The 72,089-nt window shown below is 42.0% G+C and overlaps 2 protein-coding genes across 2 annotated transcripts in view; both read right to left on the bottom strand.

Moving 5' to 3' along the window:
• The window catches only part of rims2a (regulating synaptic membrane exocytosis 2a), a 454,274-nt gene extending 435,105 nt beyond the window's left edge, over window positions 1–19,169 (bottom strand). Inside the window, exon 1 of the mRNA XM_060900221.1 lies at window positions 19,033–19,169. Within this exon, the coding sequence (XP_060756204.1) occupies window positions 19,033–19,169 (137 nt within the window). The remainder of the gene's footprint in view (window positions 1–19,032) is intronic.
• An 8,725-nt stretch (window positions 19,170–27,894) lies between these two features.
• dcaf13 (ddb1 and cul4 associated factor 13) lies at window positions 27,895–71,871 on the bottom strand. The gene is made up of 11 exons (XM_060900220.1): window positions 71,671–71,871; window positions 59,547–59,746; window positions 59,295–59,402; window positions 59,066–59,155; window positions 54,468–54,623; window positions 44,412–44,489; window positions 42,657–42,739; window positions 42,383–42,547; window positions 41,051–41,186; window positions 31,813–31,976; window positions 27,895–28,269 (listed from the first exon to the last, which is right to left on the bottom strand). Exons 1-11 carry the CDS (start codon window positions 71,738–71,740, stop codon window positions 28,182–28,184), a joined length of 1,338 nt encoding a protein of 445 aa, XP_060756203.1. The 5' UTR covers window positions 71,741–71,871; the 3' UTR covers window positions 27,895–28,181.
• Window positions 71,872–72,089: the final 218 nt, after the last annotated feature.

Raw genomic sequence — 72,089 nt, 5'->3', positions numbered from 1 at the left:
TGACTGCGACAAAGTGCTGACACTGGAGACTCCTTCAAAAAAAAAGCACTATCTTTCTCTTCCCCCACCCCCCCATCCTGAGATCGAGATGCTGACCTCTTCTGCTCCTCGGATCTGCCTGATCCATCCTGATGCCCTACTTCTGGCTGGAGTCCCATCACATTGCTCCTGTGAAGGACGGCCCCATACGGACAGTTGATAGTCACACTTGGAGATGCTCTGGACACTTACAGTAATGCTTTTATGGCATACATTTTTAATCCCTTTATGTGGAAACATCCACTCTACAAGTCACTGTATATGTTGTTACTATACAAAAAAATCACGTATTAGAATGAGAGCATTGCAGCATCTTCTGACCAATCAGAATCAAGCATTCAAACAGCACTATGGTTTAACAGTCAAGGACAATTGAACTAGAGCAAAAGCTAGCTTGTCGTCTACAACTAGTCGCTAGAGCTACTCACGGTCAGGTTATACCAAAGACTTCATAAAACTGGTACCTACTGCCATCTGGTGAGGCATGCCGCAATACAGATGTGACTGAGTAGGGAGTCAAACTCTTGCGGTTACCAGAGGACCAACCCTGTACTGTAACCCTAGCTATATAATAGGTGAGAGGCCGAGGGCTACTGAAAGGCTACCAATTGTGCTACCAATTGGTACTGGCCAATGTGCCCAAGACAAGGGCCTGGTTACTACTTGGATGGGAGACTTCCTGGGAAGATCAGGTGCTGGCACAGGAAGGACATCTCCAGCTCCACGAAATATTACTGATACACAACAAAAAACATACAGATGGGCAAGATATGTAAGGAAGAGGAACTGTACTGCAGTGATGAACACCATCCTTCCAGTGGGGAAGCCATGGCCTAATGGTTAGAGAAGCAGCTTTGTGACCAAAAGGTCACTGGTTTGATTCCCTGGACCAGCAGGAATAGCTGAAGTGCCCTTGAGCAAGGCATCTAACCCCCAACTGCTCCCCGGGCTGGACTGGGTATGTTGTACGTCGCTCTGGATAAGAGCGTCTGCTAAATGCCTGGAATGTCATGTTATGATGACGGTGGTGAAGAGTGATGTTTATGATATAACTCTGATCAGTGCTCAATTGGCTTGAGCGTGTGATTTATACACAGTACTGCCACTTCTAGATTTTAACTCCTGGTGTACCGGGACTTCTCACAAGCTCACAGTACCCTTTCCTGTCCTCTCCATATCAGAGTGTCTCTTGGCGATTCATTATGACATTTACCCAGGGTGCACTACGTGATGCTTGCAGGACTACGTGACGCTCACTCGCTTGTTCACAGAGAAATCGGAAACAACAAACTGGAAAAACAAAGAAACAAAAACAGGACAGTAACGTTGGGATGGCTACAAAAGGGCACAAAGAGAATGAGAGTCGAAATGGAGTCGGATGATGACACAGCTCTTCGACAGTCAAATTCTACCGTGGCAGAAAATGCAGGTGGGGAGCGACAAGCTAACTCTAGCACGTCTGCTAACAGCGAAGAGCCTGTTGCTATAGCAATGCCTGTTGCTACCAATACTCCAGCCAGCTGCGATGTTAACAATAACCTCCTTCAACATGAATGGCCAGACTGTTGGTCAAAGGATCAAATACAGTATTTTTGCTCACAGAACGACTGGCTTATTTGTAAAGACAAAAAGCTTGGGTGTAAGATATGTAGCCGCCCAACTCATATGCCAACGGGTGAATATGGGGAATACTGGTACTTATTTTTTTCCATTTAAAGCACTGGATTTATATCATTTTCATAGCCAAAAAAGATTCAGGAAGTCCAAATCCACTATGAATGAGGTGGAGTCTCAAAGAGGCCAAACCATGGCAGAAAAATAAATGCCTTTCTGTTCATTTGTCACCCATATATGGTTATAAGCAGTTTCTAGTACAAAGACTTTGACCAAGAATAACGATTAAACTATAATGCTCATTATTAAGTTACAACTGACAAATAGAAGCATGAATTTCATCCGAATATCCCACTGTTCCGTGTTTCAAGACAAAACATGAACAGTCAAACACAACACATTCTACATCACTATTTACTCAACCATTACATCTGATTTAACACCAGTGTTTTGAGGCAAGCGGAAGGCTTACTAATAAAGCCAACATTTTAAGCACTATACTTTACATTCACTGATACCCACATTAGCTATGTTTGGTTAAACGATCTCTGTAACACAATACCTCCACCTCTTCTGCCTCAGAACACAAGCAGCTGCCCAACAGGCTTACAAAATACACTGGAAGTGGAGAAACCACAGCAGATAAGCGAATTCAGTCGACAAATAAACACCCGATGTCTCCTGATCTTTCACTCGCGTACATTTAGATCCGAGCCTAGATTAAACTTCACCAGCACATTGTTACATGCTGTTCATGACGCAGCGTGTGTTCGGCTGATGGCCTTTGGAACCTGTTGATCAGTGGTTTAGTGGCAAATCTCTGTGTATATGGAGGCTTCAAGACAAACACAGCATTAACAAGGCATGAACCCAAACAACAACTACCTCCAGGGTGCTTTCTCATGTTCAGTCCTCCAGATGTTTCATCCTCACTCTTACTATCATCATCATCATCATATTGTTATTATTATTATTATTACCTCACCCGGGACGGAGTCCACCAGGGGGCGAGGTATTATTTTCAGTCGTGTTTCTTTGTTTTTGTGTTAATGATATTATGGGAAAATGGCTGGATCAATCTTCATGAAACTTTCAGGATAGATGGGCATTGGTCTCAAATAGAACATCCAACATTTTGAGGGTCATCTGGTCAAGGTCACCAAAAAGGTCAAAATTGGTTTTGTTGTGGTTACTGCCTCATATAGAGGCGCTAGCCAGTACGTCATCGTGCTGTAAGAATGTAAGAGTGTAACAGTCGTGCACTGCGCATGCGCATACACGTGTTCCGATTAAAATTATCCTGGATGGTAAATGCTTGAGTAATTACCGCCCTATCTCTAAGCTCCCTTTCATTTCCAAGGTGCTGGAGAAAGTCGTGCTGTCCCAGCTGCTTCCCTTCCTGTCTGAGCACAACATTTTAGAGCCCTTCCAGTCAGGTTTTAGAGCACTGCACAGTACTGAAACAGCTCTGCTCAAAGTGACTAACGATCTACTGCTCACTCTAGACTCAGGCGAGAATGCAATCTTGGTCCTATTGGACCTTAGTGCGGCCTTTGATTCTGTGGACCATGACATCCTCCTCTCGTCGTGAGGAGTGGGTAGGCATTAATGGGACAGCACTGCTTTGGTTCAGATCCGATCTAAAACACAGAACCTTTTCCGTATCTCTCGGTCATTTTTCCTCTTCCTCAGCCTCAGTCTCCTATGGGGTCCCGCAGGGCTCTATTTTGGGTCCAGTACTTTTCTGTTTGTATATGCTCCCCCTAGGTAACATTATTAGAAAGTATGATATCTCCTTTCACTTCTATGCAGATGATACACAACTGTACCTCCCCTTTAAATCTAGGAATTCCATACAGCCACTATTGGGTTGTCTTGAGGACATTAAGTGCTGGATGACCAACAACTTCCTCCAGCTAAATAACGGCAAAACTGAGGTTATCATTTTTGGTCCTCCCAAATCTAGATCCTCAGTGGCTAACAAGCTTGCTCATCTCTTTCCATATGTTAAGTCATATGCTAAAAACCTAGGTGTCACTCTTGATTCAGAACTCTGCTTTAAAAAGCAGATTAGTACGGTTATTAAGAATAGCTTCTTCCAGCTGAGAATGATCTCCCATCTCAAACTTTCTTTATCCTTTGAAGATCTAGAAAAAGTCATCCATGCCTTTATTACATCCTGGCTAGATTACTGCAATTCCCTCTATCTTGGTCTTCCCCAGCCTCAATTAATGTGTTTACAGTTGGTGCAAAATGCAGCTGCTAGACTGCTGACAGGTACCAAGAAGAGAGAGCACATTACCCCTGTCCTGGTTTCTTTACACTGGCTCCCCATTAGTTTTAGGATCTAATTTAAAGTCCTACTAATAGTCTACAAGGCGCTGCATGGTCAAGCCCCTATTTACATTTCAGATCTTCTGAAACCACCCCCTGCACCTAGGTCCCTCAGATCTGCTGATAAAAGGTCTCCTCCATGTGCCCCGGACTCACCTCAAACAAAAAGGTGATAGGGCATTTGCAGTAGCAGCTCCAAGTCTGTGGAACTGTTTGCCCCCAGACATTAGATTCGCCCCCTCTATCTCCTCTTTTAAATCCAGGCTCAAAACTCACCTCTACTCACTGGCTTTTGCATCCTCTTAGCTGCCCATTCCCTAGTTCTTTTTGTAGTGGGTGTTATTCAATGTTGTTGTTTATTTGTTGTTTGTGTAATTCTGGCATCTTTGTCTATCTGTCAATCTCTGTGTTTGTAATGTGTATTTTTGTTGCAGCTATTAATGCATCTTTTCTTTTTGTGTTTGTTTGTCCATTTTACTTCTGATTTCTTAGCTACCCTATGTACAGCACTTTGGTCAGTGAAAACTATTTTAAATGTCTCATCTCATCTCATTATCTCTAGCCGCTTTATCCTGTTCTACAGGGTCGCAGACAAGCTGGAGCCTATCCCAGCTGACTACGGGTGAAAGGCGGGGTACACCCTGGACAAGTCACCAGGTCATCACAGGGCTGACACATAGACACAGACAACCATTCACACTCACATTCACACCTACGGTCAATTTAGAGTCACCAGTTAACCTAACCTGCATGTCTTTGGACTGTGGGGGAAACCGGAGCACCCGGAGGAAACCCACGCGGACACGGGGAGAACATGCAAACTCCGCACAGAAAGGCCCTCGCCGGCCACGGGGCTCGAACCCGGACCTTCTTGCTGTGAGGCGACAGCGCTAACCACTACACCACTGTGCCGCCCTATTTTAAATGTGCTTTATAAATTAAATTTACTTACTTACTTACTAAAATGGCCGGTGAGTGTATACAATTCTGTTCACCATTCGAAATAAACAGACTAGACTAAAGAAATCGCTTTCAGACATGTTTATGCTTATTACAGAGGGAAAGCGCGTTCCACTGAACTCTAGCGCTGGGCCATTTCTGGGAAATAAGAGTTTGGGTCATGGCGACAGCGTGTGTATGTCAGCCTCGGTTCAAAGGTTTCAGTTTGGAAAACTGTAAGAGGTAAGAGTAGAATAATATAAAGTACAGACACTTGGTATATTTTACTTCTGTGATTTTTAAATTGTTCATTTTTGGATTACGATTCATTTTTGTGGCTACTGCCTCATAGAGTAAATATATATGCTATATTTACTGTATGGACATGGTATCAGAAACCGATTTTATTTATAAGCAGTAGCCACATGTACCCATAGGGTACCTATTTTTTTTCACGATATCTTCTTTCATATTCATCATACTGTAAGTGCGACCAGGCGAGGTTTGTTTTGCCTGGCAACACTTGTTCTTCTTATTGCTGTTGTTGTTGTTGTTATCAACTGTAAAACAGCACCAACTTGTAAAACAAGCACTGTATTTTGATTTATCATACTTCTACTTCTTCCTCTTATTCTTGCTTTTTGTTGATGTTATTTTTTTATCATCAGTATTATTTTGATTGTGCTTGTTTGTTGTTACTGTTGTCCACTGTAAAAGGCAACAACAGTCAAACAAGCACTGTATTTCATTTATCTTACCTCTTATTATTATTATTATTAATTCTTCTTTTTCTTCTTCTTCTTCCTCTTATTATTATTATCCATCCATTAACCGTAACCGCTTATCCTGTGCAGGGTCGCAGGCAAGCTGGAGCCTATCCCAGCTGACTACGGGCGAAAGGCGGGGTACACCCTGGACAAGTCACCAGGTCATCACAGGTCTGACACATAGAGACAAACAACCATTCACACTCACATTCACACCTACGCTCAATTTAGAGTCACCAGTTAACCTAACCTGCATGTCTTTGGACTGTGGGGGAAACCGGAGCACCCGGAGGAAACCCACACGGACACGGGGAGAACATGCAAACTCCACACAGAAAGGCCCTCGCCGGCCACGGGGCTCGAACCCGGACCTTCTTGCTGTGAGGCAACAGTGCTAACCACTACACCACCATGCTGCCCCACCTATTATTATTATTATTATTATTATTATAGCATTTCAGCAAATTTATTTATTTTTCATCAAAACCAAATATATGTATACCTTCCCCTGAAATACACTGACAGAATGCGTGTTAGTTTAAATTCCAGCTGCCACCTCTATGATGTCACAATGGCTTTTTACAACCATCCAATCAGCAGCTCTGCTTAAAACACACACACACACACACACACACACACACACACACACCCCTCTCAGGTGCACACTGTAGTATTTCCTTCAAGAAATGCACAGCTATAGTTATTCTCTCTGTGACGTCTGACCCCACAACACTGTGTACAACAGATTTCTGCTATAATCATCAACACACCCATCATCCTCTCACACGGCCCCAGTGTTTTCCTCCCTGTCTGGCTTCCCCTGAGTTATTATCTTTCTCTTTGTGGCTTTACCAGCGAGATGACAGTAAGTTGGCAAACACTGAGGGATCTTCCTGCCTCCGCTCTCCCAGGATTCCTCAGATTGGACTCCAGCCTGCTTGTGTGTGTGTGTGTGTGTGTGTGTGTGTGTTCTCTATATGGAGTATCTTTTTTCTGGTTATCGATTTATGGAAACTAGCACAACCATATACTGTATAATTATAGTTGTATTATGGTTATATATACAGTATGTTGCACACAAGAGCTGCGAATAGAAATTCATTATCCAAAAATGACCACAGTATGCACCCATGTGTGTGTGTGTGACTGTATAATTTATAAACAAAGAATTTTTTACATTATCAAACCTTCGTTTTCATGATTGTCGATGAGATAATTTGCGAAATGTTCATGTGCCATATCAAACACCTATCAAAGCGTCTCCTCATACGTAGTCACGAAAAAGAAGTTGGAATTCAAATTCCGTGTTGCCGTCGGTGCTTGTAATGCGAACAAAATGAAGCGACGTTTTCTTTCTGTGACAGAAAATTCACTAAGTATAGAACATACAACCAAGTTCAGACCAAGTTCATGACAGTGATGCATCTAGATCAAGAATCATTAAAGGCTCATTAATCAAATAAAAGTTTATGCGAATACCAGTGCTAATGTTCGCATCAAGTCTTACAGGCATAACGTAAGGCAAAAGTTCATGTTTTACTCATGATGTTTTGCATTTCACAAAATTAACATCAAAAAGAATGATTAACATGGACTTTTATCTCAAAAGCTACAATATTTTAATTTGTGCTCCAGTACAACCTCTTTAAAAAAAAGTTACTATGCAGTCTTGAGCTAAAATCAGTATAAGTAAGGAATAGGACATTTTTATTAGTTAAAGGACGACACATTGTATGAATTCATCATCATCATCATCATCATCGAACACTGTCTCCATGCACTAATATGAAAAATCTCCTTCCATAGTTTTCTGTTATGTGTAGCTTTGTTAAGGTCATTGATATTGAGACCGGACCATTGGTATATATTGTCTCGCCAACGTTTTCTTGATCTTCCACTGTTCCGTTTGCCTTCCATCGTACCTTCGGAACAGATCTTAGCAAGTCCTCTTTCTGCCTCTTTTACATGACCAAAGAGTTTGAAGGTTTTGCTCTTGATTACATTTAATGTTGTGAGACAAGTTAGTGTCTGTTATCACTTAGGTTATAGCAGCTATTTAAAAAAAAAAAAAAGCCTTCCCTGGTCAACCTCCATTTCTCTCTCTCTCTCCCCCCAACACATTCTCTGTCCTGACATTTCAAGAATGGAAAGTTTACTCACTGTTACAAAGCGCTGACATTTGAGACTCATTCCATAAAAATGTATTTAATTTGTTTATTATGGAGTGTCTCCTATACAAGTCTCTATGAATTACAACCCCGATTCCAAAAAAGTTGGGACAAAGTACAAATTGTAAATAAAAACGGAATGCAATAATTTACAAATCTCAAAAACTGATATTGTATTCATAATAGAACATAGACAACATATCAAATGTCGAAAGTGAGACAAAAAAGACCTAAGACAGTTGAGCAACTAGAATCCTACATTAGACAAGAATGGGTTAACATTCCTATCCCTAAACTTGAGCAACTTGTCTCCTCAGTCCCCAGACGTTTACAGACTGTTGTAAAGAGAAAAGGGGATGTCTCACAGTGGTAAACATGGCCTTGTCCCAACTTTTTTGAGATGTGTTGTTGTGATGAAATTTAAAATCACCTAATTTTTCTCTTTAAATGATACATTTTCTCAGTTTAAACATTTGATATGTCATCTATGTTCTATTCTGAATAAAATATGGAATTTTGAAACTTCCACATCATTGCATTCCATTTTGATTTACAATTTGTACTTTGTCCCAACTTTTTTGGAATCGGGGTTGTACCTGCTACTATAGAAACAACAGCGTACTCGAACAAGAGCATTAATATCGGCTAAACCTGTACCTTGGATTACCGCTATTATCAAAGGAAATTAATCAACCAATCAGATTCAAGAATTCAACAGCACTGTCGTACAGGTTTGGCTGGTCGAATGATTTGGTGGGTCCAGATTATTCATGAAGTACTTTACATCACGGTTAAAGATGATTGATAAATGCTTTTTAATAGTTAAAGGCTCTGACTGCAAATTTTAAATTCTGGGCAAAATGTTCTATTTCTATTGCTGTTGGAGTTTTGCTGCCCAAGATGTTGCGCAGCTACACACACCATGTATCCTATGTGTAAATGTTTTGCCGAGATTAAAAGCGTCCCACATTTTACGATTCCAAAGATTGCCGAAGCAAGTGAGCAACAATCACATGACCACCATGGGGCATTTGACCTACACTGTAAAGGCCAATTTATGCTGACAACCCAGTCCTCGCAGACGGCGTCGCAGATAGCGTCTGCGTAGCCCCCCCCACCTTCGCAGACGCTCTGCGCGCACCTCCCAAAAATTGTGACCACCTCAGAAGCCTCGCAGACAGCGTCACAGACAAGAGGGCTCTGATTGGTCCACTCTACATCCGCTGTACACGCACTTCCGCTTCCCTACTTTCCCGGTTTGGTTTGTTTTCACGACCGCCATTTTTAAAAACACGAGCGAAGATGGAGCAGCATGAAGAGCGGTTGATTGAGTTAGTACGTACATCTATACGACTCCAGTTCTAGTCATTATAAAAAAAAAAGTTCTAGTCATTATAAGTAACCAGAGGATAAACACTCCACTAACCACACCCACCAACTACTCCTAGCGACTTCGCGCCCCCTTGCGTTGTGGTGGTGAATAACATCGCGCACGCCTATTACTCCCCACTCAACAATAAATTACAACTGTCTGCGAAAAGCTATCTGCGAAAGCCTTGTCGCAAGAGCATGCAGAGGCCTTTAGAAGTCTTTCGGTGGTATTGTCCATTTTACTTTATTTTTAAAAGTATATTTATTCCAATAAATCAATTTAATTTTCTTTTTTAGTTTTTTGAGTTATCTATAAGTAAAAAGTGTGAATATTTTCGTAACTTACTTTTTTATGTGATAAAATTAATTTTATTGGACTTCAACATAAATTGATTTAACAAAACTCAGTTTAAACGTTTATATCACACGTAAAACATCACGACCCGCCCACCTGCAGCAACAGAAGAACAAGCCCGGGTAGGCAGGCTTCACTGTCGAATGTTCCTGAATGTGGATCTGTGAGTTGTTTAAGTTAAGATGCTTTAATATGATGTACACAGTAAAAAAAAACTGTACTCTGAATGTTCTACTAAGCAGCACATAATAATCTGAGGTCATGCATTCTTGTATGCACTAAATACTGATGTTCTTGACTGTTAATACTGTCCAGCTTATTGACACAGTTTGGATATGGCTTGTGAAAATGTTTTAATAATATGTATACGGTTAAAGAAAGAAAACTGTACTGTGAAGGTGTTCTACGCAGCACTTTAAAAAGTTGAGGTCATGCATTCTATGCACTAAATATGAATGTTGACTGTTCATACTGTCCAGCTCATTGCCACTGTTTTGATTTGGTAATGATTTAATAAAGGTTGGAATTTGATATGTCTTGATTTTTTTATTATTATGCTAACTAATTATTTTAAGCAGTTTCCATTTTCACGGGCGGCACGGTGGTGTAGTGGTTAGCGCTGTCGCCTCACAGCAAGAAGGTTCTGGGTTCGACCCCAGCGGCCGGCGAGGGCCTTTCTGTGCGGAGTTTGCATGTTCTCCCCGTGTCCGCGTGGGTTTCCTCCGGGTGCTCCGGTTTCCCCCACAATCCAAAGACATGCAGTTAGGTTGACGTAGGGTGGCCTTGAGCAAGGTACCGACCCCCTGACTGCTCCCCGGGCGCTCTGGTGTGGCTGCCCACTGCTCTGAGTGTGTGCATGTGTTCACTGCTTCAGATGGGTTAAATGCAGAAGATGAATTTCACTGTGCTTGAAGTGTGCATGTGACGAATAATAATAAAACAAAGAAAGGGTGAATTGGTCAAAATTAATAAAATAGAGTACAAAAATTTTTTTTCATTTAAATGTTCATCTCATCTCATCTCATTATCTCTAGCCGCTTTATCCTTCTACAGGGTCGCAGGCAAGCTGGAGCCTATCCCAGCTGACTACGGGCGAAAGGCGGGGTACACCCTGGACAAGTCGCCAGGTCATCACAGGGCTGACACATAGACACAGACAACCATTCACACTCACATTCACACCTACGGTCAATTTAGAGTCACCAGTTAACCTAACCTGCATGTCTTTGGACTGTGAGGGAAACCGGAGCACCCGGAGGAAACCCACGCGGACACGGGGAGAACATGCAAACTCCACACAGAAAGGCCCTCGCCGGCCACGGGGCTCGAACCCAGGACCTTCTTGCTGTGAGGCGACAGCGCTAACCACTACACCACCGTGCCGCCCCATTTAAATGTTACTTATTTTAATTAAGTCTTGTGTGTTTAATATGCTGATGTTTTTTACATTGATTTTACTCAATTTCTTGGCTTTTTCTGTAAACGCAACTTAATCTTTTTGCATACATCGAAATGCATATTGTTAAGTTCTCCTTACTCAAAAATACCATTAGTTGACTAAACTTACAAAAAGTGGTTGGAAAATGTTGCCTTATTTTTATTGAGTTAGATCTAGGCAACAGTTTTTGCAGTGTACTTTTAACCAAAACAAGTCGATATGGGTAAACATGGTGGACTCCGCTCTCCCTCCACCTAAAAGCCAGCAGAAAAGAAAAGGAACGCTTGTCTAGTAAGTACAACTGCAAGATAGAGCAAGGTTAGATGATGTAATTTTTCTGGACAGATAACTAAATCAGGGCGGCACGGTGGTGTAGTGGTTAGCGCTGTCGCCTCACAGCAAGAAGGTCCTGGGTTCGAGCCCCGGGGCCGGCGAGGGCCTTTCTGTGTGGAGTTTGCATGTTCTCCCCGTGTCCGCGTGGGTTTCCTCCGGGTGCTCCGGTTTCCCCCACAGTCCAAAGACATGCAGGTTAGGTTAACTGGTGACTCTAAATTGACCGTAGGTGTGAATGTGAGTGTGAATGGTTGTCTGTGTCTATGTGTCAGCCCTGTGATGACCTGGCGACTTGTCCAGGGTGTACCCCGCCTTTCGCCCGTAGTCAGCTGGGATAGGCTCCAGCTTGCCTGCGACCCTGTAGAAGGATAAAGCGGCTAGAGATAATGAGATGAGATGAGATAACTAAATCATTCTAGCTAGCACTTAGCTATCTTAGCCTAAGAATTTATGCTGACAACACAGTCCTCGCAGATGGCGTCGCAGATGGCGTCTGCGTAGCCCCCCCCTTCGCAGACGCTCTGCGCGCACCTCCCAAAAATTGTGACCACCACAGAAGCCTCGCAGACAGCGTCGCAGACAAGAGGGCTCTGATTGGTCCACTCTACATCCGCTGTACACGCACTTCCGCTTCCCTACTTTCCCGGTTTGGTTTGTTTTCACGACCGCCATTTTTAAAAACACGAGCGAAGATGGAGCAGCACGAAGAGCGGTTGATCGAGGAAGTGAGGAAGTACGGACATCTATACGACTCCAGTTCTAGTCATTATAAGTAACCGGAGGATAAACACTCCACTAACCACACCCACCAACTACTCCTAGCGATTTCGCGACTTCGCGCCCCCTTGCGTTGTGGCGGTGAATAACATCGCGCACGCCTATTACTCCCCGCTCAACAATAAATTACAACTGTCTGCGAAAAGCTATCTGCGAAAGCCTTGTCGCAAGAGCATGCAGAGGCCCTAATGCATGGACTCGACTCCACAGTAGCGAGTATGGAGTTATACACCTAATGTTTTGATCTTACAGAGAAAGAACCGATAACACAAAAGCAGTAACAGAGAAAAGATATGGTCATCTTTTGTTTCACGAATCTATTCGCAAACATCAACCACAGATTACATCCCTGCGACTCAAAACTCTCCAAGGTCGATACAGAGTCACGATGTTTTCCGCGCATCGCCATCTTGGTGTGACACAGTTCCATAGTTATGCTAATTAGTTAAAGTTCCTCGCATTTAGCTATTTCGTGACCCTCAGAACATCAAAATGATCACATCTCATCCACATGATATTGTTCTTGCGAGACAGAGAAAAATGTCATGCACAATAAAAAACATTTGAAAATTTCAGATGACTTTGCAGTCAGCACCTTTCAGGCTTGTAGTACTTGAGTCCGACTCGTGCTCTAATTTCAAGGACTCGTGACTTGACTTGGACTTGAGCACTGATGACTCAGACTTGGACTCGGACTCGTGCATTAACTGCATTCGGACTCGTAAAATGGAGACGAGGACTCAAATTTTTTTCTTTATTTTTTTGTAACATGCCATAATAATTTGGCATAAGATATTTATAACTACATGAATTTTTATACTAATTTCGTGCAAGAGAATGCACATTCACCTGTTCATATGTCATGTTCAGGAACAAACTAACATTAATGGCGCTAAAATGCCTGGAGAGAAGCCTCTAGGATTGTCCGCTTTGCTTATACAGACTTCTCGTGCAGTGGGAAAAAATGCACTGCTATGTGTTCCATATGTAGAAGAACTATCGAGGAGACGACGGGGACAACCTCGAGCTTCAATCGTCATTTGGCAAGACTCCACCCAGAGAAGGAAGTGACACGCTATGTTCATTGCTCTGTTGATAGCAGGGCTTGCTTGCTGAGCGATGAACTAGCTAGTGTTAACCCTCTCTCATGTTATTTGCCTTGTTGATAGTGGGCGGGGCTTGCTGAGCGATGAACAAGCTTTTTATCTGTAGCCTATTAACTAAAATGGGGCAGTCAAGCAGCAATGTTAGTCCAACACAGTCGCAGAGACGGATTCACATAGAAGCAGCAACAGCCAACATCAAATGGTGCAGTTGGAGTCTTGTTCTCGGACTTGACTCAAAATTTTATTTCATGACTTGGACTTGAACACTAAGGACTTGAGACTGGACTCGAGGTTTAGGGACTCGACTACAACACTGGCACCTTTCACTGGTTTAAAGAAAGACATGAAATAACACTACTCGGTTCCAATTATTCAGGAACAAAGCAGCATTGGGTGACGCAATCTTATTTATTATTATTAAATACTAGTATAGGGCGGCACGGTGGTGTAGTGGTTAACGCTGTCGCCTCACAGCAAGAAGGTCCTGGGTTCGAGCCCCGTGGCCGGCGAGGGCCTTTCTGTGTGGAGTTTGCATGTTCTCCCCATGTCCGCGTGGGTTTCCTCCGGGTGCTCCGGTTTCCCCCACAGTCCAAAGACATGCAGGTTAGGTTAACTGGTGACTCTAGATTGACCGTAGGTGTGAATGTGAGTGTGAATGGTTGTCTGTGTCTATGTGTCAGCCCTGTGATGACCTGGCGACTTGTCCAGGGTGTACCCCGCCTTTCGCCCGTAGTCAGCTGGGATAGGCTCCAGCTTGCCTGCGACCCTGTAGAAGGATAAAGCGGCTAGAGATAATGAGATGAGATGAGATGAGAAATACTAGCATAGTTGAAAGTAGCCTCCTGTTTCTCTCATATTTTATAATGCTATGCAGATGGCTTCCTCTGACGTAAAGCTCATGACTTGCCCAAACCAACAGCAGGCCAATGACAAAGAGAACATATGAGTCGGCATAGTATGTGGGTGTTACCAAGTTGCCGCTGAGTTGTTCTGTAACTCTACACCAATGCATACACACAATATGCTTGAGCTGGTGCTTGTAGTGGTGCTAAGCAGCGATGATTGACTTCTGTGTCATCCAAATGCTAAATGCTCTCTCTCTCACTCATTCTCAATGAAAAGCTTAATGGCGTAGAAGTGTGTACATACGCGTATGGATGATTCACACAGCGACACTGCGGTGGCTGAGGCTTTAAGTCGATGAGTCATTTCAACCATAGGTCTGCTCTGTTGCCACACACACACACATACAACATTAATATTTAACTCAGTACTGAAAACCGTGATTACGCAGGCTCCTTGATGGCTCTGCTGTCAAGTTATCACCATCTTTCCAAATGCTAAACCAAACAAATCCTGGCACGAATGAGCTCACAGTGTTATACATCAAATTCTAGAAACACTAGAACTATTCTGAGCAAGATCTATAACCTATCAGGCTTCTGAATCTGACCTTGTATGCCTTTTGAAATCAATACTCCTGAGCTTTGAGCGTACTCCTAAAACACACAAACATACAAACCCCATAATCAGAAGCATCATCAACAGCTCATCAACAGCTTTGGAGATGGTTCATAAATCCAGCGTGGAAGATGTTTAAACCAGAGCAAAGCCAAGTACAGTTGCATTGTATTTCATATTATAGTGTACACTGCTATTTGTGTCATGTTATACTCAAATCCTTTATACTGTAGTATAGTGTTGGATATTTATAGTTATAAAATGTTCGGCAAAATCAACAAGCACTCATGGTGACAAATGGCTCATCCATACATAGCTTCTTTTTATACAAACGTATTTCATAAAAGATTCCTCAAAAGAAAAAAGGGTTTGATTGAAATACAGCTAAAGCCGCTGCTCCGGTGTTACTCAATGCTTGCCATGCAGTAACCAGTGTTGTAGTCAAGTCACTAAACCTCGAGTCCGAGTCCAGTCTCAAGTCCCCGGTGTTCAAGTTCGAGTCAAGTCCAAGTCATTAAAAAAATGTTTGAGTCGAGTCTGATAACAAGACTCCAACCGCACCATTTGACGGTGCGCCATTTCAGCACCATTAACATTAGCTTGTTCCTGAACATGCCGTATGAACAGGTGAATGTGCTTCTCTTTATCAGGGAGTGTGAAATATTCTGTCAGAGATGGTTGGATGTAAGTGCAGAAGGTGTGTTTATTAATACAAGTGAAGACGGTAAACACTCCGGAACGGCAGGCAAAATCGTAAAACCATGAAACTGGCAATAGGTTGAGCAAAGCACAACTGGGCTATCGTAAACTTGGCAGAATCAAAGATGAGAAATAGGAAATCAGGGATCAGGAAACCAAACAAGGAAATGAGGCTCGGTAATGTGTCAGCAACGCAACTCAATACTTCGCAAAGTAAGTGTGTTTTCACAGCTTTTATATCGGCACACTGTTTGCGCCTTAATCCTGTGCAGGTGCGAGTCGTTTACAGCGTGCGAGAGTGTCCACTTGGCGCACGCGCTGTCCAGAGCGCACCCGAGAGTCTATCTGATGCACGTGCGAAGGTGTGCAGGTGTGACACTCTTGCATGAAATTAGTACAAAAATTAATGTAGATATAAATATCTTTTGCCAAATTATTATGGCATGTTACAAAAATTTTCTTTTTAAAAATCAGAGTCCTCATCTCCAATTTCCAAGTCCTAATGCAATTAATGCACGAGTCCAAGTCCAAGTCTGAGTCATCAGTGCTCAAGTCCAAGTCGAGTCACAAGTCCTTAAAATTAGGGCACAAGTCCAACTCAAGTACGACAAGCCTGGCAGTAACCTTAGACGGCATAAATTAGTAACTTGCCTGTTCCAATACACCAATTATCACATCCCGATGAACATGTTAATGAGTTGGTGAGTTGAATGCCATGTGTTATAGCACGAGAATGTAGATCTACAATAATGTATCCTCTCAAGTAGAGCAATGACGTTAAATCTTGTACTTTTCCACATGTATTTCTTTATTTTTTCAAAACATACTCCAGATCCTTCTCAATTCATGTGTCTTGAGTATTTGGATTATGAGTGCATTATGAAGTTATAGCTGCTCTGACACAAGGGTTCAGGCAGGTCCAGGAAATCAGGATGTCTGGGATGCTGTATATTTTAGCCAGATGTTCTACAAGGGTAATACAGTAATATATTAAGTTCCAAGCCAATGTTTGAGAATAAAAAAAATCCCCCAATACAATACAACAGAAGACACATGGACTTTGACCTCCAAAAGGAAATTAAAAATGGCATCCGCTGGCATGATAACGCAATGTGTCACACTGCCACCTTCAGCTCCAGGTTCTCTGATTCAATCCTGAGCTTGGGTTACTGTCTGCTTTATCTTCTCAGGATTGAAACCAGGATCCTGGAGCTGTGAGGCAGTAAGGCTATACGCTGGTTCACCGTGCTTCCTTGACCCTCATCTGCTCTGTTTAATTGCAAGTCACGTTGGATGACCAAATGAGTAAATGTTCACATACAAGTCATACAATCTACATTAAAGATGCACGAATCAACCAAAATATACGACTTACCATGAGATCAGGATCAGACTACACGATATTTTTCTCTTTCATGATCAGTGACTGTAAAAGCATGGACAATGTAGCATCTCGAAAAAGTGAAGCAAAACAGATCTAGTGCCCCAAGTGGTTTCTCATCTAAACTGTCTTTCCATTTACAGCGTCTAATTCAAACAGTTAGTTTTCTCGATGCTGACATCTTCACACTTTTTATTTTCCACCAAAAACTAGCTTATAAAATGTAACTCTACTATATCCCAAGAAGGCCTGGATACACTTGGGAATGAACTGATTGGCAGCCTTGGTGACACACTGGACCTTGGTATTGGGACAAGGGGGCGACCCGACCAAATGAGTAGGTGTACCTGACTTCAACTCTCATCTCTATTGCGCAAACTCTGGCTCCAAATTTGACAATATAGCAGAGAAATTGTAGCTTCATTTTTATAGAATAGAAGGGCATAGAGCCACGCTGCATGCCATCCATGTTTTTACAGTCATTGTTCATGATGGACACCATGTCTGATTAGGCAATCATAGTGCCATAAATTCTTGTGGTATCTTGGTTGGGAAGCTGACAACACTACAAGTGTGTCCCCAATCAATCAGCATTCATGGCCTTGCATGTCATTTGGGAGGAGGGTCAAGAAATTGACAATAACGGCAATGAAGGAAGACATCGTAGGAGTTGTCAAACTAGGTGAGAAGATACAAAAAAATAGGTACCCTATGGGTACATGTGGCTACTGCTGATAAATAAAATTGTTTTCTAATCCCATGTCCGTACAGTAAATATAGCATATATACACACACACACGTTATCAATGATACTCGCCTCATCTCTTGCAAGCATCACCAAGCTGTGAGCAGCATCAGGGTTTGGAGTATTTTGGTTACCAATTTTGTTTACTGTGTTTTGTTCAAAATACAGTGCTGTGAACTAGATCTGTTTTCAAAATAGTAAGAAAGCACTTGTTCATGAATTGTCTTCGAAGCATTATTTAGTACTAATGAGCACATTTTGGTTCACAAGTGTAGTGTAAAGACTCAAAAAATTAAATAAAAAAGTTAAAGCGAATAGCAGAAGTTTGATATCGGCTTTTCAATATATCTGCCAAAAAGCTAAAAAAAAAACAAAAAAAAAACCATACAAAACTTTTCATTTGACCTTTCAGAAGGACCAAACAAAAGCTGTGATAATCCCTCAAAAGGTGAATTTTCTTAAAATAAACACCACTTGCTTGATATCGAATCAGTAGCCTTGGCGAACCACGAGGTGAATTTCGTTTAGCTTTTTATTTGTCGATTATCTTCCGATACTACGAAGTTATAACAAGGTTTCTCTTATTTCGCTTCTGGTTCTGATTGGTTCCGAAGTTTATCAAGAAGTAGAATGGGTAATCGAACTCGATCAGGATAAGTGCTGATTGGTTACAAAGTTTCGCTATTGTTACACTCATTCTTTCAACACAATGACATAGTGGCTTCACCACTTGTTCTTGTGTACCTTTGATAACGCAATATCAACTGTTCATATCGCGAGATCACAATTTGCCGTTCTGGTCATTGTAATGCTTATGTGTATGTGCAGTGTGCTATTGTTACACTCATTCTTGCAACACGATGACATAGTGGCTACAGCCTCGCTTCGCTTCTATGAGGCAGTAGCCACAAAAATCTGACATGCTAGACTTTTCATTGTGGTGTCACGGAACATCCGACACCACTGTTCTGTGATTATGTTTCATTACAAGGACCGTTTGTCATTCCTGAGTTGTCATTCATGTGTTGGTCAAAACTGGACTCAATTTGTGTAGTCTGATCATGACATAACACACCCTGTAGGACTTGTTAATGACCTGAATATATGACTCGGGTGTGTTAGGAGAGACAGATGTGCAGTTCTGTTCCAGCAGGAGGATTGAAAAACCAAGCTAATAGACTTAGTGAATGGACAGCTCCGTGGTGCTGAAAGCACACACACATCGCTGCTGCTCAGTTCCAACAGCTGGATGGGATTCTGCAGCACCAAATATGACAAGACAAACTGATTTCAACGTACAAAAGGATCAGAAAAATGGCGTCTCATTCAATATTCAACCCGGCAGTGAGAAAAATGCAGGTTGTGATCAATCCAGGAAGTGCATTAGGGGGAGAGAGAGGGAAAAAAAGGCGAGCTTCTCAGGTCTGATACAACTTATTCAGCACACTCAGGAGAAAAACAGTGCTTCGGCAGAGATCGAGAATCCTTTTGTACGCTTGTCTTACTTCAGCATGGACTGTTCCTTCTCCTCTTCTCTCTTCTGGCGGTCCATGACGTCGAGGATGATCCTCCTCTCTTCATCGGTGAGGTGGCTCAGGTCCGGCATGTCGGCCAGGCCCCGGTGCGCGAGCGGAGCGGCCATGTTCACACACACACACACACACACACACACACGCTACAACACATACACACACACACAAAGTCAGGCTTAATCTGTGCACAGATTATTATTTCGGATAATTTCATGTGCACGCGCATAATCTGCTCGAATGCAGGCCTATTATTAAAGAACATCTTTTTTTTCTTTTGAAAAGCATGCACAATATTCAAGGTGATTCCTTTCAAATTCTCAAACACAAAGAACAAGAACCTGATGCGAGAATTAACTCAAAGCCCTCGTCACTAAACAGACAGATGAACAAAATGACTAGGTTTAATAGTTCAGGAAAAATCCGAAGGGTCATGCTCATCTACATGCTTAATTTCTACACATGGCAAATCAGCAAATCTGACAGACTTCTCGATCTGGATAACAGAAACCTTAGATGATAGATAGGAGTGTGTATTCAGGAGGTAGGATGTAGCTTATCTCACCCTGTCCGGACGTACAGATGTGCAGAAGGAACCCGTTTATGTTGCCATCATGTTCAAATCCGTCCTAACCCATCACACCAAAAACCATCATCCAGTGCGCTTTGAACCGAATCCCTGCGGTCTCCTCTCTTCTCCTGTCCTCCAGACTTGTGTGGATGTTTCTACAAGGTTTCTTAACAAATTGCACAGAAGGAAGAAGGGAAAAAATGGACGCAGATGAAGCTCAGCACCGACAGCACCGCGGCGCTCGGTCATTGACTGGTGGGGAGAGCAGCTGGAAAACCCGGACTGGAGGAGGATCACGGCGGGATCGGAAAAACCCCCGAGCTAAAAATAACAAGCACTCTGATCCAAAGCCACGCCCTCACCGATCTGCCCTGCTCTGATTGGTCAGTGACGCCAGCCAAAGCAGAACACAGACCTGCATTCAAGCCCAGGATTCTGAATGGATGATTCCAGTTACATACTATAACTCTAAGGTCTAAGACTATTACATCTGTGTGTTGGCCTGAGATATTTTCTACAAGCAGTTCAAAAAACTACACTGTCAGAAATAGGGGTAGCCTACAGTAGGAGTCCATTTCTTTCCCCCCAAGGTACAGTCTACACTAACGTACCCCCAAGGGCTCATTACTGGACCTCAAGGTAACTTTGTGTACTTTTTTAGGGACGAAAAATGTGCATATACACTACCTTTCAAAAGTTTGGAGTCACTTTGAAATTTCCTTATTTTTGAAAGAAAAGCACTGTTCTTTTCAATGAAGATCACTTTAAACTAATCAGAAATCCACTCTATACATTGCTAATGTGGTAAATGACTATTCTAGCTGCAAATGTCTGGTTTTTGGTGCAATATCTCCATAGGTGTATAGAGGCCCATTTCCACTCCAGTGTTCTAATGGTACAATGTGTTTGCTCATTGCCTCAGAAGGCTAATGGATGATTAGAAAACCCTTGTACAATCATGTTAGCACAGCTGAAAACAGTTGAGCTCTTTAGAGAAGCTATAAAACTGACCTTCCTTTGAGCAGATTGAGTTTCTGGAGCATCACATTTGTGGGGTCGATTAAATGCTCAAAATGGCCAGAAAAATGTCTTGACTATATTTTCTATTCATTTTACAACTTATGGTGGTAAATAAAAGTGTGACTTTTCATGGAAAACACAAAATTGTCTGGGTGACCCCAAACTTTTGAATGGTAGTGTATGTTCCCAAGCTGTATATAACGAGTACAAATCAGTACCTTAGCGGGCACTGCCTCAACGACAAGCCGTTGTACCCCTAAAGGTACAATAACGTACTTTATTTTTTTAGATTGTACAGACCTTACTAAAATGAAATATGATCACAATTGCCCCCATTTCTTTGTCCGCCAGGAGAGAGAGAAGATGGGGTTAATTCAGTGCTTGGATTAAGTACTAAATAAATAAACTGAAACTAAAGATGCGCTGAACACCCAAAAGGCTACCAAAACTTCATTATATTTACAAGACAAAAACATACCAAGAGACATCGAAAAACTGGAAAAGAAACGTTGGAAATTTAAAACTTCTGTGCTAGCGAGTGACTGACAGTTTGTACACAAACATGGCCATGAGGTTTGCTTCATTAAAAACGGAAGATTTAGAAAGAATTTTGAAAGAGAAAGACGTGCTGAACACCTAAAAGGCTACCAAAACTTCACTGGATATTCTTCATGCAGATTTACAAGAGAAAAACATACCAACGGACATTGAAAAACTGGAAAAGAGAGCAATAGTGGAAATATTGTCAAAGTTCTACTTGGAGGTGAGGAAAAGTGATAGAGACTTTTACAAGAGGACTTCACTCATGGACTTCACTCAGCAAAGCCCTTTTGTTTTGAACAACTGCAATGGAACAATTAACTATGACCAAAAGTAACTTTGAACTTGAACTGTCAACCTGTATATAGCTTGTATATATATACCTGTATTTTTGGACTCATACTATTTTTATTGTTAGAACTTTGCCTTTGTACAGTACATTGGATTGACAGAACATTGAATTACATTTGATCAGAATCAACATCGTGTTGGTAAATTCCCCCGTTCTTAACTTTTTGTAAAATCTATAATTGTTCCATTGAATGTATATGCATAATAATAATAATAATAATAATAATAATAATGGCTTTGAGTGGTATATCAGATATATTCCATTCAGCTGGCATGATACTGAACTCATCTTCGACTCATTCAGTATCATGCTAGCTGAATGGAATATATCTGATACAAGGACGCGTTATCCTAATGGGCTTCATGGGCAGCTGCCCAGGGCCTTGGCCATTAGGGGGCCTCGGAGGTAGCGAGATCGGAAAATATGAAACGATATTTTCAGAAGTTTTGATCATATTGATAACATTTCTGATGCATTTCGCCACCCGTAAGGAAGTCCACCTTGTCCCGTCGCATAAATCACCCGTCATTGTCAATATGATCACTGTCCACCATGTCTTCACACGCTACGCCAGCTTGAGTTCAATGATTTAATTAATGACTTCACTTTCCAGTAAAGTAGGAAAGTGCCCTTGTAACTTGACCCATGGCTGTCAAACTGAATGCGCAAAGCTGTGTGCCACTGCTGTTTGGGACATTACGTGTGTGAAAGGATGAAATGTTTCACATAGCCTAACATTTTGAGATTTATTTCTGAGAAGCAAGATATTTTTCTTTCTTTGTTATCGCTCTTTGTTTTCACAAGTTAAAAGTGGCCTGGATTCCAAAATGAAAACGAACGGTTATATACCAAATGAATGTTCTTGTTCTGAATACTAAAGAGACTGTTGTAGGCCTCGGTTATGTTCTTGACATGTTGTTCATTGACTCACTCATTCAAAGGCTTCTTGAGGCTAAACTTTAGTTAACCAGACTTGTTAACCGTGATGTCTGATGGATTTTTTCACCATGCAATTGCCTATTTCACCATTGCTTTTTCTCGATTAAATAGGTGTTGATGGATATAAAGTTTTATCGTTCAATAGTATTTCTAATTGTGCCACTGTCATTATTTAAGTTTCTGTGTCTAGTTAGACAGGCACGTCTGAGGGGGTGAATTTGCTGAGTGCAGTTGACAACAGGTGGGGGTGGGGCCTCGGGGGGGGGGGGGGGGGGGGGGGGTCTGCCCAGGGCCTCGGCAAGGGTTAACGCGGCCCTGATCTGATATACCACTCAATGCCAGCCAACATTATTTAAATATATATTTTTGCAGGGCAGCACGGTGGTGTAGTGGTACTGTCATCTCACAGCAAGAAGGTCTGGGTTCGAGCCCCGTGGCCGGTGAGGGCCTTTCTGTGTGGAGTTTGCATGTTCTTCCCGTGTCCGCGTGGGTTTCCTCCAGGTGCTCCGGTTTCCCCCACAGTCCAAAGACATGCAGGTTAGGTTAACTGGTGACTCTAAATTGACCGTAGGTGTGAATGGTTGTCTGTGTCTATGTGTCAGCCCTGTGATGACCTGGCGACTTGTCCAGGGTGTACCCCGCCTTTCGCCCGTAGTCAGCTGGGATAGGCTCCAGCTTGCCTGCGACCCTGTAGAACAGGATAAAGCAGCTAGAGATAATGAGATAAGATATATTTTTGCAGTGAAATATCCCATGCTCAAGTGGCACAGCAGGGAGCATTGCTGCCTCACAGCTACATTGCCCCTGTTTGATCCTGAGCATGGGTTCCTGGTTTGTATGTTCTCCTTGTCTCTACACAGGTTTCTTTTGGGTTCTCCGGTTCCCTTGCACCTCCCAAAACATGCAAGTGGTTTGATTTATAACTCTAAATTACTCTAGTTGTGAATATGTATCTATATGGTGCTCTGCAATGGACTGGGACCATCTTCAGATTGTACTCCCACTTCACATCCAGTATTCCCGGGATAGACTCCGACTCCATGTCCACCCTGACCAGGATAAAACAGTTTCTGAACATGGATGAATACATGATTCTACTCAAATTGGTCGAGTCATTTCAAAATCAGTGCTTTATTATACATCACATGATAATGCAATACGTAACTCATGAATTAACTTAAACACTTTTTTTTTTTTTAAAGAATCAACTTCTAACTAGTGGTATAATACTTCATATGGAATAAACAGGGAGAACATGCAAACCAAAGACACCTCCTTTATGAGCATCCCTTGCCACGCCAGCATTTCAAATCATGCAGAAGCTTTCTATCTCGTGTCCAATGCCTGGACTGCAATGCATCATCCAAAAGGGTTAAACTCTGGGAAGAGAGACTCGAGAAATCTCCAGAGGACAGTCATATATCTATCGATCCCTCAGAGAAATTCACTCCTGGTTCCGACCAACCATGGATAACATGGCGCAGTCTCAAGAGACCATTTAGGTGAGCATTACAACACAACTGTAATAACACAATCAACATTAGACCACACATTCATTAATCAAGAAGGTGAGCTCTTTCCAAATAAGAGATAATGACTGACTCAAAGATTTTGATGATGTCTTTTTTTTTTTTCTTTTTAAACTCAATCATTTGGGAATGAGTACAAATTTCAGTAATGCCACAGCAAACACTTGAGAGCGACCAAAAAGCCTTCAAAAAATGAAAGAATCAGAAACAAGAAAAAAAAAATCCAGTGAAATGTTAATTTTAATTGCACGCCAAACAACAGGAGAGGGGGAAAAATAAAGAAAAAAAATCCACCCCAAAGCAGACACCCAGCGTTTCTGCTATTTTATAATTAGCAGCTCTTTTTTTTTTTTTCAGATCAAACTGACCTCAGCCCTGTCCACTTAATTTCTACTGGCTCACAACACTGAGGCTTGTGAATTTATGGCAAAGTTAACCTACAGTAAGCTAAAGTAAGGAAATGTGCCTCTTTCACAACGCACGTCCTTTCTCCTTCAATGAATCGGTTTTCTGAGTGAATTTTGATCTGATCACCATTTTCGAAAAGCGTAGTTTTCTGGTTTTTCCTCCATCATTGTAGCAAAGCACAGCTCGACATTAACTTTTTAATCCACTTGTTCAGTCAGACAAGCAGCAAGATTTTTCACTTGTCCTGACCATAACCTTTTTATTGCTATGTATTTACTCGTTCAATGAAAGGAAAGTGGTTCATAAAGTTTATGAACAAGAGTGCTCTGAGCGAACAATATCTCCCACTGCCAACTCTGGTAAAATGCGACGGAATTGAACAAAATTGCAATATGCATGTTACCGATGTATAAACAAAGAATCTTGCCAAGTTTCGTGAAATTCCTCCAAAAATTGTGAGAGGAGTTGATTTCAGAAGGTGAGCACCCTTCCCCAGGACGCACATCGCCACATCATCATCCCCCTTCGGGCCTTTCGGCCAGCGGGGGATAAAAATTGTGAGGGAAGTTGATTTCAGAAAGCAAGCACACCTTAATCAAATTGCCAAAGTACGAGTTTGTTAATAATCAAGGGCATAACTCTGGTAAAATTTGCCCAAATTAAATTAAATTTCAATATGCGTATAACGGTCATATAACAAAGCCTTTTGCCAAGTTTGGTGAAATTCCTCCACAAATTGTGAGGAGTTGGTTTCAGAAGAACGTACACCCTCATGAAATTGTCAAAGCACAAGTTATTTAATCAAGGGTCAAAACTCTGGTAGAATTTTCACAAATGAAATTAAATCGCAATCTGCGTATTACCGTCATATAACAAGGCCTTTTGCCAAGCTTCGAGAAATTCGTCCAAAAATTGTGAGAGGAGTTGATATCAGAAAGCAAGCACACATTCATGAAATTACAAAAGTACAAGGTTGTTAATCAGGGGCCACAACTCTGGTAAAATGCAACAGAATTGAACAAAATTACAATATGCGTACTACCGACATATAACAAAAGCCTTTTGCCAAGTTTGGTGAAATTCCTCCAAAAATTGAGAGAGGAGTTGATTTCAGAAAGAAAACACTCATGAAATTGTCAAAGTATAAATTTTATTAATCAAGGGCTGTAACTCTGGTAAATTGTGACTGAATTTAACAAAATTACAATACATGTATTACCAACATATAACAAAGAATCCTGCCAAGTTTCGTGAAATTCTTCCAAAATTTGAAAGAGGAGTTGATTTCAGAAAGTGAGCACCCTTCCCGGGACGGACATCGCCACGACATAATCCCCTCTTTGGGCCTTTCAGCCAGCAGGGGATAAAAAGCAGGTGTAGTTACGATCACCACTATGTTTTAATGATTTATAATTTGTAACAATAATAAAAATACTACCCAGTCCCCATTATGGAGCACGTTGTTGTTAGAACCCATTACCTGATCTGCAATTTTAAGAGCTGGGATTGTCGTCTTTTTCACTTTCTTCTGACGAAATGAAACCAAAAGAAAACGAGTTGGACATAAGGGTGACAAATCATGTTGTGAATGAAAAACCGTGAGTGAGTTCGGCACTGTCGTAAAATCCTGCGAAATATTTTACGATATTTATGATGGTTAATGTGCCCCATACAAAAGAAAAATACAATGAATCTCAGAATGAAAAGAAGAGTCACCACAGATATTTATTTTACTGAGGTATTTGATTGCCATTTCTCCAGTTTCAATAAATTCAGAGTCTAATAATCTCTAATTAGATATTACAATGTGGGGTGGTGGTTGTTGTTTTTTACTACACACGCACCTGCTGTCCCCGGCTTCCCTGGAATTTCATAAACAGTAACACAACTGGATCGCTGAGGGGACTGAATTATGCCATGTACACACGTAGCCGGGTATTTTTAAAACCGAACATTTCCCCCCCCCCCTCCGTTTATAAAAATGTTTTATCCACACCACCTCGTCTTCGAAAAAAATCCCTTCCACACATAACCGAACATCTGCGTTTTCAATCACATTCATAAGCATTCCAAACCTGTAGATGGTTATTTCCCCAAATCCTACCCCCTAATCACATCGCCTGTGCTCTTGGAGCAGTAGTTGGGCGTCTAAAATTAAACATGTAAATAGCACCTGCACAATAATTAACGCTTTCAAGGCACTACTCCGATCCATTACTCTTTAGCTAGCCGCACACTACGCCGATTTTCAGCGTACCGAGCCAACTGAAGTCGCGAGTCAGGCGTAAAGACTAGTTTTCGATGGTACCGACTCATCTCTCAGCCGATTCGAAAAACTAATTGGGAGCCAGACTGATCGGCGTGAGTCGCTAGCAATAGCCAATCATATCTTTCGCATATAACACGTGACATCATTAAACACAATTTCTAGCGCGAGAAATACGTGTTGGTAGCACCTAATGCAGGTATATACTGTAATTCCATAGACTGAAGCTTTATCCATAGACACAGTGGGCTGGAAAGCCACTCTGCTCAAGTTGTGTGGCTGAATTCCAAATCGCTTTAACTCCCCTATATAAGTGCACTATTTAAGGTTGGGAATAATAGCTCATGCAGCCTAGATAGTGCGCTACATATTCCGTGTGGTGTCATTTGTAATTCAGCCTGTAGCATCTTCAAGTGTTGGATTTAACAGTAACTATATCCAATAGCCAATCACAAAGCTATTAAGTTGTCACATGTCGCTTCAATCGCGACTGCACTCGTCAACAGTCGGGGGATATGTGCGTGCCCTGTCGGGAGTCGGCTCTGAAATGGGTCGGTTCGGTACCACGTGGATCGCCGTGGTGTGCGGCTAGCTTAAGTCCATGCTTAATCTGGCTTCTGCAGTAAACAAAGGTCGCACGTTTGACGTCAGGGCAGAGTTGTTGTAATTTTTTTGGCGCAGATTGTGACGTTCTAAAACGCAAAACTCCGGTTATCTCTGTCTACACGAAAAGGCATACACGGAGTTTTCAAAAATTTTCACTTTGCCCGGAGTTTTTTTAAATATTCGTTTTTGATGTGTTTTCATGTGGATGACAGGCCAAAACGTAGAAAAATATCTTCGATTTAGCAGATACCCGGCTACGTGTGGACGGGGTCTTAGTTTTGTCGGAACTTTATTGATGTAAATATTGACAAACATTTGGTTGTCCCGGACAGTCGGACTACTGTTAATGTCGAGCCCTATAACGTACAATTGTCATAATGTAGAACAAAACATAGGTCATTATCATGGTTGCAATAAAGGCAGACTGAGCTGGGATTAGAGATGAAGCTGAGGAGACTGAAATGATTGGATTAATGGAGTAAGGACTGAGCCTGACTCTTATTAAAGGGATAATCTCATTTCAGTGCTAAGGTAATTACTGTATTAGATATTAACAGAGAAACCAAAAGTGGTTTCTGAGATGTAGAAAAAGAACTCTCGAGTCAAATTATAATATAAAGTCAACATTTTATTGTTTATGAACATGACATCCTGCTGAGGGGAAAGCTTAAAATATGTTCAAATAATAATGACAACAAGAATCGTTCATCGTATTCTGATTTCTGAAGAATACGACACCCCTAATGAAGCTGATCGTGAGACAGTCTACGACAATGTAGACCAACTAATTGGTGAAAATGTCTCGGAATGGCAACACCACATAGCTGCTTGGGGGGGAAAAAAAGTCTTTGTACATCAATGTGTGTGTGTGAGGCTCATCTAGGCAGTGACGTGTTATTCCACTACAGCCACCACATGTTTCTCCTTCTCGGTCACCAAGGGAACGGAGTCCGGCTTGCTGTGTTTGCGTACGTTTTGTTCCCTGAAAAAAAAAAAGACAAAGAGAGAGACGGATAATGAGAATGATGCATGACTCAAACAGATGCTCAATTTCTCCTTAACACAGGTGAGTCAAACAGCACAAACACTCGGACAGCACTAACTTATTTTAGCATGCACCGAGTAAGCTTCAGCAAACATTTCCAGCAAGAACACAGAAATCCTTAACTCTATGAAGGCCTGGTGAAGCACCATCAGTACAGCAATGTACACAAAACAAAAGCCTGGGAGATGATATTTTACTCTCGCTGATCTGGATATAGGTTACGTGAAAAATGAATAGAATGAAATTAAGCTGTCAGCAGTGACCATTATCAGGAGGATCGTTTGTATTACGAATTAATTACACCGTTCTTTAATTGTCATGTGCATTTTCAAACTCAGCCCTAGTGATGCTTGCACTTGGAATTCAGAAAAATGAGAGTTGGCAAAGGTCTTCTCTGTTCCTCTGCAAGCTCAGAGGGAGCGGTGAAGTCTGGCACACAGCGAGGAGATCCGTGAGGACCTTTCTGCTGGAGCTCCTGTGCCAGAGAGGTGTGTGCCAAAATGGATAAAAACACTACCGCTTGAATACTAGCCTTCCACAGTAATAACCATTAGGGCTGTAAAATATGGACAAAAACTGTCATATTAAATCATGGACAGAGGTTAGAAATTAATACGACATGGAAATATTATATTAATTAATTTAATTTCAAACATATGAGCCTATGTTTCAACATCAATATATTTCCACACAGTAATATATACACTGCTTGGCCAGGAAAAAAAAAAAAAAAAATCCCAGTTTGGATTTAAATAAGCAAATACTTAAGAGCCTTTGGTTGGATAATTACTGCGGTAATTAAGATGTTTCAGTTGGCAAGAATTCTTTTAACCCGAACTGATGCAGTGAGTAGCTTCTCAATACTTGAACAACCATGTCAGAATATGCATCCCGTGGTAGTGGAAAAGAGGTCACGGTGTTTCCGAAGGGTTAAATTACTGGCCTGCGTCAAGCAAATAAAACTAAGGAGAATGATGAAATTACTGGAACGGAGTTAAGAACTATCCAACACATTATTAAAAACTGGAAGGCCAGTGATGAACAGTTAGCTTCGCAGAAGAAATGTGATGATTTAAAACACTTAATAAGATAATTTAAGAAGATAATTTGGCATAAAGACATTTATATGTCCATTAATTTTTATAATTTCATAAGTTTTAAGAGAACGCACATTCACCTGTTCATGTATCATGTTCAGGAACAAACTAACATTAATGGCGCCAAAATGCATGGAGAGAATGCCCCAGGATTGTCCGCTTTGCTTCTACAGACTTCTCGAGCCATGGGAAAAAATAAAAATGCACTGCTATGTGTTCCATATGTAGAAGAATTATCGAGGAGACGACAGGGACAACCTCGAACTTCAATAGTCATTTGGCAAGACTCCACCCAGAGAAGGAAGTGACACGCTACGTTCATTGCTCTGTTGATAGCGGGGCTTGCTGACCGATTAACTAGATAGTGTTAACCAAGCTTGTAGTACATGTCTGTGAAGATTCTCAATCATCCAGGTCATAGTAAACTGTGGGTGGTAGAAATGGGCAACTGGACTTGCTTGAAAATTCTTGAAAACGTTTCACCTCTCATCCAAAAGGCTTCCTCAGTTCTGTCTGACTAATAGGGAGTATCAGATATTTATCCTCTCCTGGATCAGAATCAGAATTCTGATGACCAGCTCATCTAAGGTGTCATTGAGGCATCATGTTGGTGTGGGTCACTGGAGGCTGGGTGTGACTAACCCAAGCAAGTCCAGTTGCCCATTTCTACCACCCAAAGCTTGTAGTACTCGAGTCCGACTCGTACCCTAATTTTAAGGACTCATGACTCGACTCGGACTTAAGCACGGATGACTCGGACTTGGACTTGTGCATTAACTGCATTCGGACTCGTAAACTGGAGATGAGGACGCAGATTTTTTTTTCTCTTTATTTTTTGTAACATGCCATAATAATTTGGCATAAAAGATATTTATATCTACATTAATTTTTTATACCAATTTCGTGTAAGTGTCACACCTGCGCACCTTGGCGTGTGCATCAGATAGACCGTGGGTAGTACAACTCGCACGCGATTGGTTTGTATGTTCCAATCCTTGCTCAGTACAGTGCTGTTTCAAAGCATAGCTGTGTCAGACAGGAAAGGAGTAACGTAGCGACTTAAAATTGATTCGCCCATCAAAATTAAAAATAATTTCAGAATTTGTTAAACAGGGCGGCACGGTGGTGTAGTGGTTAGCGCTGTCGCCTCACAGCAAGAAGGTCCTGGGTTCGAGCCCCGTGGCCGGCGAGGGCCTTTCTGTGCGGAGTTTGCATGTTCTCCCCGTGTCCGCGTGGGTTTCATCCGGGTGCTCCGGTTTCCCCCACAGTCCAAAGACATGCAGGTTAGGTTAACTGGTGACTCTAAATTGAGCGTAGGTGTGAATGTAAGTGTGAATGGTTGTCTGTGTCTATGTGTCAGCCCTGTGATGACCTGGCGACTTGTCCAGGGTGTACCCCGCCTTTCGCCCGTAGTCAGCTGGGATAGGCTCCAGCTTGCCTGCGACCCTGTAGAACAGGATAAAGCGGCGAGAGATAATGAGATGAGATGTTTGTGGAATTTGTTAAACACAAGTCCGGGTCCGTAAGGGATGACGTTTAGGTCTGGACGCGGACTGCGGTCCGCCAGTTAAAGACCTCGGAGATAGACTCTCGGGCGCTCTCTGGACAGCACACGTGCCAAGTGGACACACTCGTGCGCCGTAAACGACTCGCACCTGCACAGGATTAAGGCGCAATCAGTGTGCCGATATAAAAACTGTGAAAAAAAACACTTATTTTGCGAAGTATTGAGTTGCGTTGCTGACACATTACCGAGCCTCATTTCCTTGTTTGGTTTCCTGATCCCTGATTTCCTGTTTCTCGTCTTTGATTCTGCCGAGTCTACGATAGCCTGTTTGTGCCTCGCTCGACCTATTGCCTTTCACTGTTTTACGATTTTGCCTGCCGTTCTGGATTGTTTACCGTCTTCACTTGTATTAATAAACACACCTCCTGCACTTACATCCGTCTCCCAACCATCTCTGACAGAATACTTCACACTCCCTGATAAAGAGAAGCACGTTCACCTGTTCATACGACATGTTCAGGAACAAACTAATGTTAATGGCACTAAAACAGCCACCGTCAAATAGTGCGGTTGGAGTGTTGGACTCAACTCAAATTTTTTTTTTTTTTTTTAAATCACTTGGACTTGAACACTGGGGACTCGAGACTGGACTTGGACTCGAGGTTTAGTGACTCAACTACAACACTGGTACTGAGTATTAGTATAACGATCCCAGTACAATGGCTGGTTGGTGTGTATTCAAGAGCCATAATCCAAATTACATAATGTAGCTCGTGTAATAAAACAATGTTCAGCCAAACTCAGATGTTAAAATTAGTGCACATCTAGCATCAGAAAGGAAGCTCAAAATGTTACTGAGTTTTGGAGGGGACTTACTTCCTGCGGCTTGCCTCCTTCATCTCCCGCAGCTCTCGTTTCTGCTTGAAGATGTCTCTGGGCAGGTGGCGATGGCGGGTGATGCGCCTCACCTGCGGGTGGTGCTGGAACTTCTCCTTCAGCTTCTGGTTGTAGTGTATGGCAGCCTGTTCTCGAGATGTGAGCTACAGAAGGAGAAACCGTAGTGATCCACGATTTAGGCCCATTACACAGAAATTATGGTGTCGATATTTTTGCATTTGAAACTTAAATGATGCTTATGACAAACATCTAACAAACAACTGGCATGATGAAGTCAAATACTTGCCAGGAACTACTAATAACTAATTTTAGTTTATTATTAAGCATATTTATTATTGTCCTTTTCATTTGAAGCATGTCTAGTTAAACCACATGCACTGCATCTGACATGCTTTATCATTTTTAAGAAAGATAAAATAAGTCGCTCTTTCTAAAGACACCAGGATCACCACGTCAGTCTCCTTTCCTTAAAGGATATGGGACATGAAACATAAAAGCACGCTATATCAGTTTCTTTCCATTAAAAATATGAATTAATTGCATCAACAAATACAAAACCATCTATTAAATTCAGGAAAATCGTTATATTCGTGATGATTATATGGCATTTCTGCTCGACTTCCGATATGCATTTTTTGGAACCGGAAGAGCCGCTGTCACGTGATCATACGTCACAAAAACTTTCGGGCACAGCACAAGCAGGTAGATGAATGGAGAAGTGAATGACAAGAAAATTGTTTTTATAGTCTTTAAAGTACATTGGACATCATACATTGGACATCATGGTGTATTGTGCTGCTTATGGTTGCAATAATTCCAATGGGAAATGCCCTGGAGTAAGTTTTTTTGCATTCCCCAAGGACCCGAAGCTGAGGAAAGTGTGGGCTCACCTGCGCATGCGCAGTAGGCTTCGCGCATGCGCAGTAGGCTTGGTAGGACAAATCCAAGAGGTAGGATAACTTTACAGAACACCTGTTGAAAAAACTTTGCACCCACTGTTTCCCACAAACTGTGTTCGGACCATTTCACTGAGGATTCTTTCAACATTAATACTCAGGTACTGAGCGATATTAATTCATGAAACAGGAAGTATAAGGATGAGAAAAAAAAAAAAACCAAACAGTTTAAATTGGGAAGCTGCACACATTTGCGCCAGGCTGCACAAATGTGCGCAGCTTCCCGATTTAAACTGTTTTTTTCTCATCCTTATACTTCATGTTTCATGAATTAATATCGCTTTTTTTTTTTAAAAATCGGATCTGCGCGATTCAGCCATGAAAAAGGCGGCATCCGCCGAAAGGCGCGCGGTTTGCATCCCTGCACGGAGGCCAGGGGACAGGGCAGGAATATTTTTGTTGATATGAGTGATCCGGTGCGATTTCGCGACCCCCCTGTTGAAGACCTCTGCGCTAAGTGACTGAAAGCCGAGGTAAGGATTAGTATTATAATTTTGGGTGTATCAATTATTGATTATCATAATTCTGACTCGTTTCGCCGTTTTGAATGTTTTCATCTCGGACTCTGGAAGCATTGTATCTCAATCAATCTCGAAAAATATCAGCAAAAAAAAAAAAAAAAAGCTTGCAACGGACTTTGGCTAGATCTATGATGAACTTTCAATGTATGATACAAAAATAATACTTCTTTCAACAGATCATTAGCCTTTGAGCAGAATTGTTTTTAACTTACCAGGAAGTGTTATCGAGCCGACCGCTTTCAGTTTCATGGGGATTGAATGAACTCTCACTCTCAGAATCATCTGACCCGTCAGAGTAAAGACAAGATCCATGTTCATGTGAATTTCCAGCTATCGGTTCGAATTGATAGGGTCTAACTTCACATCTCTGTGAAACATCGGGAATGTCACTGTCGATGGTGTCCATTTCGGTAACCTGTTTACATTAGATTCCCAAGCGCTGGCTCCTTGGAAAGTTTTTGTTGCGTCACGGGTCACGTGACCACCTAGCTCATTAACGAATCCTTGTTTTACGCTTATGTATAAAAAAAACTTGAATAATGTGATGATTTTCACATTTTTGACGCCCTGCAGTGATTTAGATGGCATTTCTTATGTCCTTTATACATAATTATGCCCAGGTAAAAATCCATGTCCCATATCCTTTAAGCGTCCCAGCAACCCCTCCTCTCGCTTCACGTCCAAGTGCCCCTCAGCTGAAAGCTTTCATTCTAATTAAAAGCAATGATTTCTTTACCCCCACCAAATGCAATTTATTTAAGGCTAATAACTGCTGATGCCATACAAGAGCTCTGCTTCACTCGACAAAACCAAGAGGCCTGTTAAACCTTAATTACACTCTTCTTAACAACAAGCATGTGAAGCCTGGATAAACTACAGTAGACATTAACCTCTGCATCATTTAGCTTTCACCACGAAGAAACTGCTATTCTAACTTGCAAATCAAACATGAGAACACCGTTTCCCCGTTGCAAGAATAAACCAGAACGTCAAGGACGTAGTAGCTCATCTGGCCTGCCATCAAAACAACCAGGACTACCAAAACATCAAATAGAACTGAAATGTGACAATGTGAGAGAGGACCAACCTCCACGACAAATTGTTCACAACAGGAAAATCAACAAACAAAATGACCAAGTTTTGTTCCTCAAGGGAAGATCTACCCAAAACGATCAATCAGAACTGGATCGGATGAGAAATGAGAGAGGAGATACACTACCATTCAAAAGTTTGGGGTCACCCAGACAATTTTGTGTTTTCCATGAAAAGTCACCCTTTTATTTCCCACCATAAGTTGTAAAATGAATAGAAAATATAGTCAAGACATTTTTCTGGCCATTTTGAGCATTTAATCGACCCCACAAATGTGATGCTCCAGAAACTCAATCTGCTCAAAGGAAGGTCAGTTTTATAGCTTCTCTAAAGAGCTCAACTGTTTTCAGCTGTGCTAACATGATTGTACAAGGGTTTTCTAATCATCCATTAGCCTTCTGAGGCAATGAGCAAACACATTGTACCATTAGAACACTGGAGTGAGAGTTGCTGGAAATGGGCCTCTATACACCTATGGAGATATTGCACCAAAAACCAGACATTTGCAGCTAGAATAGTCATTTACCACATTAGTAATGTATAGAGTGGATTTCTGATTAGTTTAAAGTGATCTTCATTGAAAAGAACAGTGCTTTTCTTTCAAAAATAAGGACATTTCAAAGTGACCCCAAACTTTTGAACGGTAGTGTAAAATGCTAGTGAGAGGCCTGGAAAATTCGTTCATTTGACCTAATTAGTAACTCGTTCGCAAAAAATCTGACAAGACAACGACCATGTTTTGTGCGGAGTGAGGAGTTCTTTCAAACAAAATCGGAACGGAAATCTGTGGAGAACTGACGGAGGAGATACGATTTAACTGAACTGTGGATGACAGACGGACAACTGATGCAACGCCATGGCAACAGATCATTGGCCTTATTGTTAGATCAGCTAAAGAAACAAAAAGGCTTCAGGTAAGGAATAAAAACAACGTGGCATGCTGTTAAAGGAAAATGATCAACGACAGGGTGGAGTGAAATGACCCCTATGCCTAGAGGAGCATTCACTGTATTGAGGTATTTCACCTGACGTCACAGGGTCACATGACGCCCCGGTGTCCGCCATTTTGAACGTCAAGCTACATACTAAACGCTGCAGACAGCAGAGAGCGAGAACCAGCTTGAAAAAAAAACGTGTTACAGACACCTAGAATAGATTAATTTCTTAGTAAGCACACTATAAATAACCATGGTGTTTGCTTGTTGTGCTGTGGGCTGCTACAACAGACAGGGACAGCGTGCAGGACGCTCCTTTTACCGGCTTCTAGTGATGGGAATTTCGGCTCTTTTTCAGGAGCCGGCTCTTTTGGCTCTTCTTACTATAAGGAGCCGGCTCTTTCGGCTCCCAAACGGCTCCTGAGATTTTATTTTTGATTTAATTGCTGCAATTAACTAGTTAATTAATTACATTATTATTTATATTTTATCAATAGGATGTTTTCCATTTTATTTTTTAGTTTTTGTAGCCATTGTAAAGCTTTGTAAAGTATAGCAGTGTAACAATGTTCTAGCTATAGAAATAAAAATTACCAATTAATAAATTATTTTCTCACAAACAATGCAAAACTGTGTTATATTACCAATATAAAATACACAGCTGATTTTCCCCTCCTCAGGTGCCTCACAGACTCCTCTCCCCTGCGCTCCACAGCTTTAAGCATTACACCAATTTTTGTATTTTCGCAGCTGTGAATGACATCAACCCCCCCAACCAAAAAAAGTAGGCGTACACCATGCTACTTTTTTTCCTTTGAATGGTAATAGACAACACAAAGACGCAATCGGACAGCAACTTTTTTTGTGAAAGTCTCTCTCTCTCTGAGGCACCTAAGGACAAAAAACTAATTCGGCTCCCACCAAAGAGCCGGCTCTTTGAACCGGATCGTTCGCGACCGACACATCACTACCGGTTTCCTACTGACCCAGACAAGAGGGCCAAATGGATTGCAGCTGTGAAGAGACAGGATTGGGAGCCAACAGAGTACTCCAGACTTTGCAGTGATCATTTCATTTCAGGTTAGTTTATCAGTTAACGCAATTTTGATAAAATATATAGCAAAAAATAAATGGGTCAGTGTTTGTTAACCCATCTGAGCAGTGAAACAAGGCAGTGTTAATTTGGCTAGGGTTGCATGTAGCAGACATCAGACATAAAACGCAATAACAGAGGCTAGAAAGAAACGGGACACAGAAATAAATAAACAGGGCTCCATACCAAGGCTGGGTACAGTGTTTGTGATAAAAGACAGGTCCAATTTAACACGAATCACAGCTTACTTTCTTGTTAAAATGTGCAAAGGTCTCCACCATCTCATACCGCCTTGCACTGAAGGACTTAAGCGTGCCGTCCAAAATGGCTGCGTCACGTGACTTGGTCACGTGGGTGAAATACCTCAATAAAGTCCCCATCAATGAACTATTACTATAGAAATGCTAACGAGCTAGAATGAGCGCATTAAACTGGATAAACCTGCAAATTCTTTAATGTTCATTTTGGAGAAAGATGACGACCTGCCGTGTCCAAAATCACTCACTCATTCACTACTTCCTACTCACTTTCTAGGGAATTACTCTATAGAGGACTATATAGTGAGCTCATTGGTAAAATGAAAAGAAAAGAGGAAAGGGAAAAAAAACAAACAAAAAAAACAGCGTTTTCGGACACTACTCCGCCATGCCATTATTTACGTCATTACTGTTGCACACTTAAAATGTGCCAGATCAGTCGGCTGGTGGGTTTTCAAAAATAAATACAAGCATGTATTTTTGTGATAAATCCATATTATACTGAGCGTTTTTCCCACATTAATAAAGACAAAGTACTCTGCGTCTGCTGCATCTTTCAGTTCTTTTAAATGAATCAAGGCTGAATAATTTCTTCTTTGCCGCTACCTTTCATTAAATCAAATTTGAGGCTTTTGATTAATTCCTCGCTCTGCACGGTCACTTTTATTCTTGTATTTTATCTGTCTTATTCTATTTTCTATTCTCTTACTATTTTTAAATTGTACTTGAACATCCATTTATTATGCGTTTCTTCTTCCGTCCATTCACCCCAACACGCTTTTTTTTCTTTCAGCGCGACCGCAATGCATGATGGTATATATATTGCTTGGTTAGTGACCATTGGTTGGTTGTTCAGTACTTTTCATGATGCACTGTGGGATACTTTGAGTGCACTATATAGGGTGTAATAATTCTCACTATACATTTGGACAGCACGAGAAAATGGCGAACTCGCTATATAGTGAGTAGTGAGCGATTTCGGACATCGCGTCGGTGTTTGACATTATTGCTAAATCATACACGCATCACCTGACTTCCCAAACTGACTTGCACTGTCATCCGTAGAAAACTCTCGAGGCCTCAGGCTTGATTCAGCATCTCCTCTGGATTTAATTAAAAGCCGTCCTGATTGTTTGATGTCTCATTATTTTACCGAAGAGGCTCCGCTTTAAGTGATTGGATGATTTAAAGTGCTGATGGGCGCACTGCTTGTCCAGTGTAGTTAAGATCGTTAGAATATACAGGGCTGTGAGGAGCCAAAGATGAGACGACACCTTGATGCTAAAGGAGGATGGAGAGACCTTTATGATGAATATGGGACTCAAAAGTGTCGCTTCATCAGTATGAAACAAATGCCAGGAATTACAAAATAAGTACACTAAATGATCTTATTTAAAAAAAAAAAAATTGATACTTGGACTGTCCCGATGATACAGCCATTGTACTGAAGCTTCTGTCTGCATCTGTTTTTTAGTGCAGGTCTGGCAGAAGGGAATTTGATGTCTGATTTGTAGTGCTTATTCTGTTATCTGCATCATAAAATCGTATTATGGCACTCTGACGAGAGAAACCAGGTCCTTTCTTGGCTAAGCAGCATCCATGCTGCCATAAAGCCACTTACTGAAAGCGGTGCTGTTCCTTACTGCACATTATTTTAAGTGCTTGGCAGCAGCTACTACTGTTGATCCGGGCAGAGTTCAACAAACCGGCATCCGAGCCACGGCTGAGAAAAATGCAAACTCTGTGGAGCGCATCCAGTCACGTGCTGTAGAACAGTTTCAGCAGTGTCTTATCAACTTCAAATTCATATTACGGAAAATGCAGGAAGAGATAATTAAATCCTTAAATATTTAAACTGTACCTGGAGTGAATTTTAATTGCTAGTGATTTCAAAAGATCACGTATGATACCAGCGGGTCAGTCACGTAACGTTTGTCAGAAGCTCTTGTCAAGTACACGCGAGTTTTAGGTCACTGCTCCACCAGTCAGGCATGGTCAGCGACATGCTGCCTCCTTCATGGGCTGTTCCAGCACCGGTAGTGACGCTCGGTCGGTGGTTTGTCCGATTGTCTGGGCTGCAGTGGACTGGTCACTGACCCCGTGTTGCAAACACCAGTCTAAGATAAACATTATCAACCGATCTGCTTATAAGAAATAGATGAAATATTTACACTTACTCGAGCTGATCTTTGGCTGGATCGAGTCAAAGTTAAAAAAATAAAAAAATATTTATTTAAATGGGCACTGTTCATCATCAGTGTCGCAATTCTCAAGTTTGAACTGAATCGCTGTCCTGAATCATAAAACGAATCATCCGAGGCACAGAAACTCTGCGTGCCATCTCGCAACAAGTTTTACCTCCAAAGAGCCCAAATATATCCCCCTATAGAGGTTTTTGACCTGACGTCATAGGGTCACGTGATACTGTTTACGCCGGCATTTTGGAGGTCAAACAAAGCCACGCTTATCAGCAAACAACGCTTGTAATATCCATCTTCTTCATCACTTACTTTTATCGTAGAATGCCTGATACATGTTGTGCAGTTAGCTGCCACAACAGAAGAGGGGATAAACCTGGATTAACGTTCCATAGGTTCCCGGCCGATCGACAGCGTCGCGAAAAGTGGATCGCGGCGATCAGGCGAGAGAATTGGCAGCCCACCGAACACACGCGTTTGTGTGGCGAACATTTTGTCTCAGGTAACTTTTCCAAAAGTTTAAAGATATCGTATACGAGATAAATGACAAATTATACATATAGCCTAGCACCTAGCCTACACGTAAGCCCTGTTAGGCGGTGTTCAGGCTACCTGGCACCTAGCCCCACTAGTCAGGTTATGATGGTTTTATCTTTATACATCCGCCGTTTTATATACGTAAGACGGGGACCGCTCGGCCTCATCAATGGGGCTACCTGGCACCGGGCTTCTTACTAGTGTTTGGGCGGCTTACGTGTAGTCTAGGTTTAACATACACAGTGCCCTCAGGCGAGGCAGAGCCATGTTGTTGGGTGGGTTGTACTTTTTAGATGTGAATATGCAATGGACAAAACTAGAATTCGATACTAGACATATTAATTATTATGCATTTTTCTATATGATCAATGTAACTCTCTCTCAACCTGGACACTATTTTTCTAACTGCAATGAATTTACTTTTATTTGGTATCACGTTGAAGTAGACTGTTATGGAATTTTTTTGCCACAAAATGTTGTTGGAAATCTTTGCATATGTTGTCATGGCAACCATTCAAACAATGCATGCTGTGAAAAGGTAAAATACATATTTTTTGACAAATCTCTGACATGTTGGGCTAGCGGGAGTCACCGTTGTTGTGACTGCCAAAATGGCGCCATCTACTTGTTGACATGGCAACGGTCACGTGGGTCGAAAACCTCTATATTCCCTAATGGGATGTCGGACAGATTTTATCCTGTTTACGGGTGGGCGTTCCCACTGTGAAAGAGAAACCAATCGAAACCGAAAGAGTGAAAGTGATCATCAAGCTGCTCACTTGTTCACTACTCCCTAGTCCCTATGAGTGCACTATATAGGGCGTAATAATCCTCACTGTCATTCTGGACAGTGCTACAAAACGGCGTCCTCACTATATAGTGCCCTATATAGTGAGTAGGAAGCGATTTCAGACACAGGGCATGTGAATAATCTTTTATGAATGCAGAAGTGGGTGCTCCGGTGTGACTGAGGAAGGTGACAAGTTTTATGTTTCATCTAATTCAGGTCATTTAAAAACTCATTATTTGCCAGTGGGCACATAGGAAAGTGTAAAGTTTGTCAATATATTTATCATGCTTGTATGATTAAAAAAAAAAAAAACACGAAGATATTTCTCTCAATACATGACCTCTAAACCTGCCGAGCTTCACCGGTGAAGCTCTCGACCCCAAAGTACAACCAAATCTCCTTGCACATAATGCCATGAAATAATAGAGATGTGCCATAAAGATCTATTTCAAGTATTAAATCTATATTTATTCAACGTGTTCTGAAGTTACTTGACTGGGAATCTCAACCCACAGAACGCTGCTTGTTTACTTGAACCCGATAACCCGGAATCAACAACTGTACACCACTTCTGGCCAGCAATGGCTGCTCCCCGTGGTTCTGCCTCCGCGGGTAATTCACAGAATAGCATTGTCCACAAAAGTGCTTTGACGGGTTTTTTTTTTTTTTAAACACTGAACGTGCGCGTCTTTTGTCTATAAGTAATACATAAAGCACGATTAATGTTGTAAGCATGACCAGTACTGGTACACTTTAAAGCAGGATAAAAAGCACTGCTTTGCACTAAACAAACGCAGTACAGCAAGTCGTTCCTCGTAGAAACAGTCGAGGCTCTCACCACTCCGAGTTTCTCCGAGGCGTTGGCCTTCCAGATGCGGATGTTCATCTCGTCCGAGCCGCTCAGGATGTACTTGCTGTCCGCTGACCATCTCACGCAGATGACGTGCTGCATGCGCTTGGTGTGGTACACCTCCCTGAACAAAAACGGAAAAATAGTTGTGAAGAAAAAAACATGCACTTTACGGGGAGCATCCCTTACACGAGTCATGATGAACCAAAACCTGCAAACTAGGGCTGTAACAATATGCGTATCGAAATCGCGATACGCAGAGCCACGATCCGTATCGCGATACAAGAAGGCAGAATCGCGGTACACCCTTTCAAACTTCTCCTCAGCCCAAAAACAGAGGCGCTTCCAAACTTCAATTTATGAACACTTTACTTTTTATTTACATTACATTTTAAACTTACTTAAATTACTTTTATTTTTTTATATCTATTAGTAAGTCGTTTTTTCGCCGATCTGCGACAATCTTCTGCGAGTCACGCAACGTCCACACTCGCCACTGGCAGAGCATTCATTTCTATTAAGCGGTCGCCATTCTGGTTGCGACGCGGGGAGCGAATCTGTAAACAAGCAGCTCATTGGCTGGCTAGGTGTGCCACAAGCCAATCACAATCACTTGACCGGAAAGGCATGCAGTGTTGCCAGATTGGGCAGGTTTAGGTGCTTTTTGGCTGGTTTTGAACATATTTTGGGGTGGAAAACGTTAGCAATATCTGGCAACACTGAAGGCATGTCTGCTTGGGCGGAAGCCTTCTGCGGCAGTTACATTTTGACACGCGAGCAATGTTTCACCATAAAAATTCCGTAATTTCCATCTGTTTTCCGCGATCACAGAAAATCATTGGCCCTATGAGAGTGAGACAGTGAGAGCCACCCCCCCAAAAAAAATCTTAATGCATTTACACGATTTGGAAAAATGACTTTTTCAGAACCGAAAAAAACAGAGCTTCCGGCTCAACAGTATTATTTTGAGAAATAAAACAATCTTTGGATATACATTTGTTCATTTTTGCATACATATTACTCATTCTCTGCAGTGGTCTGAATTTTTTGTTAAATAGTTAATGTAAGTAAGTAAATGTTAATAAGTCAAATTTACTACTTTAAAAAAACATCGTGGGCATATCGAATCGTGGGTCAAAAATCGCGATACGAATCGAATCGTGAGTTGGGTGTATCGTTACAGCTCTACTGCAAACCCTGTCTGAGGTGCTGTTACATTAAAGCGACTGATCAGAATCAAGAATCCAGCAGTGTGGAATGGAGTCCTACAGCTAACAGGGTATAGGTGTATAAAAACCGATCTCCTGACTCCTCACTCACCTGCTGTGGCCGCTGTGTTTGGGGAAGATGCGAACCGTCTTGTCAAAACTAGCCGACACAAACTCGCTCCCCGTGGGCGAGTAGTCCACATCCAGCACAGCAGACACATGGTCCATGTGGACCATAACTGGTGTGTCCAGACGCCTCATATCATAGGTGTACAAACTGAACAAACAGATGTAATAATTACTCAGTGCATGAATAAGGACACTCTGTGCCTGCTCTGTATTTCATTTATCATCTTTACAGCAGTACTAAATGTCATGTGACTCACTTATAGTCCTCATTGGAGCATGTGAAATTATAGGCCTCCATGGGGTTCCAGCAAAGCGTGTTACTTCTCAAGTCCATTACAACCTGAGAAAGAGGACTGTGTTATTGTTGTCGTCATCGTCAGAATCATCACCACAATGAGACAAAAAATAAAATAAAATAAATTCCAGTAATAATAGGGTGCATCAGTTGCCCTCACTTTCATAAAATCTGATGCATTTTTGTTTGGGTGTTCCTTTTCACCAATAAAGACATCCTGTAAAATGTTTTGACCATATTCAAAAGTCTAATGGTGGCACCATGAGGTTCATTTTTTGCCAAAAAACGCTTATTTTATGTTTTCGCATAAGGTTTGAATCACAATGTTGGACTCCGTTTATTGATTTCTTGTGACCCAGAGATCATGTTAAGAACCTTTGCAAGGGATTGAGAAGCATTAATGTGATTCGTAATACATTTGTATTGTTTAAAAGTAGTTGAACAATGATTCAATGAACAGCTAAAACTCAAACTGTGCTTGATAATATATTTAGAATATGTACTAAAAATGTGTATCTAAGATATTTGGTATACTCTATAAGGTGCCATAATGTTTCATGAAAAGTGATCGAAATTTTGTCATAAAATAGCAGCTTTTTCCAAAACTTTGAGCTCCTGGTGTCCCCATTAAACTTTTGAATTTTGTCACAATATTTCACCCAGTGTCTTTTCTTACCAAAAGGAACATAAAAACAAAAATGCATCATGATCGGAGGAACTTTTCATTTTTAGGGGGCAACTGATGCACCCTAAGTAATAAGGGCCCGGTCCGACAACACCGATAACTCTAACTATACCTATAACTACAACTCTGACTATCCTTCTACCTGAATTTAGTTCCAGTCTGGAGCAGTCACACCACAACTATAATCCCGACTAGAATATCACTTGGTCCTGACACTCAGAGAAATAAATGCACGCGACTTAGGAATAGTCATGGAAGTTTTTTTCCAGGTAGTAGCACATTATTCCGGGTCGTACTGTACAGCTTGGACTTCAAAACAACCCATGTACACACTCCGGTGGTTGATAAAATACGGATAGGTCACGGATTACGGAAATATAATAAACAAAAAAAGGATACAAAATACGTTGTGGTTACAGATTTTAATTCGGATGCATCACAAATGCCAATAATTTACGAATTGGTCACGGACGTTTCAGTATATTACAGACTGGTTACTGATTTCATACAGATGATGCATCACGGATTAAAAAAAAAAAAAATTAAGAAATCTAAAACAAAATGTTTGGACTGCTGAAGTTCATAATTAAAATATATTAGTTGCATTTATATGTTTATTCATTTACTATTGATATTTCACGCAAAATCACATATCTGTGAATAAAAAGATCCGTAATTTGTTGTATTATATTTATTTTCTGTGAATCCGTGACTTCACGATGCAACAAGGATATACAAAGATGCCCAGGGAAAAATATCACATGTTCAAACAATATCACATGTAAACAATAACCTGACTGGTCAGATGTTTTATCAGATCAGGACCAGGCCTGAGGTGGGTGGGTGGGGGGGTGGAATCAAATCGCTCCAGAAGCAATCTCACCGATACGGATAAACCCAGGCCTGGGCTGTAGGTATTGTTATCGGTCTAGTGTGACCACCAACCATATAAACTGCAGGGGACCCATTTATTTATCGTTATCATTATAGTTACTGGTATTGTGGGACCAGGCCTTAAGAGCTCGTTAATACCTTTTTAAGTGGAGTTGACTCTCTCATGTCATACAATATAATACTTCTGTCCGAGGCGCAGCTTGCAAGGAGTTCGGTCTGCAAAAGCATTCACAATGTTAGCATTTTAAACATCTTCACAGCATCGTAAAGAGCAAGATTTAATGGCTAAAAGGTGTCTACACCAGACCATCACACCCATGTGCTTTTTGAACATCCCATTCCAGATTTTATCTTAATATCCTCTACTCTTCTGAGAATTTCTAATTTCTAATAAATCTGGGAGCGTGTCGATAAGGATTTGTGCTCATTCAGTAACAGGAGCATGACTGAGCTCAAGCACTGATGTGTAAGGAGGCCAATCAAGTTCATCCCAAAGGCGTTCAGCAGGGTTGAGGTTAGGGTCCTGTGCAGGACACTAGAGTTCTTCTAATCCAACCTTAGCACATAATATCTATGTTCTTTGTGCACAGGTGCCTTGTCGTGCTGGAACAGGTTTGGGCCTCTGAGTTCCAGTGAAGGGGAATTGTAACGCTACAGTATACAAAGACAACGGTACAGGATATGCTTCCAACATTGTAGCAACAGTTTGGGGAAGAAGAAATATGTGGGTGTGTGAACTTTTGGCCAGATAATGTACAGTCACACTGATGTCTGTAATATGTCTGATCAAATACATGTGTCAGCAAATCTGGTAGCTTGGCAATGTTCGAATGCCTTGTAGCTTCAAACTGACGGCTGGCAGAAAAATCTTAAAAAAAAAAAAAAAAAAGTAGTACATGTTTAAAAATATATGATGTTTCACAATTCATGGTCATCCTGTAAACCCTGTACTGCCCAGGCCACAGTGGTATTATTGTGAGCCTATAAGCTGGAATTAACTCAAGTTATTATATTTTGTAATGTATTTTAGAGGAGGTATGCAAAACCTTTATTTTTAAATACATTTCTGAGTGGATAGTATTTCCATCCTTGACTCTTGTATGCTACATAAATGGGAATTTAAAAAAAAAAATTTTAATTAAAAAAAAAAAATAATAAATTTATATATCCCCCCCAGAGTTAAAATCGGCCACAAAGTTGGCATTCGAGCTGCCCCGCTGAGCCAGCCAGCCCTGAGTGTGTGACGTCACAGCAGTACCCAGTTTTAAGGCCGAGGCCTTTGACAGCTATAGACCAAAGTCATATCAATAAAAAAAAAAATTATGGTGAAAGTAAGAAATACAGTCACCAACTTGCTCAACTAAGACTGATTTGACTTCATTGATTGTGGGTTGACTCTCATTAAAACAGGATAGGTGTTATAACTTATACAACATACATGTACACAGTGTTGGGCACGTTACTTTCAAAAAGTAATTAGTTATAGTTACTAGTTACTTTTCCCAAAAAGTAACTGAGTTAGTAACGGAGTTACTTTGTCATAAAAGTAACTAATTACCAGGGAAAGTAATTATTCCGTTACATTTTGTTCCCCCCTCAAAAAAAATCAAAATTCAGTTAGTGTAATCATAATAAAAGTGAATGTTAAATGTGTTTAATGACTGAAATGGACACTTAACAGAACCAATTAGTAATGTTATCTACACTATATTAATATTTTTGTGGGACAATGTGAGATAACACATCTATCAAATGTACTAATATATTTTTGTAGTTATTAAAATTATGTTACTAATTACTGGCCACTGACGAGGACAAACGCTTTGTTCCTCGACATAATGTGCATTGCACGTAAACACTCTTGCCTTTTATTTCAAGTAATGAAAAGTAATGGCTGTATTTCCAATGTGAAAGCGCAGTGCTGGGCTGACCGCTCGCCATTGCTGGGTCTTCCGATTGAAAGAGCGCGCAGTAGTGCAGTAGGCGTGGCCTACCTACGTATCTATGTTGTCCAAATCTACTCTGATTGGCTTACTGTGCCATTGTCTCGTGTCTCCCCGCCCCACACTAAAGCAGAGTAAAGAAAGGCTGAGCGAGCAGCGTGCCAGATGAGAACAGCTTTAATAAAGTAACGCATAGCATTTTATTGTAAGTAACGGGAACGGCGTTATAACGATGTAAAAAGTAATTAGTTAGATTACTCGTTACTAAAAAAAGTAACGCCGTTAGTAACGCCGTTTATTTCTAACGCCGTTATTCCCATCACTGCATGTACATGCATGCATTTTCACTGAAAACGTAAAAGGCTAACTAATAATCAGATGAACTGAGAATCATATTCTGAAGCTTAAATAATCACATCATATTCTGAAATTAAGTAATCTTATACCGGTAACTTAAACACACAATACAAGTTACATGTATTAAGTCCGGTTACGGGGCGGCATGGTGGTGTAGTGGTTAGCGCTGTCGCCTCACAGCAAGACGGTCTGGGTTCGAGCCCCGTGGCCGGCGAGGGCCTTTCTGTGTGGAGTTTGCATGTTCTCCCCGTGTCCGCGTGGGTTTCCTCCGGGTGCTCCGGTTTCCCCCACAGTCCAAAGACATGCAGGTTAGGTTAACTGGTGACTCTAAATTGACCGTAGGTGTGAATGTGAGTGTGAATGGTTGTCTGTGTCTATGTGTCAGCCCTGTGATGACCTGGCGACTTGTCCAGGGTGTACCCCGCCTCTCGCCTGTAGTCAGCTGGGATAGGCTCCAGCTTGCCTGCGACCCTGTAGGACAGGATAAAGCGGCTAGAGATAATGAGATGAGAAGTCCGGTTACCCAACCGACCCCCGTTACTCCGACCCCCTCTCAGTCATCAAAACGCTCATGCGACGCACACAGCGTGGTTGTCCCTGGTCATAGACCAACGTCCGTACGTTATGCATAGCGCGAGTGTCTCTCACATCATAAACGGCCGATTGTACGCATGCGCGTGACTACCTCTAACAGGAAGCAACGAAAATGGCAGTGGTTCATGTGCTGAAAGACGTGTGTCCTGCACATCGCAAGCCCAGTCTCATCTCATCATCTCTAGCCGCTTTATCCTTCTACAGGGTCGCAGGCAAGCTGGAGCCTATCCCAGCTGACTACGGGCGAAAGGCGGGGTACACCCTGGACAAGTCACCAGGTCATCACAGGGCTGACACAGACACAGACAACCATTCACACTCACATTCACACCTACGGTCAATTTAGAGCCACCAGTTAACCTAACCTGCATGTCTTTGGACTGTGGGGGAAACCGGAGCACCCGGAGGAAACCCACACGGACACGGGGAGAACATGCAAACTCCACACAGAAAGGCCCTCACCGGCCCCGGGGCTCGAACCCAGGACCTTCTTGCTGTGAGGCCACAGCGCTAACCACTACACCACCGTGCCGCCCGCAAGCCCAGTCTTAGACAAATTATGTCGCTAGAAAAAGAGACGACATTTAAAGACATTGAAGTTTATATATAGCTTGTACCAGTAGTTCTAGAGTAAATATAGAAATCTATGCGAAGCATCGGTTGACACACCGACAACAAACAGTACTCGCAGGGTTGCTATCAGAGTTCGAGTACTCTTGCTGGGCGCCAGTAATACCCCCCCGAACATTTTCTTGCCTCAGTTTGTGGTGTCAGAATGCCTCTCAACTGTGCAGATCCTGTTGAAATAGCCTACTATAGCAGTGGATTTGGAAGAACAGACATTTGTCCATATTGTCTTAAAAGACTGTGTTAAACCAGATCTGAGAAAAAGATTTAAAACAGTTATTGAAGTATGTGACGAGTGCCTTCAAAAAGGCATAAAAGACATTTGCTACAGGCCATATGGGAAGTAGACATTGAACAGCTGATCTTTCCAGCTCAACACACATGGTCAGTGTGAGAAGTTTGTGTATGGTTTGAAATAAATCTTTGAAAAGTGTTCTTTAGTGTTTATTTCTGAAAACAGAATACCTGCAAACATGCATTCAAACAGAGTGCTGGGTGGGTGGATTTTATTGCGAATATGGAGGAGAAAAAAAAAAAAGGAGTGGTGATAGCCATGGAAACATTTCTCCCCCCCTCCACACACACAAAAAATAAAAAATAAAAAATCCCTGCCGACCTACCCTAATTTTTCAAGGCATGTAATAGGAAACAATTTTTTTTGGCCTAACCTAAATGCAGGTAAACAACGTGCCATTTTTGTTGTTTTGTATCCAAATGAGAGTCGCATCTTACCCGTCTGTTCTCGCTTCTTGTGGCTGATTGTTTCGAAACAATCTGACTTTCAGTTGTTCGTTCAATTCTCCGTTCATTTGCTTCTTCCACGTAAGGGCGAGATACTGCTGCTGAGGCCAGCATATCCAGCAGAGAAATCAGACAGCTGCTCCACTCATTCTCCATACGGAGTACTCCACCATTACTGCTCGGCTCAGGCAATTACTAAAACCCGGGACGTCACCGGTTTTAGCAACAACCGCGGGGAGGTCACTGCCTGAGCGATATGTCCCGTCCCGTGTTTTAGCAACAACCCTCGGCTCACGCTCCGGGAGAACTGGTGCAACTGAACTTACTTTCCTTTTCTTGTAGTTTTCTTTTCCTTTAATTGTTGGTACTGCACCCTCTTTCAATACGGGCTTATAGCCAACGCTCCTCAACAGATCAGAGGTCTTGTACGAGTCTTCAGTAAAATGTGCAGAGCAGAGGAGAGACGACTTCGTAGCCGCCCAATGTGCCCATGAACTTCTCGCAAAACGCGTCCAAATCTTTGCAATTTGAACATTCTTGGGCCATGAATGCAACGTAAATCCACCTTCTGTCGTGTTGCTGCACCCGCCAGCAACACATCTACGTGGCATGATAAATTAGCTCAAAATGGAGGATCGGAGTTGCAGTCAGCTCTGTGTTTTAGTATAGCGGAAATGGTGATGAGACTGTCAGACTTCCTGCTGCGACATCACAGATGTCAAGGTCATTCACTCAGACCGCTACCTATATGAATCACTTTAATCGTAAAAATTACTACATTAGATTTATTGTTAACGCTTAAAACTATTCTTGTGCCATTCTTGAGGTCTCAAGGCATTTATAAACAAAAAGTGAGGCCATGGTTCTGCGTATCTCCTTTAAGTACATCTATTCTTTAAACTAATTATGGTTATCAAGAAGATAAAGTGTATTCATTCAAAATCCAGTTTCTGTTTCAGTCTCTACCTCACTTGTCTTTGCTCCGCATCAACTGTTTCTTTGTTTGCAATAGGAGTCACTTCCGGTAGTGATCCGCCTCATTACGTATTCAGATTTCCAGCTGACAGGCAGGCATCGTATTTGTACAGTCACTTTGCAGTCATTTCGCGCGTTTCACCTCTGAATATGCCAGATTGCTGCTCTGTATTTGGATGTTCAAACCGATCAAAAGACAAAAGGTATTACAGGATACCAAAAGAAGTCATGCACAAGGGTGAAAGAACGAAAAATCTCAAAAAGACGCCGTGAAAAATGCCTCGCAACCCTTTCACTGTGGTTGAAAGGACTCGAGAGTCCACATGCCGCGATCGTTTTGTTAAAAGGTTCGTACATCAGGATACTTTATGGATCTAAAATCAAAACTTCTAATGTTAAAATGAGTTTTCTGACGTTTTAGATGGCGTAAAACAAACCGGTGACGAAACGAAATCACATGCTACACTTCAGCTCATGCTACTTACCCTCGCAAAAAGACGATGATTATTGGAACAAGACTTCTAAAGGACAAGGTCATGAACCCAGCCATAAATGAAGAAAAAAAAAAGTTATAGGCTTGAAGACGTTTGAAAGCATTCATTTGATTCATGTAAAACTGTTTGGACGACCAGATAATTAGGAATGTCTGGAACCTCTATGTTTGAAAAGTTCAAGCGATTTCAACAAAAGTCCGTCTTTAAAGGGATAGTTCGGGATTTTTGACATGAATCTGTATGGCATCCCCATCAATAGTGTCATGCAAACACACTGACTTACCCCTGACAGCATCCTGTGAGTCCAGTTCTTGTCCAGTTTTGGTCCAGACGAAAGTAGTCCGGCAAGTTTGTTGGGGTCACGAAAGTAAAACGTTTTTCGTCTCAAAACATTATGTGTTCAAAAGAGTGATATATTTGCATCACAAAACCGTTGCCAAATAAAAAGTCAGACCTCGAAATCGCTTGGCACTATTTTCTCTCCCTCGGTATCACTGCGCGCTGTCATGTTGACATCTGCGCAGGAATCAACACCTTTCCCATTGTTTGGCAGTGATTAGGAGTTCAGATCAGCGGCGCTAACAAGCTAATTTGAGAGCAAGAACAGCGACAAATTTATCACCTTCTATAACCTATACAATAATATATTTGTGAAAATGGTGCGCACTTGCGACTATCCAGGCTGTAGCAACAAAGATGTGGCTGAATCTCCGCACACATTTCACCGTCGTAGTCAGACATGTTGTCGCTAACTTTCAGGGTATATACACCAATCTTTGAGTCAATTTACTACCATTTAATACCTTTTTTTACTACCTTCAGATTTTTTTACAACCACCACGACATCGAATTGCACCAAGTATCAATCAGAAAGACTTTGTGACATGCACATAGATTTTGTCATCCAACACTTACTTGCATCATTACCATTATCCAGGAGACTCGGTTGCATATTTCGCAACAGGGCATTAGTTACAGTAACAATGTGAGGTGGGGTGGTTTGCTTCATTTAAGTGATGGAATGGTACTGGACTTAACTTCTCCATCCTCCCAATACCGGACATGGATGTCCAGCTGTTTCTTTTTGTTTGAGTGGTTGAGGCTCTCGTCGAACATAATCACAAAGTGCCCATCCTGGCAGATGTTTTTCGTCAGCTCCTTTTTAAAAAATGCCCCGAGGCCAAATCGAATAATGTAACCAGTTTTGTCCTTTCCGCAAGTGAACGACTTGGCTACAACGGAGTCAGGGAACATGGCGCCAAATAGCTCCCCTATTCCCTGGTTCGAGTTCAGAGACTGGTGCTTTGAAGCCGTGTTAAGGCACCACAGAGTCTCCGCCCGAAGCGTGGCATTGCCTCCCAGCACAATCTTCAAGTCTTGAGTCGGGTCCACGGGTCGGGTCTGCTCGTGCAGCTGCGGTGGTGTGGCCGTTGGTATAGCACTAGCACTAGTGCTAGCTGTCGAGGTGATAGACTGTTGCTGCCCACGACCGCGCATTCCCCTGACGTGTTTCTCCGACTTCATGTGCGACCTGAGCGCATTAGCCCCCATCCAATTAATATTAATGATTTTGAGGCATACTTTACAGTATGCCTGCCTGTCGTTCCCGACGACAGGCCTTATCCAAGCTTGAAAGCTTGGATCCCGGAGCCAGGATCGGGAAAACTTACATTTCCCCATTTCTAAAAACTTTTTGCCACCAGCTAGAATTCGATGAAGAGATACTGGTTCACTTAGCACTGCTTTCCGTCTCCACTTGGACTTAGCTATGCGCACGCAGACGATTTCAGATTTCTATCGACCAATGAATACAATGCATTGATATGACGTCAATATCAAGTTCATATCACACATTCATTTTTGAAGTAGCGGCGCAAGCAAGAAAGGATTTATTTTATTTTGCCTATTTCATCAAAATGAAACCAGTCATTGTCCAAAAGAAAAAAAATACCTATTCTTTAAAAATAATACCTTTTGACCAAATTTATCACTTTTTAAGGCCATTAAATTTTGCGTTTTTGATTTATCACTTTTTAATACTTTTTAAAACCCCGCGGACACCCTGACTTTGCTAGCAGTAAACAATGTAGTGATGTGTCGGTCGCGAACGATCCGGTTCAAAGAGTCGGCTCTTTGAAGTGAACGACGGGAGCCGGCTCTTCGGTGGGAGCCGAATCAGTTTTTTGTCCTTAGGTGCCTCAGAGAGAGAGAGAGAGAGAGAGAGAGAGAGAGAGAGAGAGAGAGAGAGAGAGAGAGTTCAGCTCAGCTGAAGGATGATTGTCTATTTGACAACCATGATCATTGTTTTGTTGCCGTGAATTCCTAAAGCTCATGATATAAATTGTCGCTCATAAATTGACAGGTTCGGTCGGCAACCGCCTTGGCATGGCCAGATTAATCTGCGGTATACAACGAGACAGCAGTCATTATAACAGGAGCATATTTGCTGTTCCAGCGGCTTCTCATTACTGGTGGAGCAGAGTGTGGCACTTTTTTCTCTTTTTACATGCGCTCAAGGTGCCACATATTTTGTTGCACATTGTTCTGTGTTTGTTAAAATAATTTCCAACTTTGCTTCATAGTTTCTTAGGCCTGATTTATACTTCATAATTTATTTTATGGCATTTTGTTCAAGGTCGAGTGTGAAATAAAGCCATAAAGGATAAACAGCTGATGTCTTCTGTGTATTTTATATTGGTAATATAACACAGTTTTGCATTATGTTTGTGAGAAAATAATTTATTAATTGGTAATTAAAGTTTTATTTCTATAGCTAGAACATTGTTACACTGCTATACTTTACAAAGCTTTACAATGGCTACAAAAACTAAAAAATAAAATGGAAAACATCCTATTGATAAAATATAAATAATAATGTAATTAACTAGTTAATTGCAGCAATTAAATCAAAAATTAAATCTCGGGAGCCGTTTGGGAGCCGAAAGAGCCGGCTCCTTATAGTAAGAAGAGCCAAAAGAGCCGGCTCCCGAAAAAGAGCCGAAATTCCCATCACTAAAACAATGAATGAAACAGCCGTGGCCGTCACCTGGCGGCAGCGCGCAGTGATAAGAAGGGAGAGAAAATAGTGCCAAGCGATTTCGGGGTCTGACTTTTTATTTGGCAACGGTTTTATGATGCAAATATATCACTCTTTTGAACACATACTGTTTTGAGACGAAAAACGTTTTACTTTCGTGACCCCAACAAACTTGCCGGACTACTTTCGTCTGGACCAAAACTGGACAAGAACTGGACTCACAGGATGCTGTCAGGGGTAAGTCAGTGTGTTTGCACGACACTATTGATGGGGATGCCATACAGATTCACGTCAAAAATCCCGAACTATCCTTTTAAGCTGCTGGGGTCAAATCCATTGCATAAACATATTTTTGCTTGATATCTCCACTATGCTTTTGGTTCTAGTCCGTTAACACGGTCAGATGTAGAACAGGGATGCAAGTGTCAGTCTGGGGGGGGGGGGGTCTGGGGCATGCTCACCCGGAAAATATTTAAAACTTGGATCTTTTTTCCCCTTGCATTTCAGCATACAAATTTGTGGAAAAAGAATACATGCTTTCAACAGAATAAATTGTTTCATCAACCACATTTTACAACTTTTGAGAGCAAGACATGGCCCACCAGAGATCCACCTTTTCATCTTGGCATGCAAGTGGCCCTGGAAGATGACCATCTATGGTGTAAGCTCTCACTCAAAGCCATCGTTGTCACCATCATCACAACCACCAAATCCTCCCGAGCACAGAAACGCAACCGAAAACAATCCCTGCTCGGTTGTTTATTTTATGTGTCCCCTTCTGCTTGGTTAAAGACAATGGCGGCTCACATGCATCCCCCCCCGCAAGCTCCGTTCGTCTTCCCGACACGCTCGCTCACAGTGTTTGCCATTAGCGACGCTCGCACAGCCTCCACATCATGCGCTGCTGTAGCGGGACGGCGACGAGTCAAGGCAAATTTCAGCTTCCTTCTCCGGAACTACCGGAAGTGTTTATTGGTCTTAAAATCCAGACAGTTCCAAGTCAAACCGCGACTACATTCATGTCACGATATTTGAGTGGAAAAACTAAGCCAAGTTTTTAAATTTTACGCAGAAATTTAACCCAAAATACAATGTTTAAGACTGCAATTTTCCACGTTTATGAGGAGATTTCACACTCCCAGTAGAACGTTTTCCACAAGATCATGATGGACGTGCACTTGGCTGGGATGCCGTTTTTGATTGTTGCCCGTCACGTGGATACCGGAAGTGAACCAGGAAGCAAAAAAAAAAAAGTGTCACGTGATTGCAAACAAAGAATACACTGGGTGATACATCTTGGCATCACGGATCAGATCCTTTTTCTCTGTAGCCCCCAGTGTTTGCCCATCAGTGTCATACAGAATAAAAATGGAGGCTAAAGGAGGTGTACGTGAAACTTAATAAAGTATGTACGTGTGTGTCGCACCTCTACAGGGTTATACCGAACACAGCTGAAGCTGTCCACCCCCCAGCTGAAGGAGCGAATGGGGCTGCTCCTCTGCTCATCCCAGATGTCCACCGTCTGGCCACATGTTGCGAAAGTGCCCTCACTCTGGTGATGGTCAATGCCCGTGTACACAGCCTGTAACAGGAAATAAAGCCAGCACAAGTACGGCAGCAACCAATACACACTGAAAGTAGTGATTTAATTATCACGATAGTCTGTCAGGTTCTGCTATCAATTCCTGTACTAAACAAGACAAAAAATAAAATCAAAGAAAAGCATACTTTTGTTGTCGGAGTGGTTAAAAAATAGTTTAGGATGTGGAAGTGAATACGATAAGGAACTTGTAACTAAATAGTTACTGAAGGTGAATGAATGATTGTGTTCTTTATCACACAGTGACTACAGACGATGCAAAACGATGTCGATCTATATTTGTCGATTCTTGTTTGCAGATACACTGACTAACCCCATTTTGACAGGGATGAGAATGAGAAATTGTATTTTCAGCTGAAAATTTAATCGGGGGTCTGGGGGCCATCGGCCCCCAGCCAGGTCCAGGGCGGAGCCTGGTCGGGGGTCCAGGGGGCCGAAGGCCCCCGGAAGCTAATGAGTTTTATACATTTTAGACCACTAGAAATGGTCTCAGATTGCCCAGTTGAATAATATTTTCAGTCCAAAGAAGCTTGAGTTTTGACACTAATAAACAAAAATAGTCTCAATAATGCTCAGCTAAAAAGAATTTTTAACTTCATGCTAGAATGAAAGGAATGATGAATATAAATTAAACACAAAGACAGAATATTTGACATAATCCTGTAAATGTTTCAGTTACTTTATTAAAGAATGCAGTTACCTCTTTTGCAGTGAACTTGTCTCAACAGAAACACAATTTCCCAGTTGAACAGTTCTCTCAGCTCCCAAAGTCAAAATCACATATAACTAGCAACACTACTCTAAGGCCGAATCCCATTTCACCCCTTGGACCAACCCCTTGGCCCTTCCCCTCCATTTTGCGCGTTCACGTGAAGGGGTAGGGGTATCCCAATCCCAGTTAATGCGGAGGGGTAGGGGAAGGGGTAGGGCTTCTCTACCCTTCCAAACGGAGATTTTCCTGGAGCAGACTCCGAACGAAGGGGTTTGAGTGATTTCCCACAATGCCATGCGGATTTCAGCGAGATTTCATGCGGATTTCAGAAAGATGGCGGTTCCCGCGGCAAAAGATGGTCATAAATGTATTTTCTCCATTATTTACGTGTTTTAAGTTGTTATCCAGAGGAAACACGCCCCTTGATTCGCTTTCGAGCTGAGAATGAGCAGCGATTTCTGAAATCCAAGCTGCTGCTAAAAAGCTTTGGGAGTGAGTATTGTTTTCGGTTGCTTGACTGCGTACGTTTTGTTCTGTTATTCTCGCTTTTATTGTTTACATGAGTGTTCTGACACCTCATTCTGTCGGATGTGGTGCACGAAGCGCCAAAGATATCCCATTCAGTGGTGTTAGTTAACAAATCACACCCTGCCAGCAGAGATTTCTGGTTCTGCCTCTGACTGTAGCGGCTGGTCGCAGCCAATGACGCATTTGGTCGCGTTTTGCTAACGTAAACGCTGACGGAGGTACGCGATGACGTATGCGATCGTTGAAGGGCTATCCCAATACGTAAGGGTTGAATTTCAAGCCCTATCCCTTGTAGCTCAGTTTCAAGGGGAAGGGCCAAGGGGAAGGGGGAGGGGTAGAAATTAGAATTGGGATTGGGCCTAAGTTTTCAACATATTTACAAAGTACTTGTTCTTTTTCTAGGAATGCTTCATTGCAGAGATGTTTTTTTCCTTTTAGCAGCTAATCTGAATAAGCGATTCGTTTTCTTTTGTGATAATTTTCACCATTTTGAAGCTCTTATTCGCTGTTACATCCTCAATCTCCGGCCTCGTGGAGCGCAATGTTGAATGAGTAAGAAAGCGAAATGCGAAGAACCAATCAGAACGAAGCTTACATGTGACATTTTGGCCTTTCCTATCTATGCTCGTTTACCATTGGTCAAATCGCGATATTTCTCTCTCAACGGCCAATCAAATACAGTGTACGTTCTGAACTGCCGATGTAAACAGAGCCTTGTTCCCGATGGTTGACCGGGTCAACACATACCTAACCCCCCCTAAACATTTTCTCCTCGGATTTAGACGATTCACAAAAATGACCCCTGGGTTGATAAAATCCGCGGAATTCCGCGGATCCGCAGAAAATTCCCATCCCTGTTTTGAGGTTCTGGGAGTTTCACACAACAGACTGGTGCAAAAAACATCCAAGTGAGCAGGGTGAAATGGCTTATTGATGAGAGGGGTCAGGTGAGAATGGCCACAGTGGTTCGAGCTGACAGGAAGGCTACGGCAACTCAAATAACCGCTCTTTACAAACGTGGTGATCAGAAAAGCATCTCAGAACTACAAACTAAAAATAATGGACAAAGCCTCACTCATAGCTCAAATTGCTGGATTTCAGTCACGTGACTTTTCTTAGCGGTTTTACCGGAAGTGAAATAGTTGGTGGTTTAAACAGCTGCCGTAATGCAAACAACTAGCGATAACTTATCAGAGTATGCTTGTAATCTAGAAGCCACTGCTCGCTTTAGATATATCCAGAAGGTTGCTATGTGCAATAGAATCGACCCCTACAGTCTGGGAAAGAAGGATTCGTCATACGATTTCAAAAACTGCCCTTCAGTCGAGTTCCCCAACATCTTGAACTATCTGGTGTTGCAGACGTCCTTCTACACTGCAAAACAGATGAAAGCGTGGAAGAGTACGGAGGCTTACAACTTTTTTGTATGTGGCTGGGTAAAGGACCTCGCTATCAAGTCGCTGCCAAATGAATCCTGTATAGTTTTTGCTCGTGCAAGTTTTTTTTTTTTTTAAAAGCTTTTCATTCGCGTCTTTACAACGAAGCGCTGCAAGTTGAAGTGTAAACAAACAGTTCGCTTGATTCTCACTTGTGTTGGCTCTTATCTCTCAGGCAAATCACTCACAAAGATCATCAGAAATCCCTTTAAAGACCTGGATCTTAGTTAAACAAGACGGAGAAGTGATCACGGCGCATTGTAACTGTACGGCTGGGTAAGAATTTTGTCGCGACCTTCATACATATGGACTTTGTGAGGAGTAAACAAAGAAACAGCTGGGGACTTTAGCGCTTCGTGACTAAAAAAAAGTACCGTAAAATAACGACACACAGCAAGAAAAGTACTTGGAAAACACTAAGGCCATAGCTGAGAGGGATACAAACCTGTCACCAAGTGATCACTGCAAACTCGAGCATGCTTCGACTCGGCTCCCTTCGATTTCAGTGAGAGGTTCAAAAGCCACCTTTCTCGACGTCTTTTTGTGAAACCCTGTGTTCGTTCACCCTTTATTAGGTCACGGGGAACCCTGAAGAAACTTGTCAGTTTCATGGTTTGATCGATTCGAACAACCTAAAACAACGCAAGCGTAAGGCGTTTTTCATGCAAGCAATGCATCTTCTCCGTACAAACGCTTTGTCAGCTGAGTTTTGGTAGACCACCAGCTAAAGTTTTGAATAACTAATGAGGTGGACGTGACACTACGGGTGTCACCATCTCGGTCGCACCTGACTCCGCCTAACTCCTGGCTAGTCTATAAATGGAAAAAGGGGCGGGGATAGTGAAGCCTGGCCACTGGAATAGTACAGCTGGAACATGCCTACTAACTTTGAAGCTAACAAGCTAGGTATGCAAGCTAGCCAACAAGCTAATGGCTAAACTAAAAGAAGCCGCTCCATAAGATACAGACCATAACCTCGATGGCTGATTTACAATAAATAAATAACCGGCTCCACAAATTATTTCTATAAATCCATCACCTGCACTGAATTTGGCTTGAGTTCTGAGGTAACGCCAGCTAGTGGCTAACAAGATGACAAACCCAACTGTCACTTAAATCTGCCCCATTCCTAATTATGCATAAATGTATGGCTCGATACAATTTAAAAACTGTTGACTTGTATAAAAATTTACAAACACAGTTGTCATGAAGAAGGAAACTAGCTATAGAGATCGAAACTTTTTTTTTTTGTATCAGGCTGTAAACATTTTTGTTTTCGCTGTTCTGTAAACTTGGACATTTTAACACAAGGGTCTACAGGAATTGACTCGCTTTTGGAGCCAGCCTCAAGTGGCCATTCAAGGAAGTGCAGATTTTAGCACTTCGGCATCGGCTTCACTTTTCAGGAGTGGAGGTTGTCGCTTGCTCAGAACACATAACACGTTGAGGCAGATGGGTTCCAACAGCAGAAGACCAGTTAAGTCACCGCTCTTTACAGCTGTCGTGAGCAGAACAAATGCTGAAGAGAATGGGCTACAACAGCAGAACAGGAATCAGGGACGTGCTCACTGGATGTTTTTTCACCATCCTGTGTAAACTCAAGAGCCTGCTGCACTTGAAAATCCCAGGAGATCAGCAGTTTCTGAGACACTCAAACCAGTCTGTCTGGCACTAACCACCATGCCATAGTCAAGGTCAGTGAGAACATTTTTTCTCCCCTCATTCAACAAATAATTAAAATAATATACCTTCCCAAGTATAGTGATCAAAGGTGCCTCCTGCACACCATAACCAGGGCCCTCCATGCTCCATTGCTTAATGGTCTTATCATCTCCTACCTACCACAAGAAACACAGAAGAAAAGTTCTTGCACAATATACAACACATTATGTCAAAGTGTTTGAAGTAGATATGCACAAATCAAGTTCCACAGAATGCTCAGGCACCTAAACGTGCCAGGAAAACATGCTGAAGTACCGTGAAAAACGAAGTTCCACAAAAGCGTGAGCATATTCCCCTGACGAAGCCTTCGTGAGCTTGGATGGTTCGTAGGCATTCGCGCTTGCTCAGGTTCCAAATCTTTACCTATCAGGAACGTTAACCAAACCATACAGATGATAAAAGTTTAAATTAAACACTTAGACACTGTTGAAGCTCATATGCTGATGATGAAGCTTAACATGTGGGTCATTCAGGGTGAAATTTCCTTTAGGTTATATATTTATATACCTGTCCATCACAGGCTCCGGATAACACAGTAGAGAGACTCTTGGCATGTTTGGCGATGCAGTTGATGCCGTCTCTGTGGCCGTCCAGCGATGCCACGAAGGGCTTGGCGAATACCCGATCGAGCTTAGTGGCATTCAGGGCTCGGGTGTACTCCCTTGGCACCTCAAAGGGGTGTAGAGAAGGATCATAATTCCTGGGAACTTTAGCAAGAAACGACAGATTCAAAAAACACTTATGCCTATGACATTCTTGGTGCGAGAGATCAGAGGAGAAATAACTTCAGCTGACAGTAAGATTAGTTATAGTAACTCAAGTAAGCACTCTTTACAACCGTGGTGAGCAGAAAAGCATCGCAACCCCCCCCCCCAAACCTTGACGAGTCATAAGCACGGTGAGAAACTGGAACATAAATCTCAGACTGGTTATAAATAGATAGAGCAGTGGCTATAATTATCGACACCTTTTCAGATTTACCAACAATTTTTTTTTTACAAAAAGGCAAGTTTCAGTTACAACAGTTATTACTGGATAATTAAATCAACCAGAAGACCAACACCCTCGCCCTTTGATCTTGTCATCTGATGACACCGCTCGTTACCAGAGATGGAATTTTTTCAGCACAATCAGCAATTTGAGGAAAACCCGGATGTTATTATCACAGGTAAGCATGGTGGAAAGATCATGGACATGTTTTTACTTCTCAAATTCACCGATATTTCATGATCTTGTCGAAAACTAATTTGTTTCTTGCTCTTTCATTTGACGGTCACCATTTTGTATCTAAACACGCGTTTGAGAAGTCACGTGAGGTGTCGATAATAGTGATCACTTTCACCGGTGTCCACCATTATCGACACCCTGTGGAATTAAGTGACATTTACAACTGTTATGTATTGATCTCTGTGCAACACTGTTGAAGTAGATGGAGTACTTCAAAAAAATAAAAGTGCTGTGATTTTATAATTTTTTTTCCATGATTTATAACAGAATGGAATGCTTATAGAGTATTTGGAATCTGACTGCAATAAATAGAATTGGACCAGAATTATTGGGCTGACACACAGATTTATTGATAAAACTACAAAACGATTAATTAATACAAACAACAACGAATGATTAATAAAATGAGATCAACAAAAATACTTAGAAAATAGGTAGAAAGTAGAACAAAAAGATTTCACACAGGTTAAACAATGCGGTTTCACAGAACCTGTGTCAGGTTTCACAGTTCTGACAGGTTAAACAATGCAGTTTTCGTCCTGGTCATGGAACAGTGGACCAGCTCTTTACCCATGCAAGGGTACTGGAGGGTGCATGGGAGTTTGCCCAACCAGTCGACATGTGTTTTGTGGACCTGGAGAAGGCTTATGACCATGTCCCTCATGGTGCCCTGTGGGGGGTATGGGGTTCAGGGCCCACTACTGCGGGCCATTTGGACTCTGTATGACCGGAGCAGGAGTTTGGTTTGCATTGCTGGCAGTAAGTCAGACTCGTTCCCGGTACATGCCCTTTGTCACCAGTTCTGTTCACAACTTTTATGGACAGAATTTCTAGGTGCAGCTTTTTTGCGGATGATGTGGTCCTGCTAGCGTCGTCAATCTGTGACTTACAGCATGCGCTGGGACAGTTTGCAGCCAAGTGCGAAGCAGCTGGGATGAGGATCAGCACCTCCAAGTCCATGGCCATGGCGCTCAGCCGGAAATGGGTGGAGTGCCTACTCCGGTCAGGGGGGAGTTGCTACCTAAAGTGGAGGAGTTTAAGTATCTCAGGATTTTGTTCACGAGTGGGGGTAAGGGGGAGCAGGAGTTGGACAGACAGATCGGGGCAGTGTCAGCAGTGATGCGGATGCTAAACCGGTCTGTTGTGGTAAAGAGAGAGCTGAGCCAAAAGGTAAAGCTCTCAATTTACTGGTCCATCTACGTTCCCACTCTCACCTATGGTCACGAGCTATGGGTAGTGACCGAAAGAATGAGATTGTGGATACAAGCGGTAGAAATGAGTTTTCTCCGCAGGGTGGCTGGGCTCTAGTCTGGCTAATGCGACTTCAAAGCTCTACGAGCATTTGGTCTGGCAAAGCTATTAAGCCCAACCGTTTCCAAAAGCGTGTGGTTGACCCACCTCCCCGAAATGCCTCAGTTTGCTACTGGTCGAAGCCAGAAAAGGCTGTGACGAAGCTTAAACCAATCACATCACTCTTTCCTCTGACGTATGTGACGCGACGGGGCTAACTGGTAGATTAAACCATAGACATCCTATTATTAAACTCTTACCGAAGCCGGTCAGAAGCAAGGCAAAAACGTCCTTCCTTTCAATAAATACCTCCAGGGCTGCTCTTTGCTCCATTTTCAATGAGAACTTCCCGTTGAATGCTTTCAATACAGCATTCGTGAATGAAGCGCTTCCGGCATAGATTCTGTAAACAATCTATGGCTTCCGGTCGCAGTTCTACTACGTCACTGCCTTGAACACGCCTCTACCCAGGGCCGTTGGAGATGCTCAAAGTTGATTGGCTCCCGATTTTTTGGGAGCTTGGAAAAGCTGTAGATAGCTTGCCTTGCCAGACTAAGTTTGCAACAGGTCCTCGTGTTGCGTCACACTTAGGATGGGCGGGCACAGGCTAGCTGGGCTCTCCCTTAGAAACCGGGTGAAAAGCTTGGTCATTCGGGAGAGACTCAGAGTCGAACTGCTGCTCCTCCACATCGAAAGGAGTGGTTTGGTTTGGAGTGGTTTGAGGTGGTTTGGGCACCTTGTTAGGATGCCTCCTGGACGCCTCCCAAGGGCGGTTTTCTGGGCATGCCCCACCGGGAGGAGACCCCAGGGCAGACCCAGGACACGCTGGAGAGATTGCATCTCTCGGCTGGCCTGGGAATACCTCGGTATTCCCCCGGAAGAGCTGGTGGAGGTGGCCGGGGAGACGGAAGTCTGGGCTGCTCTGCTTAGGCTGCTACCCCCGCGACCCGGATAAACAGTAGAAGATGGACAGATGGATGTTAAACATTATCAGTTCATTTGTTTACAAACATTAGAATTACTTCCTAATTTATGTAACCACCGACATCCATATATTCATATAAAAGATATTTTTTTACTAAATACAAGTCTATGGAAAATACATTTAAAACAATAACTATTTTGTTAGGGCGGCACAGTGGTGTAGTGGTTAGCGCTGTCGCCTCACAGCAAGAAGGTCCGGGTTCGAGCCCCGTGGCTGGCGAGATCCTTTCTGTGTGGAGTTTGCATGTTCTCCCCGTGTCCGCATGGGTTTCCTCCGGGTGCTCCGGTTTCCCCCACAGTCCAAAGACATGCAGGTTAGGTTAACTGGTGACTCTAAATTGACCATAGGTGTGAATGTGAATGGTTGCCTGTGTCTATGTGTCAGCTAGAGCTGTGGTCAAAAAAAAAAAAAAAAAAAACGATCCACGATTCGATATCGATTCACGCGAAAAAAACACGATATCGATCCAACAACATGTGAATCGATTTCTTCCAGGTGCCTATAACACTATTTTCTCGAACGTGCAAGGGACTATTTTCTCCAACGCGCAAGGAGCACTATAAAAGCGGGTGCCGGCAAAGCGAAACTTATAAAGAAAGCAAGAAGATGGACGAAGCTGCCCGGTTAAAAACACCACCGGGGATGAAGTCGGATGTGTGGAAACTAGAGCTGTGCAATATATCGTATTTTTATCACGATATCGATATTGGTGTCAAACGATATCAAAATTCATAATATCGATATGAAACGATTTTTTGTCATTTGTCGAAAGGGACGTGCACAATATTTCTACAATGGCAATAAAACAACAATAACATTGACGTGACAGTAAGGTAAAACGAACCCTTCTGTCCCCTAAGGCACACCGTAGCCTTGCATACGTCATCCATTCTACTCCCGCGATATCTCCGCAACAGTAAAAAATCAGTTCTTCTGTTTTCATACGTGTCGGGTGATTTGATATATTGATTTCTTAATATGTTGTTTGATTTGCTTGCTAATAGTTATAATAATACAATTAACATATATTTACGTCATATTTTTGGATGTGGGACTGGGTAATGTAAAAATGGCATCTACGGAAGAAAACAAGCACAACAATATTAGCACATATCCAGCTTGCTAGCTGTGTTAGATGTGTTAAACCGTGTGGATTTAAGTGGAATAATTGCGAGTCGTCCTGTGGTCAAGGCAGCATTTTAAGGTAAGGCAATTTGGTTATTAATGTTGCCCGCCGCGGCATGTTTACTTGGGTTCATTTGATTTTGACTTGTGCATCTGCAGCTAGCATCATGCTTTGAAGTAGGTTCTGCTAAGGACGGGTTTATTGCGCGATGTAGACGGACTCAGATGTAATTACATTGTTTTTAAAATTCCGTGAGCTTAAAACGGTATCCCCCTGCTAATCATGTAGCCCTAATCATGTGTTGCTTTTACTTTTCTTAATGGCGAGTGAAATATCTCTGCAAATGGTATTTCAATGCTGACATGCCAAAAAGATAGCGGAGTCCACATTTGGAAGATGAAGGAAGAGAAGCCTATTTTCATGTATGTTAATTCTTAAGGACTTGTCTCTATATTGTGCGTGTTTAATGTTGGTGTCTTAACAACACACAAGCTTACGTTGTAGTGTGTGTGTGTGTGTGTGTGAGAGAGAGATTTTATCCTTGGCTGGCTACGAGCCAGTGTGGATGTTACGCAGTAATCACTGGTAATACCAGCGCTGGCTCCATCCTCTGTGATCGGAAATGTTGAGTGAGGAGAACGTGAGCCTTGTGCAGGCTATAGGACCTATGCAAAGTACGCGCTTGCACAGTAAATAGTTTAAGTAAAAGGCGTTTCAGGGTACAACGGGAAGGGTTGACAGGTAGCCTATGAGGCCTGTACTATAAAAATGTGGCCCGGTGCCTCAGGTGTTGATGATCAGGGCTTTTAAAAAAGGTGTATAAATATCGTTTTAAAAATCGCGATATCGATATTTACTGAAAAAATCGTGATATTGATTTTTTCCAATATCGAGCAGCCCTAGTGGAAACACTTCGGCTTCAAACGGTATGAGGACAGAGACGAACTGGACAAAACGAATGCAGTTTGCAAGTTGTGCCAAATAGAAGTAAAATATCTGGGCAATACCACCAATCTAAAGAAACCATTTATCCAGGCACCACCCCGAGACAGCTAGTGCTAAACCTGACGCAAAGCAGACGGCACTTGAAAATGCATTTGGTGTGAAATTTCCCCCACAGTCTAAGCGTGCTATGAGCCTTACAGAGGGAGTGTGGGATCTTTATTTGTAAAGACCTCCGCCCCTACAGCGTAGTCGAAAATGCTGGGTTTAGGCTACTAGTAAAGAGGTTAGAGCCACACTACGTCTTGCCCAGCCGAAAACATCTAAGCGAGACAGTAATTTCTTGACTGATGAGCTATTTTTTTTTGTGTTCAGAAACCCAGACCTGGGTATGTTATTTAACTAGAAGAGGGCCACCAAATGTCATAGTTTGTTACACTCTGAGACTTATCAGTCAAACATAATTTCTTGACTGATGAGCTATTTTTTTGTGGTCAGAAACCCAGACCTGGGTATGTTATTTAACTAAAAGAGGGCCACCAAATGTCATAATTTTGATTTAGACTTCAAATAAAACCTGGATATGTTTCATTCCAAAATAAATAAGCTTTCTTTCAAACTTGAACTCTTGTCTCTCTGTGTGTCCCTCTTACACATACACAGATACAAGCACAAACAGACATGGAGCTGTTTGTCAATAGGGTCAGTTTTTATTTAAAAGTTTTAAAGTGACAATACAGCAATATGTACATGAATCGATATCGGATCGAATCGGATCGAATCGGATCGTGACCTAATGAATCGAAATCGAATCGATCCAGGAAATCCGGATCGATTCCCAGCCCTAGTGTCAGCCCTGTGATGACCTGGTGACTTGTCCAGGGTGTACCCCGCCTTTCGCCCGTAGTCAGCTGGGATAGACTCCAGCTTGCCTGCGACCCTGTAGAACAGGATAAAGCGGCTAGAGAATGAGATGAGAAATAATCATCTGGATCTGAATAATTGTGGACAAAGGTGTCACATGATCTGATACGCGAAGTAATCGGGAATCAACTCTCCCCCCCCAGTGGAACTTTGAGTAATTATTCATGTACAATTTACATACTGAAAGTGTTTTCTACTTTTGCAATGGCCAAAAGATTGTTAAAGCACACATCACGGGTAAATTCAGGAGCAACATCAGTGTAATTCTCCAATTTTATATTAAACTTTGGTCAAATATCTGTCACATTTTGTGCAATTTTTTTTTTTACCTTGCGTAATACCAGAAAAATTCAGTTGAAATCAAGCCATTTGAGGCGAATTCATCCGCCTCTGAAAAAACTTGGCATTTGGATTTCCCGGCAAACATTGATTTTCGTGACGTCACGTGCAGGACGCCTCCCTCTGAATCCTACGTCAGCGCCAGTTTTCAAGTTTCAAATTTATTTATTTATTCAGATTTATCAGTTTCAGTTTGTTGATGAGAAAACGACCTGGTGGTTTTCTGCAAATTTCTTCAACATTATCACGTAATTATTAAAATGGTTAACAGATGTATTGGAGGAGAATGTAGCAACACCAATCATGATGGGATTAGTACTCATCGTTTCCCAAAAGACCAGACAATGAGAGAGAAATGGGAGCGCTTGGTCTACACAGGCTGTGCACTGAAACCGTGCAAAGCTCTTGCAGCCTGCTGGCGCTTCCGCAGGTAACGTCACGAATCTGGCTCCAGACTCCCTTGGGATTTTTCCAGACATGTTTTGTTATTTTATTTTTTTCTTCTGTAGACAGATGGCCTTGTGCAAAATTACCCTTCTGGATGAGTGTGTAAAGGAACATTCTTTCATATAAAAAAACCCCCAAAACACTAAATTGGTCCAGGATATGCCCTTTAAGGTGTTGATAATTGTAGCTGCCCTTCTAGCTAATAAATCATCATCTTCTGGCTGCTCCCGATTAGGGGTCGCCACAGCGGATCTTTCGTCTCCATTGCTCCCTGTCTTCTGCATCCTTCTCTACCACACCTACCACTTTCATGTCCTCTCTCACCACATCCATGTATCTCCTCTTTGGCCTTCCTTGTTTTCATGTGCCTGGCAGCTCCATCCTCAACATTCTCCTTCCAACATCTCTCCTCAGGATGTGCCCATACCATCTCAGTCTCATCTCTCTTAGCTTCATTCCCAAGCTCTCCACATGTGCTGTCCCTCATCCTGTCCAACCTCCCACCGCAAACCTTAACATCCTCAACTCCACCACCTCCAACTTTGCCTCCTGTCTCTTCGTTAAGGGTACGGTCTCCAATCCATACATCACAGCTGGTCTCACTACTCTCTTATGGGTTGTTTTACAATCAGGATACAAAGTTTGTGTCACAGGGGTCCAAAATTCAAATTGATTCAAACTGGTTCTTGTACCAGTTTTTAAAGTGAAGGACTAGTTCAAGAACAGATTTCAGGTAATTTTTTGACATGTATATGGTAGTTTTGTGTAATCTGCTATAAGATAAAGAAAAAGTAGCAAAAATGTTATCAAAGACTCCTTGTCAAAAAATAGCTGATAGAAATAAAATTCCAACAGTTAAGAACTTGTTAGTAGTCCATAACATTCACCTAATGTTATAGCATGTTCATGAACTATTTAGGTTTTTTTCTAAGTAAATTAAGTGCAGCTTTAAGCAGGGCTGGGAGAAACAAATGAAGTGATTCTCGGAGAGGACATTTTTTTTGACAATTCAGAATCCACTACTTCCACAGTGCTTTTAAATATAAGGCTGTAAGCTTTGTGTTAGTTGTCTCTAATATTTATGTCCCATTATCTTGACCACATTTTAGGATGAAAATAATCATTTTAGATGTGTTATTTTATATTGAAAAATTAGCTGTCTCGGAGAGGACATTTTTTTTGACACAATTATACATACTAATTTGATCAAAATAGTCTGAAAACTTACTGGCATTCAACATTAAAACTTAACTATGTTTCCAATGATATGGAACCAAATATTTGTTTTACTGTTTATATTGTTTGTCTGAGTGTTTAGTCTATGTCTAGTTCCTATCTAGAGTGTTTATACTGTATATATTGTTTTTTTTTAATTATTCTATTTTTATTTATTGCATTGCCTGTTTGCACCGTGGGTCAGAGAGGACTGAAATTTCATCTGTGCTGTATGTCGAGCATGTATAGCAGACCTGGGCATTTTACGGCCCGCGGGCCGCATCCGGCCCTTTGGTTCATTCTGACCGGCCCGCGTAATGTTAATGAGAAATTACAAAATAAACGTATTTTCTAATTTTACCTCACGCATGGACTGAATGTGCATTGCTTTTATTTTGAAATTGTGTTCAACAAAAACGCAATGTGCGCGACATGAAAATGACATGAAATCCCACGAAACCTAATCCCGCGATAACTACTTCCGTAATTTGTCCAGACCAACCACAAACTTGTACGTCATCCTTCAAACGGTCCAGCCAATCACATCGTGTGACGTCACCAGCAGGCGCCGGAGCCGATCTCCGGCGAAAAGCACCAAATGAGGTGATTAAACTACAAATGTGGGCATCATTATTATAATATGATGTATCTTGCTTGATATTTGGAGGAGAAAGACAATATCGTGATGTCTTTATTGTGTTTTGGGGTGAATGTGACTGAAAAAAAAAGGTACAAACGTTTACATTTTGTTAACCATTGTTTTGGGAAATTTGATTGAATAAATGACATTTTTGTAAGGCAACCTCGTTTTTTCCATACTCTTACCAGCTTGTAAAAACAATGTTATTTATTGCTTTATATAAAGAAATACAATTAATATTATGCAGAATTTAGTTCAGCCTCTTGGTCCGGCCCTCCACAAAATTTTCTGTTTCTCATGTGGCCCCATGGAAAAAATAATTGCCCACCCCTGATGTATAGCATATTTGACAAAGTTGACTTGACTTATGGTATAAAGAATGATTTAAGTGCATCCCTTTTGGAGCTACCTGTGGTAAAACAAACAAACAAACAAACAAAAAAAGCACTTTTTCTAAATGACACGAGTAATTTTGCTAAATATGACATATATTGCCAGACATTCACCAAAAATAACGTTATCACCAAATTTTTTTTTGCATGGTAAATAGAGCTATCACAGGGCTACAATAAACAACCAAGTTTATTTAGTCAAGCCTTTTGATATTGAAGATAAGTGTTAAATGTGATTTTTTAGCTTGCGTACCCTGATTGTAAAACAACCCTTATACATCTTACCTTTCACTTTTGCTGGGACTTTCCTATCACAAATAACTCCTGAAATCCTTCGACAACTGCTCCACCCTGCCTGCACTCTCTCTCACCTCACTATGGACCCTTTTCACATGACGTCACGACAAACGCGGCCGCCATTTTGGACATGTACTACCAGTAGTTTACCACAGCCAACATTGAGGAACAGCAGCAAAGAAAGTGTTTATTTTCAGCAAGACTTCCATCATGCCACTATATTGTTGTGCACCTGGATGTAGTAACCATCAACACACAAGGCAAGGGTTATCATTTTATCGGATCCTGGTAGATGCTGACCGACGGAGAAGATGGATAGCGGCATACCAACGCTTGTGAAGTGACCACTTTGTTGGAGGTAAGACGAATAAAATTAGCCAGAAAAGGCATTACATTGCTGTTAACATTCCATTCTAGTTTACTGTAATTATGATCTGGCAGCTATTTACACCGGATCCAGTGTAAATAGCTGCCGGAGCCAACGTCCGAGGTTCCGGAGCGCGCTAGCTCGCGGCTGGCCGGAGCACGCTCCGGCAAGCTCGGACGTTGGCTCCGGCAGCTATTTACACTGGATCCAGTGTAAATAGCTGCCAGATCATAATTACAGTAAACTAGTAAATACAGTTTTCTGCATCTCGCTCCTTTTTCTTTTATGTTTGTCGCCTTCCTCGCATTCAAACCGATTCGAGCCGAAGTCCACTACATGTCCAAAATGGCGGTCGCGTTTATGAAGGTCACGTGACTGAAAAGGGTCTATACCTTCTAGCTAATAAACAAACTGCAAGTTTTCTGCAGGCAGAGGGTCAGTCCGAGAGAAAAAGTTTTCCACCACATGAGGGTTTCTGATTCTTAGTCACATGACAAGGTGTGTTTTTATTTATCTGTCTAGTTATTTTCAAGAAAGATAGTAAAAAAGAAGAAAGAGGCTGGTTAAGAAACAAGTTTTTAATCGCTGCTCTAATGTAAATGAGAACAGAAATTCAAGTCTCTACAGGTAGAACAACAACAACACACTTCAGGTCGTGCAATTAGAGGGAAATAATCGCTACGTTCACACTGCAAGGCTTAATGCTCAATTCCGATTTTTTTGTGAAATCCGATTTTTTTGTGAGGTCGTTCACATTAACAAATATATGCGACTTGTATGTGATCCTCAGTATGAACGAAAAGCGACCTAAAAGTGTTCCGCATGCGCATTGCAGGATACGACGACGTCACACGCAGTGAGCATGGCCAGCGTTTACGGAAGTAAAACCGCCCGGTTGCGGTATGACCCATCCAATCTAGCTTGAATAGCTGTATCCCCCCAAATGGAAATCAGCTCCCTAACCTCTGCGTCCTTCCATTGAGAAGATTCAGAACCTTCACAGCCCGAAGCGTCCCTCGCATTGATGTCATGCGCAGGGGCGCAGATACGTTTTTTGAACTGGGGGGGACAAAGCTGCCAGCAAACCAACCCCAACCCCGATATGCCTGTCAAACTTGTTGTGGGTTACCATAGCAACCAAGCTTGAGCTCGCAACCTGTGCAGTCTGCGCAGCTCAACCAACCGAATATCAGTCTTTGTTTTATGTGAGTTGTTGCAACTATGTATACACTGCTGTGCACCTCAATAAACCGAATGGTAATTAGTCTTTTGATTTTTCCGTGAGGTTTGCCTTATGCAAAGAAAGGCAGCATAGACGTTTTTTCCTCCCTATAAGTGGGGGGGACCGAACGAGGTGAATTTAAATCTGGGTGGGACGAATCCCCCCCGTCCCCCCCTCTATCTGCGCCCGTGATTATGCGCCATGTTGTTGTAACTTTTTTTGAGAGACCCGCCGCCTACTTCAGCGCAGAATAGTGACGTTTGTGGCTTGTCGATGACGTGTAAGTCGGATGAATGCGACCTGGCAGTTCAGACTGAAGTCGCATATGAAAAGAGCGGATAGGAATCGGAATTAGGACCACATATCCAAACGGCCTGGGTCGGATTTGAAAAAATCGGATCTGTGTCGTTCATATTGTCAATAAAAGATCGGATACAGGTCACATATGGGCGAAAAGATCAGGTTTGAGTCACTTCAGCCTGCAGTGTGAACGTAGCCAATGTACCACCCTGATATACACTACCTTTCAAAAGTTTGGGGTCACTTTGAAATGTCCTTATTTTTGAAAGAAAAGCACTGTTCTTTTCAATGAAGATCACTTTAAACTAATCAGAAATGCACTCTATACATTGCTAATGTGGTAAATGACTATTCTAGCTGCAAATGTGTGGTTTTTGGTGCAATATCTCCATAGGTGTATAGAGGCCCATTTCCAGCAACTCTCACTCCAGTGTTCTAATGGTACAATGTGTTTGCTCATTGCCTCAGAAGGCTAATGGATGATTAGAAAACCCTTGTACAATCATGTTAGCACAGCTGAAAACAGTTGAGCTCTTTAGAGAAGCTATAAAACTGGCCTTCCTTTGAGCAGATTGAGTTTCTGGAGCATCACATTTGTGGGGTCGATTAAATGCTCAAAATGGCCAGAAAAATGTCTCGACTAGATTTTCTATTCGTTTTACAACTTATGGTGGTAAATAAAAGGGTGACTTTTCATGGAAAACACAAAATTGCCTGGGTGACCCCAAACTTTTGAACGGTAGTGTAGATGATGTTTTAGACATTTTAAACATTTTACAAAGATCAATAAAGTATAACATTACTTCATGCTCTATGCACTGCGCCTAGTGTTTCCCAAGCCTCTGAGGTTCAGCCCTCGTGTAGCCGCACATTAGCTTAGCATAGTTTAGCATAGCATAGCTTAGCATGTCCACTCACCGCGCTGTATATCTCTAGAAGTTTCTCGAACATAATCGTCCGGATTCCGACAAAGCACTTTCACCTTCATAACGCTTTATAAACAGTTTGTAGTGTGTTTATTCGTTAATTTTTTTGAAACAGTATACAATTTACTATCCAATAACACAACCACGACCCAAACATTCGTGTTTTTTTTTTCATTTGCACACAAGTCACGTGGCTCCCCAAAAGCATCATGGGACTGAGGGACAAAAATAACACTGCTGCCCCCTGCTGTCAGAGTGGCGGAAGGGCATCGTGGTGTTTTCCCGTTTAACCACATATCAATTAACTCAGCAATTATCTTCATTTATTTCGTCATTGTGATGTTGGTAATTCAGTTTTCTAACTATTTTAACAAGTCAGCATGTTTACTCATGTCTTTTTACAAGAAGAAA

The sequence above is a fragment of the Neoarius graeffei genome, chromosome 19 (genome assembly GCF_027579695.1).
Source record: "Neoarius graeffei isolate fNeoGra1 chromosome 19, fNeoGra1.pri, whole genome shotgun sequence".
In the NCBI taxonomy this organism is placed as follows: Eukaryota; Metazoa; Chordata; class Actinopteri; order Siluriformes; family Ariidae; genus Neoarius; species Neoarius graeffei.
This window is presented reverse-complemented; position numbering and strand designations above follow the sequence as displayed.

What these genes read in the sequence shown, in the direction of transcription:
- dcaf13 (XM_060900220.1), bottom strand. Translation starts at nt 71,740, where the DNA reads ATGAAGGTGAAAGTGCTTTGTCGGAATCCGGACGATTATGTTCGAGAA. An exon ending in CCTCGGAGAAACTCGGAGTG is followed by an intron (nt 31,977 to 41,050) that starts GTGAGAGCCTCG and finishes CTCCTTCTGTAG; the next exon opens with CTCACATCTCGAGAACAGGC. An exon ending in AAGGAGGCAAGCCGCAGGAA is followed by an intron (nt 28,270 to 31,812) that starts GTAAGTCCCCTC and finishes TTTTTTTTTCAG; the next exon opens with GGAACAAAACGTACGCAAAC.